Raw genomic sequence first — 72,089 nt, 5'->3', positions numbered from 1 at the left:
ACGAAGAGTACATCATTTTGACAAGCTCTTCGAAGATATATCAAGCCGAGTGGATAATAGGGATCAAGTAGATGTAATATATCTGTACTTCCAAAGGCGTTTCATGAGGTTATGCACAGCAGGGTAATACACAAGGTTACAGTAAGATATCACAACATCAGGTTAAAGTCCAAAAGGTTTATTTAGAATTGCGAGCTTTTAGAGTGTTCCTCCTTCATCAGGCTACATCACACGGGGTAAGGGAAATGTATTGGCTTGAATAGATGACTGGCTGACAGACAAAAGACAGAGTCAGGATAAATGGGTCTTTTTTCTGGATGGCAAGATTTAACTAGTGATTTAGGTTCTCGGAGCCCAACTATTTATTATCTATATTAATGACTTATATACATGGCTGGAAGGTTCTATCGTCAAATCTACAGATTGCACTAAAATAGGTGGAACCAGGAGTTATCACGAGGCAATAAGAACGTTACAAATTGTTATAGGTATGTTAGTTGAGTGGCAGATGGCGTATACCGTGGATAAGTACGAGGCAACATTATATAAATGGGAATAATCTTCATGGTGCGCAGGTGCAGATGGATTTGGTTGCCCTCGTGCCTGAGGCGCAGAAAACTAACATGCAAGTACACAGATAATAAAGAAAGCGAATGGAATGTTGGAATTTATAGCTCATGAAATACAGTCAGTGTAAAGGCAAGGAGGTGTTGTCGCAACTATACAAGGTATCGGTGAGACCACACGTGGAGTACTGTGCACACGCTTGCTCCACGTTTTTGAGGAAAGATGTTGTCGTATTAGAGGCAGTTCAGAGGAGGTTCACCAGATTGTTGTCAGATATGAGGGGTTTCTCTCCTGAAGAGAGATTAAGCAGCTTAAGCCTCTACTCTCAAAAATTGAGAAGAATAAGAGATCAAAGTGAGGTATAGGGGATGATAAATTGCATGGATAAAGTGGACGTTGAGTAGATACTTTCTCTTCTGGGATATTCTAGAATAACAGGTCACAACCTCAGGATAAGAGCCAGCAAATTTAAAACAGAGATGAGGAGAAAATACTTCTCCGAAAGGGTCGTAAATATGGGAAATTTGCTACCCCAGAGTGCGGTGGACGCTGGGAGAGAAGGTATATTTAAGAAGGATTCGGACAGGCTGTTAATTAGTAGTGGGTTGAAGGGTTACGGAGAAAGGACAGGCCAGTGGAATTAAGACCATGATGAGATCAGCCAAGGTCGTATTTGAATAGTGGAGCAGCCACGAGAGTTTAAATTGCTTACTCTTCCTCCTAGTTCTTAAGGTCTAAGAAATAATTCTTCTGTTTTGTACCACCTGCTAGCTCTTGATCTGTAGCCCTGAAGGTAACAGCTCATCAAATAGAAATCAGGTGTGTTCTTAATTAATAAGGGGTTTTGTTGATTAATAAGGGAGTCAGTGGTTATGTGAAGAAGGCAGGCGAATGAGGATGAGAAACACATCGGCCATAAGACCATAAGACATAGGAAGTACGGTAAAGTTTGGCTCTGAGAGAAATGATTACCCTTTAATATTTTTGGTTCTAACTATTCTGAGGGCACGGGAGTGGGTTAAAGAACCCTACGCTTTTCGAGAGATGGAGATCACTAAATTTTTAAAAAGGGTAATTGAGGATTGTCAGATGGAGAAATATTGAATTTCAGACAAAGCAAAGCTGAAAGTCGGCCTGGAGATATAATTTGCCAGAGCGGAACTGAGAGACACCGGTCAATATACATATCTGTTCCTGAAGTAAAAGTGACAATAGACAGAGGGCACAAAATCCCAAGCGGGGGTGGACTAAGGTACATAAGCGAAGGTATCTAACATTGTAACACATAACACGTCATCTTTCGTACTTTGGCAATGTGATTTAAGTAGGTCCATTCTGGGGCTGGAGAACCCTCTGTGCTCCATGCACTTCTGAGACCCGGTACCACAATGATTCTTTCACCTTATAGTTTCCACTGGTTTCGGGAAAAATACTGCATCCAAGTTGAATCAATTAAAAAGACTTATCATCATGGAAAGCCATTTATTCCCTCATTAACCAATAACGTGACAATGTGATCCCATCTATTAATGGTCAATATACCATCTAGATTTCTCCACGTTTTAATTGGCTGTTCTTTATTGTTCGACATATGATCAAATGGCCTATTATCTGAGCTGGAATACAAGATTCTGGTCGGAGCAACTCAACCAATCAGACTGGAAATTGTAGTTTTGGATCATCGATTGACAGCGCCGAGAATGCAAACTTCCTGATGAAATTGTCTGCCTTTCCCACTATTCTTGGCCTGATCATTGTTTTGGGTATCCCTATGAATTCAATTGCTCTCTGGTACATATTACGAATTAAGAAGTTCACATCGCCAACTGATATCTTCCTGTTGGCCTTAACAATCCTTAACGTATTCGTCATCGTAGCTTCTCTCACTGCCATTGTGCAAATCACACAAATTACAATTCCACTGCTGCCATTCGGTTACGTGAGAACTATCGTGTGTCTAATCAACTTGTACGGCAATCCTCTCTTCATGACCTGCATTGCTATTGACCAATACATGGCAGTTGTCTATCCGATCAGCTCTCGTTCATGGCGACATTCCAGATGTTATGTTGTTCTGTCCATTGAAATTGGGCTGGTAGTATTAGCCATGAGCTTGCTGGTAGCATTACACGCAAATTATCCACTTCCAGCCCCAGTTTTATGCAATGCTATGATTTCTGTCTGGAAAGGGATTCTCATACATTTCCTCTGCCCCGAATTGCTAGCATTTTTCATTCCAATTCCTTTTCTGTACGCCTGCTATTTTCTGACAACAAGGAAACTAATTGAAGTCGGAGCTGGGAAGGAATCTATGGAAATGATGAAGAAGAAAGTGCTGTGAACCATTTGGGCGATTCTTGCTCTTCTGCTTTTCTGTTTTTCCCCCTTTCATATGACGGAACTGTCTTTTATGTTGAATAACCTGCTGCGCCCCTCAGGTAAAATGATATTGCGATACGTTTGCTATATCGGCCATATACCTGGGCCGCCACTGCTCTCAGAATCGTCCTCAATCCCATTCTGTATATTTTTCGATCCAAAACTTTCAGTAGAGACCCAATTTCTGTTGTGTATAGAGTACCTAACTTATAGCACCATATAGCACCACTGTCACCAGACTCCTAAATGACCCTCTTATGGACTGACCTCATTAACACTACACCCATGTCTGCTTCATCCGATGCCAATGCTTATGTAGTTACATTGTATATATTGTGTTGCCCTATTATGTATTCTCATGTATTTTCTTGAATTCTGTTTAATTCCCTTTTCTTCCCATGTACTGAATGATCTGTTGAGCTGCTTGCAGAAAAATACTTTTCACTGTACCTCGGTACACGTGACAATAAACAAATCCAATCTAATCCAATCAATTACAAACGGCGGCGCACTCCCTTTATTCCCAACTATTCCTAAACTGACTAGAGTCTCGGTACCAACGCAGAATCTGACTTGCTATTTCGCCAAAATATGTGTCTGATGAACGTGAGGCCACCAGGTGCACCATGGTTTGTAACTGTCACTATAAATATTTGAAGGCTCTCAAAATCAAATATGCGAACTTTGACATGTTGCATTTACTCTCAACTTGTTCTTCTCCAAGTACTTGTTCTTCTCCACACTGGAATACATCTGTCACGCTACCTCTATGGTTTATTTCCTTATATTTACCTAATGGATAGAAACGTTTGTCGAACATGTACTTCCCGTTGACAAACATCCTCCCCTAACTGATTTCGATCACCCATTGCCTCAACATTTCCACTGGCAAATGGCGACATCCACATTTCTCATTCAGTGCCGCAATGTCCTCACATGGGTGATTTTATGTAAGGAATTTCTAATAATGAATAATGAATAATAATAATTTATTTAGCTAAATTCATAACGTCATGGTGTCCCTGAGTAATTTCTAATCCAATAAGTAGTTTCTGAAGTATAGCCTCTGCGTAGGAAATGAAACAGCAAATTCCGGCAAACAGTAATGACAGAGTGAGCAGAATATGTGTTGCAGTGGTGATAATTGAAGCATATGCATTAGTCAGAGAATATTCCCCCTTGCTCTTCTTGGGAATTTTTATGTTGGGTTTTACATTCAAATAAAGGAGCAGAGCTGTCTCCTTACTATTTCACTGTCTACATGGCAGTACGATTGAGACTGCACTAGTAATCCAGAGACCAAGGGTAATGCTCTGGGGCCTCGTGTTCCAATACCACTATGGCAGATGGTGAAATTTGAATTCAATACAAATCTGGAATTAAAAGGGTAATGATGATCATGTAACCATTGTCGATTGTCGTAAAAAATCAATCTGGTTCACTAATGTCCTTCAGGGAAGGAATTAACCACCATCACCCGGTTTGGCCTACATATGATTCCAGAACCACACAGCGATGCAGTGAACTCTTAACTGCACCCCCCCCCCCCCTCAAAATGTCCGAGCAAGCCACTCAGGCCAAAGACAATAATGGATGAGCAAACGAATGCTGGACCAGCCAGCGACGCCCACACCCCAAGAACGGGGGAAAAACAAGATATATAAATCGTTAGAGTTAAAGTAGTCAGCAAGATTACTTTTGGATTAATGCAGAGTTATGTGGATACTTTGGTGCATTGGAATGAGTTTGGTATAAATATATGACTGTGTTTCAAGTGCAGTTTAAAGTGTGGGAATAGATTGGTTCCATTCGGGGCCTCACGGTAGCATGGTGGTTAGCATCAATGCTTCACAGCTCCAGGGTCCCAGGTTCGATTCCCGGCTGGGTCACTGTCTGTGTGGAGTCTGCACGTTCTCCCTGTGTGTGCGTGGGTTTCCTCCGAGTGCTCTGGTGTCCTCCCACAGTCCAAAGATGTGCGGGTTAGGTGGATTGGCCATTCTAAATTGCCCGCAGTGTAAGGTTAATGGGGGGATTGTTGGGATATGGGTTACGTGGGTTTAAGTAGGGTGATCATTGCTCGGCACAACATCGAGGGCCGAAGGGCCTGTTCTGTGCTGTACTGTTCTATGTTCTATTACAAGAGACTGGGGACGTTGGAAATAAATTGGGATTGACATCGGCTTGGGGGAAAACAGGATACATGTTGGCACAAGGAACCGTCGAATACAGTGATTAGGACCTGAGCAGATCGTTTGATTTGTATTATTTTCATTCTAAGAGCTATCGGGTGATTTCCCAGTTTCTCCGTGTAGACTCCCGTTAATGATAAAGTGCACACTCCATGTATTAATTGCTTCTTCAAGAGTATCAACAGTTGGCTGTCAACATAGATAATCACACTCATCACCAGATTTCAACGGTTTTTCGAGATTGAATTTAAATGTTGCTTGAATATATGAAAGTTGTGCTGTTAAATGGGAAACAAATAAAAATTGTTTGTTATTATTAATTAGACTATCTATATTATTTCTTAATCGCGTGGCATTAAATCAAACAAATTTGAATCCTTTGTTTGTTTCCACTGCTTTGCATTTATACACTGGTTCTAATGAAGTAAAACATCCTTATGCTCTTCTCAGGATAATTCAGAAATTCTGCTTAACAGGCTATAATGGGCGAAAATATAAAAGCTGACGACCAAAAGCTTGGTTACAGATCGAGGGTTTAATGAATGCCTTACAGGAGAGGACAGGCAAAACAGGCTATCGACTGAATTAGGACATATAATGCTCGGCACAACATCGAGGGCCGAAGGGCCTGTTCTGTGCTGTACTGTTCTATGTTCTATTTACCACCTTGGGAGCTAGAATGGTGGCGGATTGTAATCGAGTGATTAAGATAGTGGGTACGCTAAACGTCACAATGGCAGAAGTGCACAGATACTGGAGAACTTTATCGCTGGAGGACGTTAAAGAGGCCTGGCGGCGAGAGGATATTGACGTTTTGAAACAAAATCAAATTTGTTTAACTTTCTATCCATTAATCTGCCCAATCATGTGTGAAACACTATCTCACTCTCACGTCTTGAAGTGAAAATCGCTTATTGTCACAAGTAGGCTTCAAGTTACTGTGAAAAGCCTCTATTCGCCACATCCCGGCGCCTGTTCTGGGAGGCTGGTACGGGAATTGAACCGTGTTGCTGGCCTGCCTTGAAAGCCAGCGATTTAGCCCTGTGCTAAACAGCCCCTCTTCATTGATCCATATCGTTATCAATCTCGTGTCAAACGTCTCTCTCTCTGTCATTAAATACATCTATCTATCTATCTATCTATCTATCTATCTATCTATCTATCTATCTATCTATCTATCTATCTATCTATCTATCTATCTATCTATCTATCTATCTATCTATCTATCTATCTATCTATCTATCTATCTATCTATCTATCTATCTATCTATCTATCTATCTATCTATCTATCTACCTATCTATCTATCTATTTATCTACTTCAAGATGATAGGGCCATTTGACAGAAGATGGGGTTTCCCCGTACACTGGCACTTAACCTATATGAACGTTTCAGCCTGTTACCCGATCAAATTATCAATTGTGGCGAGTGCAACTTCACACCCTGTTTTGGGATCAGCTTTGGCACAGGGCCATGGAGAAAAGTCTATTTCTATCCTGCCTCCCCACATCAGTTGCAGGAAAAAATGGAGAGCCGCATACGCAATGACTGAAGTAGTGTTTATCCCTGGCTGCCATATTTATAATATAATTGGTTGATTGAATACCTAAATCTGTCCCCCAAGAAAAATAAGTATACCTTGTTTGTCTGTTGCTGAATTTAGTCCCATGTCCCACCATTCTCACATATCCTGGGATTGCATTGAGGTATCTCATCCACCACAGAACGAAACTAGGGAGCAGTATCTGCAATTATTATATGATTATGAGATTGGAGAATGTAATCAAACAGTCGAAGCAGAAGACACTGATTTTCCAATGATGTGGGTGAGTAGAATAGTTACACCAACTGCACCACTGGAAAGAAGACAGAGGGTGGTGGTTGATGGCAAATGTTTATCCTGGAGTTCAGTTACTAGTGGTGTACCTCAAGGATCTGTTTTGGGGCCACTGCTATTTGTCATTTTTATAAATGACCTGGAAGAGGGTGTAGAAGGATGGGTTAGTAAATTTGAAGATGACACGAAGGTCGGTGGAGTTGTGGATAGTGCTGAAGGATGTTATACGTTACAGAGGGACATAGATAAGCTGCAGAGCTGGGCTGAGAGGTGGCAGATGGAGTTTAATGCGGAAAGGTGTGAGGTGGTTCACTTTCGAAGGAGTAACAGGAATGCAGAGTACTGGGCTAATGGCTAGATTCTTGGCAGTGTAGATGAACAGAGAGATCTCGGCATCCATGTACATAAATCCCTGAAAGTTGCCACCCAGGTTAATAGGGCTGTTAAGAAGGCATATGGTGTGCTAGCCTTTATCAGTAGGGGGATTGAGTTTCAGAGCTACGAGGTCATGCTGCAGCTGCAAAAAACTCTGGTGCGGCCGCACCTGGAGTACTGCATGCAGTTCTGGTCACCACATTATAGGAAGGATGTGGAAGCATTGGAAAGGGTTCAGAGGAGATTTACTAGGATGTTGCCTGGTATGGAGGGAAGGTCTTACGAGGAAAGGCTCAGGAACTTGAGGTTGTTTTCGTTAGAGAGGAGAAGGCTGAGGGGTGACTTAATAGAGACATATAAGATAGTCAGAGGGTTAGATAGGGTGGACAGTGAGAGTCTTTTTCCTCGGATGGTGATGACCCACAAGAGGGGACATAGCTTTAAATTGAGGGGCGGTAGATATAGGACAGATGACAGAGGCAGTTTCTTTACTCAGAGAGTAGTAGGGGTGTGGAACGCCCTGCCTGCAACAGTAGTAGACTCGCCACCTTTCAGGGCATTTAAGTGGTCACTGGATAGACATATGGATGAAAATGGAATAGTGTAGGTCAGATAGGCTTCAGATGGTTTCACAGGTCGGCGCAACATCGAGGGCCGAAAGGCCCGTACTGTGCTGTAATGTTCTATGTTCTATGATACATAAAGGGACATCTCTTCTTGCAGCTGCTCATACCTACTGCAAAGTGGACGAGTGGCTGCCTGAAACTTCTCAGCCCTTGTTTCCTCTATTGTTCGATACACAACTCAGTATTAATGACACGACACATTCTTCCTGAGTCCACACGGCCATTCACTGATTCCTGGTCGTTTAACAGGCAAGGATGCAATTGCTTCGGGCCAAAACACTGCAATTGGGAGTAGGTGGAATATGAGTGGCAATTTCAGCAGTAGAATGGGCCGGGCCAAGTTAGATGCAGAAAAATGACTCTGTCAAGGATCGGGAAAGGGGATGACGGAGCAGAGATCTGTACAGGTTGGATGATGACCATGTTTGTATTTAATGGAGTGGAAATTTGAAAGCAGAATAAATGTCGGGTTGTAGGAGTGTGAAGTGTGGTGCAGAGAGGAAGGACACACCATTGTAGAAAAGGGCAAGGATGTTAGGGAGTGGGGAAGCGAGATGGTAATGTGGGAATCCAGGGCAGAAGGCAAGAACGTCTGATTAAAGATGGAGGATGTTTCAATATCCATATAGGGCTGGAAGATGGAAAGAAGTCAGTTATAAGCATGTCTTCGCAAAAGGGACTGATAAGTACGAAGGTGCAGATACCTCCTTCAGAGAAAAGATTTGATAGACAGTGGTGATTCTACAACTATCTTCGAAATGCAGAATGGCATGGAGAAAAGGTTATTTTTGTTCATTCTTGCGATGTGTGGATTGATATCTTGGCCAGCATGCATTGTCAATCTCTACTTCTCCTTGACAAAGCGCTGGTGAGCAGCGTTCTTCAACTGCTGCAGTCCCCGTGGAATGTATACACCTACAGTGCTTTTTGCAAGCGAGTTCCAGTATATTGAACCAGCTACATTGAAGGAAAGGCGACATATTTCCAACTCAGGTTAGTGAGTTGCTTGGAGGGAAAATTCCAGCTCCTGGTACAGAAAATGAAGTCACCTCGAACATAGGTAAGCTGGCAAGTTGGATACATAACTGGCTCGGTCATGGAATACAGAGGGCAGCAGTGGAAAAGTGGTTTTCTGAATGGAGGCCTATGACGAGTGGTGTTCCACAGGAATCACTACTGGAACATTTGCTGTTTGTAATATATATAAATTATCTGGAGGACAATGTAACTGGTCAGAATAGTAAGTTACAGATGACAAGATGATCAGTGGAATTGCGGATAGAGATGAGGACTGTCAGAAGATACAGCACGATGTAGAGTGTTGGGAGACTTGGATGGAGATACGGCAGATGGAGTTTAATCCGCACATTTTTCTTAATTCGTTCACCATTAATTCATGAGGGGGGAGTTAAGAGTCAACCACATTACTATGTGTCTTGAGTCACATGTAGACCAGACGAGGTGAGGATGGCAGAGTTCCTTCCTTAAAGAACATTAATGAACCAGATGGGTTTTTACGATGATGGTTTCATGGTTAGACTTGTCCTTGATTCTTGTCCTTAATTCCAGAGATGTATTGAATTCAAATCATACCATCTGCACTGGCGGGGCATGAACCTGGGAACTCGGAGCATTACCCTTGGTCTCTGGTTTACTAGTCCAGTTAAATACCACTAGGTCCTGTGAGGTATGAATTTTGGAAGGTCTAATACGGGTGGGAAATATTCAGTAACTGGCAGAACCCTTAAGAGTATTGACAGGCAGAGGGATCTGTGGGTACATGTCAACCGTCACTGAAAGCGGCACCGCAGTTGGGCGAGGTAGTCAAGAAGACATACGGTATACTTGCCTTCATTGACCGGGGAATTAAGTATAAAAATTGGCAAGTAATGCTGCAACTGTATCGAACCTTAGTTAGGCCACACTTGGGATATAGTGTTCAATTCTGGTCGTCACTACCAGAAGGACATGGAAGCTTTGGAGAGGGTATAGGAGAGGTTTACCAGGTTGTTTTCTATGGAAGGCACTAGGTATGAGTGTTTGGATAAAGTAGGTTTGCTCTCATTGGAATGATGGAGGTTGAGGGGCGACCTAATAGAAGTCTACAAAATTTGACGGGGCATGGACAGAATGGATAATCAGAAGTCTTTTCCCAGGGTTGAAGAGTCAATTACTCGGGGACAGAGGTTTCATGTGCAAGGGACAAAGGTAAGAGGAGATGTGCGAGGGAAGTTTTATTTCACAAAGGGTATTGGGTGCCTGGAACTCGTTGCCGTAGGAGGTGGTTGAAGCAGATACGATGGTGACATTTAAGTGGCGTCTTGGCAAATACATTAATATAATGCGAATAGAGGGATATGGACCAAGGTTTTAGCTTTGACGGGCAGAATGGTCGGAGCAGGCATGGAGGCGAAGGGCCGTTTCCTGTCCTGCACTTTTCTTTGTTCTATATTCTTTTTAATGTCCACAGGTAACTGCTACTCTTGTCCTTCTTTATGGTAGCAGTTGTGGGTTGGAAGGTATTGTGTGAGGAGCATTGGTAGGTTTCTGCAGTGAATCTCTAAATGTCAATATGTGCCAATGGTGGAGAGAAGAGATGTCGAAGACGTTTTTAATACTTGAATTACTTTAACTCTATTTGCCTTTTAACGGGATTCAATATACAAATTCACCTACAGACATCTTCAACCTGATACCATAGCAATTACTAATGAAAATTAATATTGATATGTTTTTGAGGAGAGCTTCACTAAATCTGAATCAGTGATACATATTTGAGGTGTTGTAAAGACCAAATTGAGTCCTTCAATTACAACTAAAACTGCAGGACAATTCTTGTTGTTATTCAACGCTCTATCATCTCTTTTCGCCACAGTTACATTGGCTGCTCATTATTATTAGACCGAACCCCAAATAACTACCTTTGTTAATTGGACTGAAACAATCAAAAAACCCTGGGCAGAGGTGAACGCACGTCTTGAATGCTGGATTAACAAAGTTCCCGAATCAATGCACTTGGCTGAGCGATCGTCTTTCTTTGTGCCCTTAACATCAATATCGTGTAGGCAGCACGGTAGCATTGTGGATAGCACAATCTTTTCATAGCTCCAGGGTCCTAGGTTCGATTCCGGCATGGGTCACTGTCTGTGCGGAGTCTGCACATCCTCCCCGTGTGTGCGTGGGTTTTCTCCGGGTGCTCCGGTTTCCTCCCACAGTCTAAAGATGTGCAGGTTAGGTGGATTGGCCATGATAAATTGCCCTCAGTGTCCAAAAATTGCCCTTAGTGTTGGGTGGGGTTACTGGGTTATGGGGATAGGGTGAAGGTGTTGACCTTGGGTAGGGTGCTCTTTCCAAGAGCCGGTGCAGAATCGATGGGCCGAATGGCCTCCTTCTGCACTGTAAATTCTATGATTCTATGATAGCGCTGGGAAAACAATTTTATTGTGGAATTATAAAAGACTGAATAGAATTCCATCAGCAACTGATGCTTTCATGCTGAACTTAACCATCACCAACCTCTTGGTTATTTTGATTTCCGACAACAAGGAGTCCTATGTCAGACTCCTATTGATTGACTACAGATCCCGCCTTCAACACCATGTTCCCAGTCAAGCTCAAATCAAAGCTCCGAAACCTAGGATTTGGATCCTCACTCTGAAACTGGATCCTCGACTTCCTGAGCCATAGACCACAATCAGCAAGAGTAAACAACAACACTTCCCTCACGGATAGTCCTTAATGCGGGGTCCCACAAAGCTGCATACTTAGCGACCTAACATACTCCCTATACACATAGGAGTGTGACAAAATTTGTCTCCACAGGTTTGCTGACGACACGACCGTAGTGGTCGGATCTCGAATAACGACGAGTCAGAATACAGGAGGGAGACAGAGAACCTAGTGGAACCTCCCTCACGTTAGCAAAACTAAAGAGCTGGTCATTGACTTCAGGAAGCAAAGTACTGTACACACCCCTGTCAGCATCAATGGTGCCGAGGTGGAGATGGTTGACGCCTTCAAATTCCTAGGTGTGCACATCACCAACAATCTGTCCTGGCCCACCCACGTCGACGCGACGACTAAGATCGCACAACAGCGCTAGACTTTCTCAGGAAAATAAGGAATTGAGCATGTCCACATTGACTCATACCAATTTTTACAGATGCGTCCATAGAAGGCATCCTATCTGGATGCATCGCAAACTTGTATGGCAACTTACGGCCAGGACCGTAAGAGTCCTGAACACATCCCAGTCCATCACACGAAACTGCCTCCAATCCATTCACCCTGTCTACAGCTCCTGCTGCCTTGGAACAGCGGGCAGCATTACCAAAGACTCCTCCCACTTGGTTTATTCTATCTTCCAACTTCTTTCATCGGGCACGCGGTACAAAATTCTGAAAACACGCACTAACAGGGTCAAAGACAGCTTCTTCTCCGCTGTTACCAGAATCCTGATTGACCCACTTGGGGACTGAACTGACGTCCTCACGCATCTTCTCTTGTGAGTAGTATGCTCATCCGATCCTGTATCTTTGTATTTACATTGTGCATTCATGTATGTCCCATCGGCTGATAGAGGTCCATAAGATTATGGGGGGCATGGATAGAGTGGATGAGCAGGCACTCTTTCCCAGGGTGGAGGGGTCAGTCACTAGGGGGCATAAGTTTAAGGTCCGTGGGGCAAAGGTTAGTGGAGATGTGCAAGGCGGGTTTTTTATGTAGAGGGTGTTGAGTGTCTGGAACGCATTGCCAGGGGAGATTTTGGAAGCAGATACATTAATGGCGTTGAAAAGGCATCTTGACAAACACATGGATAGCATGTGTACAGAGGGATACGGCACAAGGAAGTGCTGAGGGTTTTGTCAACGGTTGGTATTGTGACCGGTACAGGTTAGAGGGCCTGTTCCTGTGCTGTACTGTGTTTTGTTCTATGTTTTTTTCATGTATGGAATGATCTGTCTGTACTGTAAGCAGAACAATATTTTTCACTGTGCCTCGATACACGCAACAATACATACATCCAAACCAATCCAGCTGGGAAGGAATCGGTGGAGCTGATGAAAAATAAAATGATGAAGACCATTGCAAGAACCTTATTCCGCCTCCGCTTCTGATTTGTCCCTTTTCACATCTGCGAATGATATATATATATATATATCACTGATTATTTTTACTGTGTATTTATATCTAACTGTCGGCTATTGTTACTCTTTCTATCTATGTAGCATTTATTGTCCATCTGTCACAGCATCTAATAATTGTTCTCTCCATATCAACATACACCTGTCCTCCAGATATCTATCCATCGTATATTTAATGATCTGCCCTTTGTGTCAATTTTTGCCACCTCATCTCTATCCGTCTCCAGCTGACATTCTTTTATCTATCTCCGTCATACACTTTGGCACGAGTCTACCTGCAGCCTAGGTCAGACAGCAAGCTCTTCAATCTTTCAGGATTGAAAGCGAACACAAAAAAATACACCGCGCCAAGTTCAGGAAATGTGTCTTCTCTGATGAATTTTGCTAGTCATCCCCATAGAACATCAGTTTCAGAGACACATGAAATGTCTCTCCCATGCTGTAGATTTTTCACCACGGATATAAACATCAAGAAAAGAATGGTCATGGAGCAACGTCACATCGGACATCCCCCGCCTAGTCACGTTTATCAAGACCCGACTAGGAATAGTTTTAACATTCTGTTACCTGTATCAACGGCATCCGACTCTTGCTGCAAAGTTGGATCTGCACATGGAGAAAGCAACCAATATCATTGGCCGACTCAGGAGAGGTGAAAAGTATCATACAAACCTGACTCTTGGAACCAAACTCATATCTTATGTGGCCTGTGTTCTCAACGTCTTGCTGCATAGAGGTACAATATCGGTAACTTGCAGTCACCAGGAAAATAAGTTAATAATTTTCACCTTCAATATCCATGGTGTATTATGGTAGATCCTGCCAGGTCAGGATCGAGGATGTGACAGTCTGCGCAAAGGTAGATTTGATTGGATTGGATTTGCTTATTGTCACGTGTACCGAGGTACAGTGAAAAGTATTTTTCTGCAAGCAGCTCAACAGATCATTCCGTACATGGAAGAAAAGGGAATTAAACAAAATTCAAGAAAATACAAGAAAACACATAATAGGGCAACACAAGATATATAATGTAACTACATAAGCATTGGCATCGGACGAAGCATACAGCGTGTAGTGTTAATGAGGTCAGTCAATAAGAGGGTCATTTAGGAGTCTGGTGACAGTGGGGAAGAAGCTGTTTTTGAGTCTGTGCGTGCGTGTTCTCAGACTTCGATATCTCCTGCCCGATGGAAGTAGTTGGAAAAGTGAGTAAGCCAGGTGGGAGGGATCCTTGATTATGCTGCCCGCTTTCCCCAGGCAGTGGGAGGTGTAGATGGAGTCCATGGGTGGGAGGCAGGTTTGTGTGATGGGCTGGGCGGTATTCACGACTCTCTGCAAGGAACTTCAGTTCACAGTTTCCCTCGTTATCCACGGTTCCCTAAACTTGCCATACTTATCTTCTTCTGGACAGGAGCACGCCGATCCTGAATTCCTATTAACTGACATTTGAAAACCTCCCACATGCCAGATGTCGATTTACCCTCAAACATCCACCCAACCTGGATTCTTCAGTTTCTGCCTAACATTGTTAATGTTAGCCGTTCCATAATTTAGCACCTTCACGCCCCGATTACTACTCTTATCTTTATCCAACAATAACTTAAAACTAACAGAATTATGGTAGCTGATCCCGAAAACCTCCCCGACTCAATCATGAATATCGACCACATGTCCCGGCCCATTCCCCAATATCACGTGCCGCACGGCTCCTTCCCTAGTTGGCATGTATATATGTTGTTTCACGAACCCTTCTGGAAGCTTCTTACAAACTCTGGCCCATCAAAGCTCCGAGCAATAAATGAGTCCCAGTAATTATAGGGGAAGTTAAAATAGTCCACCCCAACAATCCTGTTGCTATTATATTTTTCCAAAATCTGCCTACATATCGGCTCCTATACCGTCGGCTGTTTGTTGGGAGGCCTGTAGTAACCCCTCTGAGTGGTGCCATGGTGGATGGTGGTGCCATTCTAGTGGGTTGCTTTGCCATGGCAGTTGTCAAGCTTTTGAGTCTTTTGGAAGCTGCACTCATCCGGGCAAGTGATGAAATGTCATTTAGATGTTGGCAATTTGGTTTTCTAAACGTTATTGGAGACAATCCGAATTGTATGCTGAATGTAATAATGTAATTACCAGATATGAGAAGCTAATACATTTATTTACTTAAAAACTGCTAAGAGCTATGCACATGGTAAGGGGAAATGGTTTAGATCAGTTCACCGTGGGGAACTCCTATTTTGTTTTTTCCTGCTTGTCAATGGGATATTTCGCATTCACCTGAATAAGCAAAACGAGCCCGGGTTAATATCTGATCCACACAGGCTGCACTGTCGACTCAAGGATAGAGGAGACAGATGCAGGAGCAGGCAAAAATTGTGTGCACATATATGTATATACGAAATAATAGATACTATGTTATATTATATATGTGTGTGTTTATTTCTGTAGGCGTCTGCATATATATATATATATACATATATAATTGAATTAGTTTGATAGATCAATTAAAAAAGGGTGGAGATAGAAACATTGGCGAAAGAAGAGGGGGAATAGAAGTGTGGAGGAAGAAAGAGCAAAAGGGGGGCACAGAGAGAGAAGAGAACGATTGTGGGATTAAAAGAGGGACAAAGAGAGAGAAGAGAGCGAAGGTTGGATTAAAGAGTGACTGATTTTATTAGGGGGGGGTGACAAATAATCTAGATAAAAGAAACATCCTGCCAGAGTGAATGATTTATTTAAGGACCTTGGATGCGTTTCGAAGGTCAATGCATATTTATTTACAGTTCATGTTGACAATATGGAAAATGTTGAATGTCAAACTCCGGATATGACATTCTAATGTTACTGACATCCGATCTCCTTCACATCTCACACAGGCATCAGGGTCTAAAACAACACAGTCGTGTTGAACTGTGCTGGAGGTGAAAATCTGAGTGTGTTCTGAGAACTGACTTATTTCAATTGAAAACCAAGATATTAATGAATAAATCGGTGAAGGAGAGGAAATTAAACTCCACACGCACACCGATACCTGATAAATTATAGAATATAAGGAATGAAGGTCTGTACTTTATAACGTCTTGTCTGGGGCTGTCAATGACTCGGCCACCAACGATTCTGAGTATAGGAACTGACCAAATATACCACGCCGTTCTCATTGGCGAGGTGATTCTTTCAATCTCGGTGTTTTGAAATGGATTCGACCGCTGCCTTCCAAGTATGTGAAAGGAAGTTCGGTACCTGAACTATTGTTCAGTTTAAGACCTGCAGTGAATGTGTCCCTTTTGTCTGAGCTAGATTGGGCCCCACGCAAATGTTATAAAGTATTCCTGATGCAGACCAACAACAGCATCCACATGCATTGTTGGGAGGCGCTTACGTGGCGCATGACCTGACCAAGGAGAGCTATTGGATAAACTGCAGCCCTGGAACTATAAACAGTCGCTAATCCCAATTTGCTGTTGGCAGGCGGGCAAATGACGCTCTGGGCGTTCCCCCTTTTCACTTGTACTCTTGTACAACCTCGAGCTGACTCTGGCAAATTAAACAGACTCATCTGTGAAACCACAGCAGCATCCATTCAGCAGAGTCCCAGATCAAACTTCAGATTAAATGTCCTCAGCACAATAGCATGAAGAGAAAGGTGAGTGGAACGTTGAACCGTGAAGGAGGCATGGGCGGTTTGAATGTAGGTAAATACCACTATCATGAGAGGCAGAGAGGATGTCTGAGTAGAGAGCAAGGATACGGTAGCAGATATGGTTGAATAGAGTAATATATTGGGAAGTGCAGAGCGGAGGTCAGTTGTCAACCCTTCACATAAATGCATCTTTTGACCCCCGTGATAAGGTGGATATGATTGGACACGGCAGAGAAATATAATTTCAGAGTTGCGTGAATAAAATGGCTCCCGGCAATAGGCAGCATCTGCTTGAGAGAGTTCGGAAATACTTTGCTTGTCCTGGATAGTGCAGAAGTCTGTACACATTTATCTTCTAGAGGAAATTGAACAGAGATCAAGCAGTCAGTGAGCAAACATACTTTTGAGGTAGAGGGGACAAAGTCACCAGTAAATGTACAGATACTTCACGGTGGATTGGGATTGTGAGACACTGGCCACTTTACAGATATCACGCTGGAGGAGAGGGACTGTGAGACACTATAATAATAACCTTTATTGGTGGTACGAGTAGCCTTGCATTAATAGTGCAATGAAGTTACTATGACATTCCCCTAGTCGCCACATTCCGGCGCCTATTGGGGTATACTGAGGGAGAATTCAGAATGTCAAATTCACCCATCAAGCACAATTTTCGGGACTTGCGGGAGGAAACCGGAGCACCCGGAGGAAACCCATACAGACACGGGGAGAACGTGCACACTCCGGACAGACAGTGGCCGAAGGCGGCAGTACTAACCACTGTGCTACCGCATCACCCTCATAGCTCTATGGATACCTCCCTGATGAGAACGACTGTGAGACAGGAATATCTGTGCAGATATGTCCAGGGGAAGAGGGATTCTGAGACACTCGTCACTATACATATCTCACCCTTCAGGAGATGTAATGGCAAACAATAATCGCTATACAGATACCGGTCTGGGGAAAGGGACTGTGAGACACGAATCACTATGCAGATGGCCACTGAAGGTAGGATAAGTTAGTTTGTTGAGGATTGAGACTAATCATAGAATATATACCCAGTAATCATTATTAATCTTAAACATGAGTCGTAGAACATAGCATTTAAACTCTTGATAAGAGTAGTGGCTGTAATGAATGATGGGATTTAACCTAACTTGACCATGTTCTTAAGACAGGCCGAAGCGGACAGATATAATGCGGTCAGCAATAACATAGTCAGCTCAATAAGCAGTTCTTTTCAATAGCTCCAACATTGTGTGCTGAGACAAGCCTGGTACAAAGATGAACCAGCTTGAACATCCTGCGTCCAGACAAACAATGATACAGACAGAAACCACAGAGGTAAGGGAAAATGGGAGTAGGAGTGAACAAGACAGAGCGGATACAAGAATCCTTGAAAATAATTGATGGCCAAGAAACGTGATGGGGTCAAATCATCAGCTGATCACGCAGTCACCATGCTGTCTAAAGTAAAATTCATTGTTTAAGGTAAAATAGACAGCTGCAAGGATTGGATTGAGTCCAACTGGGGTGGGCGACTGATTTTTGGAAATAGTACACCTGTTGCATCTGAAACAATGTAATACAGAGTGGTATTGTCAATTATCCAAGTCACTCTCCCCCGTCCGTTGACTAAGCTTGGAAAAGACAGCCTAACATAGAGGGAGGATCCCCACGTAAAAGCCAGCTCAATACTCAGTCCCTGAAAATGTTCCTACACCCCACTGGGGAGAGGGACTGTGAGGCACAGCCACTGTTCAAATCTCACACTTGGGAGAGTGATTGTGACACCAGCCGCTGTTCAAATGAAGAGGAACTGTGAGACATTTTCTTTTGGTGGAAGCAGGCACATTAGCAACATTTAAGAGGGATCTGGATAGATACACGAGTAGGGAGGAAATAGATACGGAATGGGTGAGGGCAGAATGTTTGTTTTTAATTAGGGCATCATGATCGGCACAGGCTTGGAGGGCCGAAAGACCTGTTCCTGTGCTGTACTTTTTTCTTCTTCTTTGTTATTTGTTCTTAATTGCTGTACATATACCCCCGTGCGGGAGAGCGATGAGAATCACTAGTCACTGCACAGATACATCCGTACGGTAGAGGAACAGTGAGACACTAGTCACTGTGCAGACACCTCCCTGGAGAAGGTGGACGTGAGACACGAGCGCTGTATAGATACTTTATTGTGGGAGAGGGACTGTGAAACACAAGCCACCGCACAGATATCTCCCCGGGGAATACTCTCTGGGGGAGAGGGGCTGTGAGGCACTAGTCCCTGTACAGATACCCCTTGGGGAATACTCTCTGGGGAGAGGGGCTGTGAGGCACTAGTCACTGTACAGATATCACTCTGAGAGAGTGTTGTGAGAATGAACAGTCAGTACACAGATATTGTGCTTAATCTGAAAGGCTGAAGTGTAACTGTCGGTGTGTGCAGAGGTGCCAACGAGGACGGGGCTGAGAGAAATCAATAAGTATTATGATGTCTATCTTCCAATAGTTACTCATTTATGGGATATGGGCTTGGCTGGCTGAGCCTGGATTTATTTTCGCTGCATTGGGCTTGTCTAGGCGTACGCACAGTGCTGTAGAGGATGGAGTTCCTTGATAATAACCTAAAAACAGTGAAGAGAATATGATATATGTCAAAGTCAGAATTGTGAGTAGTCCGAAGGGGAATTTCCAGGTGTTGGTTCATCGATTTGTCTGCTGTCCTTCTTCTTCATGATGGGGCCGATCGTGGGTTCGGAGTGCCCTATCTAAGGAGCCCTGCCGAGTTCCTGCACTGCATCTTCTAGATGGTGCACACTGCTGTCACTGTGCGTCCGAGGTGGAGGGAGTGAATGTTTGGGAAAGGGGTAGAAATCAAGGGCTTTGCTTGTCCTGGATAGTACCGAGCTTCTTGGCTACCGCAGTAGCTTCACTTATCCAGGCAAGTGGGGAGTATTTCATCAAACTCCTCATTGTATCTTGCAGGCTGCGTGCAGCGATTGGTGAGGCAGAAGTGTGTTGCTTGCCGCAGGTTTCCTGTTCCCAGACCTGCGCTTGTAGCCACAGTCTTTATGTGGCTGCTCCAGTTCAGTTTTTGGTCAGTGGTAACGCCCATGTTGTTGATGGTGGAGGATTGAGCGATGTTAATGTCATTGAATGTCAAACGTCGATTGATTTATTCCTCTTTTGTTGGAGGTGATCATTGACTGGCACTTGTGTGAAGGGAATGTTATTTTCCACTTGTCGGCTCAAGTCTCGAGATCGTCCAAGCGTTGCTAAATGTGAGGATGGGCTGCTCAGGGCAGCACGGTGGCACAGTGGTTAGCACTGTTGCTTCACAGCTCCAAGGTCCCAGGTTCGATTCCCAGCTTGGGCCACTGTCTGTACAGAGGCTGCACATTCTCCCCGTGTCTGCATGGGTTTCCTCCGCGTGCTCCGGTTTCCTCCCACAGTCTAAAAATGTGCAGGTTAGGTGGTTGGTCATGGTAAATTGCCCTTAGTGCCCAAAATTGCCCTTAGTGCTGGGTGGGGTACTGGGTTCTGGGGATAGGGTGGAGGTGTGGGCTTCGGTAGAGTGCTCTTTCCAAGAACTGGTGCAGACTCGATGGGCGGAATGGCCTCCTTCTGCACTGTAAATTATATGAAAAACCATTGTTGCAAATACTTCAGCCTTTTCTTTTGCACTGATACACCCGATTCCAAACTCATTGCGGATGGGATTACCTGTGGACTCTCCCCCTTCGATGAGTTGTTTATTTGTCCAACACAATTCAGGGATGAATGTGACACGATTGTACAGCTTTCCCTTACCAGCCTCCCCGAACTGGCGCCGGAATGTGGCGACTAGGAGCTTTTCACAGTAACTTAAACCTACTTGCGACATTAAGCGATTTTCATTTCAAATTTTCATTTTCATCAGATCGATTGGTTGTAGTGTTGTATAGTTCTGTATATTGCTTGCTGATTTAATTGTTTGATTCACAATTAGTCGTGACCTGTTACTTCAGCAGGTTTAACCCTTAATTGCTGTTGCGCCTGGCATGCACTCTATCACTCATTGTTTGATCCCCAGTCGAGTTTGTAATATTACACTGGGGGATGCGCCAGGTCACCAGTTTGAAAATGTTCATTGAGCGCGATTTAGTTGCTGCTGGCGCACAACCCATCAAGGTTGCCAGTCTTCAGTTGCTCGATCTTTTTGAAATCTATCCTTTTTGAATGATGAACAACATAACAAGATGCAGGATATTCTGAAAGTGAATACGGGTCTACGACTACACAATAATTGTCCATTGTTCATTCTTACCCCTGCTCTCAGGCACAGGTGCATCAACGGCAGGTAGGCTGGTGAATGTTGGGTCAAGTACATTTCTGAGTGACAGAATGCCGCAGATCCAGTCTTGCATTTATGTCCATTTGGACTTGGCCAGCAGGTTCTATCTGTCTCGATACTGGAAAGTGCAGTTCGCCAAAGAGTGTACTTTCGGCTTTATTTTTACCCTTTGTGCTTCCCCCAACTCGTGTACAACATGAAGAAGCTCTGATTCAGAAGCGGGGCCCTGGGGCGTGGGGAGGTGGATGTGGTACGTGGTAATCAACAAGAGGCTTCTTTGACCATGCTTCACTTGATACCATCACACGTAATGGGTCCACAGTCGTTGGTGATGACTACCAGGGTAATTCCCTCCGAACTGTATGCTCCGGTGCCGCCAACTCTGCTGGGTCTGTCCTGACCCTGAGCCAGACCGTCGGGTATGGTGATGGTGGTGTCCATGCCACTGGCTGTCATGTAGGATTCCAACGAATAATTAAGCTGTTCTTTTACTATTATTTGAGGCACTAATTCCAATATTAACTTAATGTCCGAGGTGTTCGTAATGAGTACGTTACCCGGTCAAAAGGGCTGAGTTTCCTGTTGTTCTTTCCATTGCCAAGACCGATGTCACATGGTCTATCTCTATCTGGAGTAATTTCTCCTAGACATTCGAGTGTTTTTTTCGAACGAAGTGGCTTGTTCGGCACTTTCACAGTCAACCGCATTGCTTTGGGCCTGGGTTCACATGGAAGTCAGTACTGATGGCACATTTCCTTCACTAAAATGCATTGGTGAACCATATGGGTTTTACGTGTTCGGAAAAGGTTTCGTGGTCATCATTAGACCATTAATTTCAGAGTTTTATTGTCTACCGTGGTGGGACAGGAACCCACGTCTTCAGAGTATTAATCGTAATTACTAATCTAGTGACAACCCCATTATAGAGTCATAGATACGCACAGCGCAAAAAGGCCCTTCGGCCCATCGAGTCTGCACCAAAAGGAACTACCACTAATCTCAAACGATTCCCACTTCCCAGCAATTGTCTCATATCATTGAATGTGACGGTGATTCAAATGCTTTTTAAAGGTTGTGAGGTTTCAAGCCTCCACTACCTTCCAAGTCAGGACATGCCAGATGCTCACCATCCTGAGTGAATGGAGTGAAAGACGGTGTAAAAATATCTTCCGGAAGGGAAGTAAATGGGGTTAGTTGTGGCAGGGGCAGTGTGCACATGTCTGCCTGAAACAGAGAGGAGGGTAGATAAAGGTCCAAGCACAGACAGGGTCATTAAGACAACAATCAGTGGGTAGACATCTTCCAAAGAGTGAATTAAAGACTCTACTCAATGTCTTGATAGCACTCAATACATAATCTCTCTTGATATTATTTTGAGTACTGTAATAACTTTATTCATATCTACCAATTTACAGGATTCTGATACCTACATGCTGCCGCCACTGCACCTTTCATATCCGTTGGTATCCAGTGTTTTCTGAGAAGTCAATGACGAAGGCTGTGTCCATGAAATATCATTGATGTGCTGGAGGAAAACACATCCAACTCAACAAACGATAATCTTACGTGTGGTCTCAACTCTTATTGGACAGTGAATCTTTATTATTTTTTCCACTGCTTTTCATTATTCTACATAACATCAAATGGCAAGTTTTATGACATGGAATGTAACAGTCACCACAACCTGGTCAGAGCTTCACTCCCCCAGTCAAAGTAGAAATACAAGTTTCGTGCCCTCAATTAACAGTACCTCCCACGCATGGGATCAGACTAATATAACCGTATATATCTGCTTCTTTAGCTTAGTGCTTCTATTAGGTATCAGTGGGAACGCAATTGCACTGTGGCACATCATAAAATCAAAAAAACTCTCGTCAGCAACTGATGTGCTCCTGCTTGATTTGACCATCAGTAACCTTTCGGTCATTGTTGCTTCCACGCTTAACATTATGGCGTTCACCATACATGTTATCTCAGTACAGTTATTTAATAATTTTATTCTTCTCCTGTATACAATCAACCTTTATGCCAACCCACCATTCATGGCCTGCATTGCCGTTGACCAATACATAGCTGTCGTCCACCCCATCAGGTCTCAGGCCTGGAGAAAGCGCAAATATTATGTTGCGCTGTCCATTGCAACTTGGCTGGCAGTATTTACTCTGAGTCTAGTGGAGTTTTTTATAAAGAGAACGGTATCACCATATAGTGTCCCATGCACGGAAATGGTCAGAGTGTGGAGACTGTGGGAAATCCTCCTGTTTGTTTCTGAAGTGATAGTGTTTGCGATCCCTGTTCTAATCCTGTTGATCTGCTATTTCCTGACATCTAAGAAACTGCTAGAAATGGGGAAAGGGAAGGAATCAATGAGGTTGATGAAAAAAAAAGTGTTGATGACAATTGGGGGGATTTTGACTGTTCTCCTTTTCTGCTTTGCCCCTTATCATGTGCCTGAATTATATTTTAGAGCAAAGGTTCTGCTGGATCCATCCTCTCCAGTCACAGTATTTTACCGATGCAATGTTGAATTTTACACATGGGTTGTCACATCTTTCTCTGCCTTTCTTAATCCCTTGTTGTACATTTTCAGGTCCCAGAACTTTAACTGGAGACCACGCTGCTGCTTCGTGTAATTAACAATTTCAAAATTGCCCTGGTTCCCAAAAATAAAATAAATCATATGGATATTTTATCTTTAGCTGAATTCAATATTCATGTTTTTCCAACTAAGTTTGAAGACTATACAAGGAATACAGTGGGATCCCGAGTAACCTTTATTTGCCTCGATGTTTTATTCAAGGCAACATCACACAAAGGAAAACAACTGATTGTGCTGGGTACTCATTCCGATCCCGTGTCAGTAAATATCTCTACAGCTGATACATTCATGGGCTTGCTATCATTTTATTGATCTGTTGATAAGTTGGGATACATGGATGATAATGGCTTTTATATTTTAACAGTTGAGTTCATCCGCTCGGAAAAGGGTGACTGTCGACGTTACATTATGCTTGACATTACATTTCTCACGTTGCTCTCACACTGCTATTGACGATTATTCATCAATCTCTCTCCACTTCTCGCGTCCGCTACAGTCCCATAACATGTTAATAGAGGCACGGACATTCCAACTGCTCAGTTGGTTTCTATATAAAGTGAAATAAATTAATGGCAGGAAAACAACAACGGGAAAATGTGTACAAGTTTTAACTTCAATAAAAGAATGTAGTTTCAAGGGGACGTTGTGTCGCCTTATTGCAACGTGGAACTGTTTATTTAACGATCTGTCCATTGGAAAGCCAACTTTAGCACTTCCAATAAATATTGTGTCATTGCACCAAACCCATGGAATCTTACTTTTTAAAATAAAGTATTGTTGTTGATAAACAAAATGCTAGTGTGTTTGGCCTGCTGGCTTAGGATAAAAAACATTTTTAAAAATGTTTTATTGAAGCATATATAAAATTTTAACAGCTTTCAAGAGGGATAAACAACAATGCAAACAACAACCAAATCCAGCCAATGTGGCTTACATAAACAATTCACTAGTCCCCCTTTCCACTAACTGTTTCCAACCTCAACCAGCCCCTCCCCCCCCCATACCTCCCTCTTTCACCCCCCCCCCCCCCCCCCCACACCCCCAGCCCACCTTTCTGCTAACAGCTTGATTTTCCCCAAAGCAGTCGATAAATGGATGCCACCTCCAGGCGAACCCACGCACAGATCCTCTTCCTGTGAACTTGATCTTCTCAAGCCTGAAAATCTCAGCCATGTCACAACCCATACCCCCGATTTCGCGGGCTCCGAGTCCATGCCAACAAATCCGTCACCAGGCTGCCAGGGAGGCAAAGGCAGAAACATCAGCCTCTCTCTGACACACCAAACATCGCCACCTCTGGACTCGAAATCACCCTTAATGACATGACATTGGCAAATCCTCGCCAAAATCCCCATAGCCTCGGAAATGATTAGCGGGCCCACCTGCACACCGCCCATACATATCCTCCACCCGTTCAGCCTGCTCAGCCTGCCCACAGTCATATGCACCCTGTGCACCACCTTAAATTGTATCTGGCTAAGCCTGGCACACAACGAAGACGCGTTGACTCTACTCAGGGCATCCTCCCACAACCTCGCCTCGACTTCCCTGTCCAATTCTTCTTCCCACTTACGCTTCACCTCCCCTATCGGGGGTCCCTCCCGTTCTTTGAGCTTTTTATACATTTCCGAGACCTTCCCCTCCCCCACTCCTGTTTTCGATTCTACCTTGTGCTGTATTCCCTGGCGTGGCAGATGCAGAAAGGTCGAAACGACTTCCGCACAAAGTCCGTCACTGCAGAATGTGGAACCCATTTCCACCGGGCTGCTCAAACTCCTCATCCAAACCCTCCAAGCACGAAAAGCTGCCGTCAATAAACCACTAGATTCCAGCTCGCTGCAACCTCCGAAACCCCCATCCAGCCCCACCTGTGCAAACCAGTGGTTTCCACAAACTAGTGCCCATACCGACGCCCCCTCCACTCCCATAGGCTTCCGCCACAGTCCCCACACACTCAAGGCCACCACTACCACCGAGCCTGTGGAGTACCGAGCCAACGAAAACGGCAGAGGTGCCATTACCAGTGCCTCTAAACTTGTTCTCCTACATGAAGCCGCTGCCACCCGCTCCCACACAGACCCCTCCCCCAATACCCAGACACTGACTATTGCTATGTTCGCCGTCCAGGAGTAAACTTCGGTAGGGCCAGACACCCCTCATCTCGGCCCCGCTCCAGCAGCATCTTCTTTACACGCGGGGTTTTACCCGTCCACACAAACCGGATGATCACCGCATTCACGCTATGAAAGAACATTTTGATGACAAAAATAGGCAGGGTCTGAAATACAAACAGAAACCTCGGGAGAACTGTCATCTTTCCGCCTGCACCCTCCCCAATAGTGACAGATGGAGCATATCCCACTTTCTGAAGTTCCACTTCATGTGCTTCACCAACCGAGCCAAATTCAGTTTATGTAGCTGCTTTCATTCCGGCGTTACCTGGATTCCCAAATATCGAAAACTCCCTCCCACTTCCTTGAACGGCATCCTCCCCAATCTCCTCTCTTGTCCCCTTGCTTGAACTATAAAGACCCCGAAAACTGGCCGAATTCCCCGTGGATCCCCATAATCTCACCAATCCCCCCCCCCCCCTCAAAGCGGAATCCCTGCAGAACACCACTAGTCACAGCCCTCCAATCAGAAAAGCACCCTTCCATTGCTACTCTCTGCCTTCTTTGACCTAGCCAGTTCTGTATCCATCTTGGCAGCTCACCCCTGATCCCGTGTGACTTCACCTTTTGTACCTGTCTGCCAGAGGGACCTCGTCAAAGGTCTTACTGAAGTCCATATAGACTACATCCACTGACCTATCTCCATCAATCATCTTTGTGACCTCCTCGAAAAACTCTGTCAAGTTAGTGAGACACGACCTCCCTTTCACAAAACCGTTCTACCTCTCGCTAATACGTCCATTTGCTTCCAAATGGGAGTCGATCCTGTTTCGAAGAATTCTTTCCAATAATTTCCCTACCACTGAGGTAAGGCTCACTGCCCTGTAGTTTCACTGCATAATCCTTGCTACCCTTCTTAAACAAAGGAACAACATTGGCTATGCTCCAGTCCTCCGGAACATCACCTCAAGACAGTGAGGATCCAAGAATTTCTGTCAAGGCCTCAGCAATTTCCTCTCTAGCCTCCTTCAGTATTCTGGGGTAGATCCCATCAGGTCCTGGGAACTTATCTACCTTAACATTTTTCAAGACGCCCAACACCTCGTCTTTTTGGATCTCAATGTGACCCAGGCCATCTACACACCCTCCTCCAGACTCAACATCCACCAATTGCTTATCTTCGATGAATACTGAAGCAAAGCATGCATTTATAACCTCGCCCATTTCCTCTGGCTCCACACATAGATTCCCTCGCCTGTCCTTCAGTGGCCCAACCCTTTCCCTGTCTACCCTCTTGCTTTTTATGTACGTGTAAAAAGCCTTGGGATTTTCCTTAACCCTATTTATCAATGACTTTTTGTGACCCCTTTTAGCTCTCCTGACTCCTTGCTTAAGTTCCTTCCTACTTTTTTTATATTCCACACAGTCGTCGTCTGTTCCCAGCCTTCTATGCCTGACAAATGCCTCCTTTTAATTTTGACTAGGCCTATAGTATCTCTCGTTATCCAAGGTTCCCGAAATTTGCCGTATTTATCCTTCCTCCACGCAATGACATGCCGGTACTGATGTCGTTTCAACTGACATTTGAAAGCCTCCCACGTGTCAGATGTTGATATACCTTCAAACATCCGCCTCCAATCTAGGTTCTTCAGTTCCTGCCGAATATTTTTATAACTAGCCTTCCCCCAATTTAGCACATTCACCCTAGGAACACTCTTATTTTTGTCCACCAGCACTTTAAAACTTACTAAATTGCGGTCGCTGTTCCCGAAATGCTCCCCTACTGAAACTTCTACCACCTGGCAGGACTCACTCCCCAATACCAGGTCCAGTATAGCCCCTTCCCTAGTTGGACCATCGACATATAGTTTTCAGAAGCCCTCCTGGATGCTCCTTACAACTCTGCCCCGTCCAAGCCCCTAGCACTAAGTAAGTCCCAGTCAATATTGGGGAACTTAAAGTCTCCCATCACAACAACACTGTTGCTTTGCTCCTTTCCAAAATCTGTCGACCTATCTCCTCCTCTATCTCCTGCTGGCTGTTGGGTGGCCTGTAGTAACCCCCCAACATTGTGACGGCACCCTTCTTATTCCTGATCTCTCCCCATTTAGCCACGCTGCCTTCTGAGGTGTCCTCCCGCGCTCCAGCTGTGATATTCTCGCTAACCAGTAGCGCAACTCCGCCACCCCTTTTACATCCCCCTCTATCCTGCCTGAAATATCTAAATGCTGGAACATTTAGCTGCCAATCCCGCCCTTCCACTAACCAGGTCTCTGTAATGTCAACAATATCATCGTTCCAAGTACTAATCCAAGCTCTAAGTTAATTTGCCTTACATGTTATACTTCTTGCATTAAAACATATGCAATTCAGAAAATAGGAACTTAAAAGTGCATATCGATAAGTTAGGGGAGTGGGCCAAAATGTGCCAGATGGTGTATAACGTGGATACTTGTGAAGCCATCCATTTTTCTCGTGGAAACGGGAAGGTAACTTATTATCTAACTTGGGAGAGACCAAGGTCCGCTTCAGAGTGATCTGGGTGTCCTCGCACATCAGTCACAGAATGCTAGCATGCAGGTGCAGCAGAAAATGAAGAAAGCGATTGCAATGATCATATAATAGTTTCCCTGCAGTGCAGAAAGTGGCCGTTTGGCCCAGAGAGTCTTCAACGGTCCTTGGAAAGAGCACACTACTTAAGCCGAGGTCTCCACCCTATCCCAGTAACTCAGTAATCCCACCAAACTATTTTGAATATTAAGGGGCAATTTGTCATGGTCAATCCATCTAACCTGCACATCATTGGACTTTGGGAGCAAACCGGAGGAAACCCAAGCACACACGGGGAGAAAGTGCAGTCACGCAAGGCCGGAATTGAACCCCGGTCCCTGGAGCTGTGAGGCAGCAGTGCTAACGACTGTGTCACCGTGCTGATGAAATAGAGTAAAAAGACAAGGAAGTGTCGCAACTGTGCAACGCATTGTTGAGATCGTACCGCGAGTTCTGGGTTCGGTTTCGGTCCGCTTATTGGAGGGAAGATGCCGGTGCATTGGAAGCAGTTCAGACGAGGTTCAGAGATGAGAGGGCTGTCTTATGCAGAAAGGTTGAGCAGTTTAGACCTATACTCTCCAGCGTTTAGAAGAATGCGGGGATATCAAATTGAGGTATATAAGATGATAAAATAAATGGATAAAGTAGACGTGCAACGGATGCGTCCTCGAGTTCGATAGATTATAGTCTCCGGATAAGGGGAAACTAATTGAAAACTTCTCTGGGATGAGATTTGAAGTGCTTTCTGCCGGGACCGATAAGTTACCTGCATAACAGTCCCGGGTAATGGCCTGTTCTACAATTTATGTGCCTTTTCTTAACATCAAAAACAACTCATTATCGGGGCTGAAATTGCCAATATCTTCATTCCCGAGACGGAGCCGTCATGTGCGCGGCAGCTGACGTCATGGCCTCCAAGGGAAGTCACAGTCACACTTTGAACTCCGATGATGAAATCCCAAGTGGCAGAAAATTCATTCATATGAAACAAAGTATTGCTGTTCACCGAGAGTTTCGCTAGGATCTTAAGTTCTCCTCAACCGCCTCGCAGCAAAGGGAATAATTTTGAAATGTAGTGGCTATAGTCATGTAGGATACGTTTTTTAAATTGACAGCGAGGCAGGAAAGTATAATTCTCTGCCGGAAGGTATGGTCCCAGATATCGATCCTATTACTGCTGCTCAATTAATTAGCCTAAATTTCCCGGGTTTGGCTAGTCACATTGTTGCTAAATAATGTGGACTATATTGGCCAACATCCAGTTTACAGAAACTATCGTAGAGTCCACTAAGGTGTTTAAAATGCTGACTCGGTTCCCACAGCACGTGTCCCGTCTCCCTTAGGATCCTTGAGTGAATACATGATCCACCCATTCAAAAATTCTTTGATGTATCTGAAACAAAATGTTTGGATGGAGAAATGGGATGTTGGCTGCAACAAAAAGAATCGAGATAGGGCTTAGACTATTGAATGACCTTGAGTAGAAATAGATCTCTGTTGACAGTTCGTGTTGAGAACATGGAAATGCCACCAGATATGGAAATTCTACTGTGTAGTTAAATCCAATCTACTGCACGCAGAGACTGACAATTGGGGTCCAGAACAATGTAATGGTATCGAGGGAGCATGAGGCAGGAACTCCGTGTGCACTTACAGCTAATCTATTACAGCGTTTGACTGGGGAGAAACGTCTCTCATAAAATTCTGGGGGCTCGGTGTGAGAAATGTGGATGTTTCACTAAGAGCGAGCATATATAAAAGTTTCCGCGCGTGAAACCATCAATTTAACAATTGTAGAGAGGACATAATCCTATTCCGGAATTGGTGTGGGGTTCTGGGATAACCTCTACATCTGTCCCTCTGGCACAAGACGTTCCCCAGGCGAGAATGGAGCATATATCCCAATCGAATGGGGCTGTGTTTAACCCTGCAAAGTCAATAATTAATCGAATCCGAAATATGTCCATTCGGTCAGAAAACTGCATCTTGTATGGGTCTGAACTTAACGCCAATTGCTCGAGTGAGTGGGTAATAAAACACTACTCTCGCCAAGAATGGAATTTTATCCAGGTAGGCATTCCGAATCAAACTGATAAGCAGAGTGTGAGAACCATGAGTTGGCAATTATGTGGACGAGCACAGTAATGACACCAAATGCAAATCGGGAACTATAAAAAGCCGCCAGACCTCACAGCGGTTTGTACTTGTTGGAAGTTGCATGAAGGACTGTCTGAGATATCTCATTTTCCGCTTGCTCTGGAACATAACCCATTCTCAACAACAGTAACGCAGTCCTTTCTGAGTCTACATCGATATTCATTGATTCTGGATCAGTTTACAGGTAATGGTACAATTATTTCAGTCCAAAACACAGAAAGCAAATTACACTTTCAGCAGTTGAGTGGGCCAAGCCGGATTAGCTGCAGTAAATTTCAGAAATGACGGATAAGGGACGAGAATGGGTCAGTATATATCTGGAATGCTGGAATAAAGAACGGGGTTTGGAGCTTATGGTGTGGGAATCAGAAAATAGTCCATGAGGATGAAGGATCAGGAGCGGAAATAAGAGATTAGAGAGCAAGGGTGGAGGGTTAGAGAGTAGGGTTAGGAGAACAATGAAACGGGTGAGGGAGCAGAAGGTGTTGACGAAGCAATGGAGAGGGAGGGACGTGTGAGACGAGACGCGAGCTGTGCTTGTAACTTATTGCAGGAGGACGACTGCAAGAGGCCGGATGCTGCAAGAATATATCCGGCCGAATGGAACGACAAATACGATGGTGCACATATCTCCCTCTGAGAAAAATGGCTGATAGACACCAGGGAGAACAACAATATTCTCCCTGTACACAATAAGTAGAGACTAACGCAGAGATTCCAGCCAGGGTGCAAGTTTGTGCTAGCGGGAGGTGGACTGAGATACACAGTTAGTGTACAGGGCAGCACAGGAGCATATTGGTAGCGCTGCTGCTTCAGAGCCAGGGGCCGAGGTTTGAGTTCTGGCCTTGGGCTACTTTCTGTGTGAAGTTTGTACTTTCTCCCAATGTCTGCGTGTATTTCCTCCGGGTACTACGCCCCCCCCCCCCCCCACAGTTCAAAGGTGTGGTGAGTGCGATTAAGAGACAAGTCTGCGTCCATATACCTAGGTCTATAACTTCTAAAATGTAATTACTTTCAGGCAATTAATACATTTAATCATATCTGTTTGTTGCAGAATTCAATCTCCAACTTATTCAATTCAGCCTATTCAACTTCACCGATTCGGTATCCTGGCATCATAGAGATTCCTCACGTACATTTGTATCCCACCCATTTCAGGGGAGAACTACAGGCAGTCTGAACCACTGAGATAGCATTAAGGTGCTGAACTGCGTCATTCAACGTTGAATAATTGATAGGATATTTCCCAACTGATATTCGACAATCTATCTGCTCATTTTCCTCGCATTACTCATCGGCTGTTTTTAAAAATATTATCTGATCAAAACATCAAATGGCTACGTTTATGACCTGGAATGCAACAGGCAGCCGTCCTTGGACGGAAGTCACCGCAGCTAGCCATACTGGAAATGCAAGTCTCGGGCACTTCGAAGCCATGGAACGGATTGAAACGCTCGTCCTCCCTTGTCTTCTCGGCTTCACTGTCGTGTTGGGCGTGGCTGGGAACTCAATTTCATTGTGGTACATCACAAGACGAAAGAAAGTTTCATCAGCAACTGCTGTTCTCCTGCTTGATTTAACCATCACCAACGTCTTGGTGATCCTGGCTTCTATATTTTATCTCATTCATTTGATCCAACAAATTAAGTTCACGAAGCGTCTCCTTGAAGCCCATCTGCTCATCGGTACAGTCAACATTTTTGGCAACCCACCATTCATGGCCTGCATTGCTATTGATCAGTATATCGCGGTTGTCCATCCAATCAGGTGTCATAACTGGCGAAGACCCCGATACTACGTCGCCCTGTCCATTGTAATATGGTTGTTAGTGTTAAGCTTGAGTGTGGCTGCCTTTCACTTCAAAAGAAACATCGTAGATGAAAGCATCTCATGTAAGGATAAGATATTAATGAGGAAGCCTTTGCAAATCTTCATGCTAGTTTGTGAAATGGTATCATTTGTCATTCCAATTCTGGTCCTGGTGATCTGCTATGCTCTGACTGTAAAGAAGCTGAGAGAAGTAGGAGCTGGAAAGGAATCAATGAAGCTGATGAAGACGCAAGTGCTAAGGACCATTTCAGGAATTCTGGCTGTTCTACTTTTCTGCTTTGCCCCTTTTCACATCCCACAACTGTATTTTTCGAGTGAGGGTCTGATAGGTCCATTCAATAGAATATCAGTTTTTTATATGTGTCATGTTATGATTTACACCTGGGCCCTCACTTCATTATCTGCTTTCCTTAATCCCATGCTGTACATTTTCAGGTCCCAGAACTTTCAATGGAGAGCACATTGCTGCGCCGTGTAACACACGGATGCTACTATGGTCAGGATATTGACAGCGTCTGAGTTAGAGATAAATATCACTTTTGCCTTGTTCACAATGTACGCGGAGAGAATTTTCTGAAGTAAAGTGCAAACAGAATCATATTCTTTCTTCCAACGGAGGAGATGACATGCCAATGAAAACCAACTAAACTTGAATGCAATCTCTCCAAACGTAGCCATGCGGATACATTGATATATTATACGTGTATTGTAAATGCTGTTGGTCCTATATTCGCTGTCTGTTAATTTGTTAATTCTTCTGTCTATGTATGTATTTGTGTCTGCCGATGTCTTTCAATGCGTATATTTCAGACATTTTTCATCTTTCCATGCATCATTAAGTTTTCAATTATCACTGTATCTCATCACCATTCCATCGTGTCTGCGTGCCTCGGTCTCTCCAGATACGTATCTGTCATTCTATTTATTTTTAACTCTCTACCTGTATGTCTCAATATACCGCTAGATATATCAATATCTGTCTCCATCGTGCTTTCTATTTATTTCCCCGGTCAGACATATCTCCTGATCACGGAAACCCTCGACACGAAAGAGGCTGTGTTATTTACCTAAGTGGTCTGTCTCTGCCAATGCCTCTATCTTTGTCACCCTTAGTACAAACGCCATGAAAACTATGACCATGGGAAAACTTGTTGCATCTTCGCACCAAATCACACTAAATAACAGCTCACTTCAATTGATTCTCTAATTATGCTGCCTGGAGTTCACGGCTGCAGTCCTTTGATGCACAGCTCGAGGTCAGCATAGGGAAATACACTGCCATCTTTGACAGACTCACGAAATGTACGTCTGATAGGACCAAACTAACCCTTGAGAATAAACTGATTATTACAAAATCTTTGTCCTCCGCACCTTTATTTATGGCTGCAACGTGTGGGGTATTTACAGCTATCCGCTAAAGAAGCTCAATTGTGTATATATTCGTTGTCTTTGATGCATTATCGGTGAGGGAGTGGCCGGATAGAAACGCAGGTGCAACCGTGTTCTTAAAGGCGGAGTTCGCATGTGCGCTGGCACTAAACAAAGAGAGGAATCTCTGTGGATCAGGCAAACCCTCAGGCTAGAAGATGGTCGCATTACCAGGACCTTCTGAATCCGGAGGTGGCCGGAGCCAGGCGAGCAGCTGAGTGCCAAATATTCTGCTTCAAGTAGGTTAGCAAGCCTGATGTGAAGGACCTGCACACAGACCATCACACCTGGACGTAAATAGTTGGCGAAAGGAGGAAATGGCGCCACCTCCTTTGAGCTGAAGTGCTCTACCAAGGGCAAGAGCGATTGTATCTTGGCAACAGTCGCCAATACCAAAGACAACACCCTGAAACGTCATATGCTTGCTTCACGTGCGGTATTGAGGCAAGTCCCGCCTCTCAAGTATTGTCCTCCATAACCATCAGCCAACATTAATCAAGAGAATAGACATTGTACAAATGTATTGTGAGCTGCGTGTCGATCGTAATTTCTAGTAGGTCGTGTGATGGAACCCACCTCTCCTTCGACATCCCAATCTGTATCTATCGCTTTGTAACGTTATATATTCACGTAGTTATATCTAACTCTTCACGTTGTCTGTCTTCTTTGGCTCTGTGGCGATATGAATTGCTTCACTGATCGTCGTCTCTCATGATGCTTTATCACTGCATCTTCAAATCATTCAATATGGTTATCTGTCTCTTCAACTGCAACTTTATCTTTTCCGTAGCTATCATCATCATACCCATCCGACAATACGGTCAATATCCTCTGGAACCTTTCCAATGCTAATGATGATGACTTTTCTGACTAAAACATCAGGGATTCAAGTGTAGTTCCATCAATAGCATGATAAATACGACAGCTCAGTAAAGCGAACGGCACAGAATGGAATAAACTGCACAAGTATTTTCGCTACAATACTCTTTACAACTCTTAGCTCTATAAGTGGTTTTAATTAGCCACATTGGCATGCATGCATATTCACTCTATTGCTGCCAGTCTTCTCTACTCATACCAGACCAATACGTATTCTCATTTTAGGTACTCCTTAAAAGCTAAAACCTCTAACTTTGAGCAAGCCTTTGATGCTCTTCCTTAGTAACTCCTTCAGTGCTTCGCTTCATATATTTTTTATCCTCCTGTGAAGGACTGGGTTTTATTCATTCCATTCAAGGAGATATATAGATACACGTTGCTGTTATAGATATTAATAATTCCATTTTGCATTTGATATTCACTAGGAAATTGATCAAAATCCAAGAGATAATAATGGACGATCAGAATAAATGTAATTCAAGAAGGTTATAAATTCTTGCATTCAGGATCTGCGGTTGCTGTGGCAATAGCGGAAATTGGGTGAGGAAGAAAGACAGTGGAGTTTATCAGCCAGTATTCCCAGGATACTTTCCAGTTTCGTTACATAGACCAGGAATACACGAGAAACGTAACTGTGGAGATTTTACTGCTACAATTAACTCGTTTTAGCACGCTACTTATCACCATCACTGACATTTGACATAACAAACCAAGATGGAGCGTGGTCATTAGCTAGAGTAGGGTCTGAAGGCTGGGAACTTTCAGGGGTGGCACACAAGAATAATCCTTTCTCCATGTTAAATGCCTGCAAACTTACATAGTCAATAGAAGCAGGGGTCGGCCATTCGGACCATCGAGGTTCATAACGATTATGGCTAATAAAGAAATTCAAACTGTTGATTTTACCTTCTCCCATATCCCTTGATCGTTTATCCCAAGCGCTGTATCTAGGAATTTCCTGTTTCACTAGGAAATTGACCAAAATCCAAGAGATAATAATGGACGATCAGAATAAATGTAATTCAAGAAGGTCATAAATTGTTGCATTCAGGATAAGCGTTTGCTGTGGCAATAGCGGAAATTGGGTGAGGAAGAAAGACAGTGGAGTTTATCAGCCAGGACTCCCAGGATTCTTAAAATCACAGCGTTTTGGCCTCAACTACTTTCTGTGAGTAAATTCCACAGATTCACCAATCCTCAGTGAATAAATTTATCCTCACCTCAGTCCTAAGAGGTTTACCCCTTATCCTTAAAATATCACTCCTAGGTCTGGACTCCCCCAAGATCGGGAACATTCTTTCTGAACCTACCCTGCCTAATACTGCTGGAATTTTAGCAGTTTCTATGTGATCCGCTCTCATTCTTCTAAACTCCAGCGACTATAATCCTAACCGATTTATTCTCTCCAAATAATGACAGTCACGCCACCCCAGGAATTAGCCTAATAATCCTTGAGTGCACTCCCTCCATAGTAAGAACATCGTTTATCAGATAGGACACCAAAGCTGCACAGAGTACTCCAGATATGGTCTCACCAATCCCTTACACAATTACAGTCAAACATCCTTATTCTTGTCCTCAAATTCTCTCGCTATGAAGATCAACATACTATTTGCCTTATTTACTGTCTGCTGCACCTGCACGGTGACCTTCAACGACTGATGTACGAGGGCACCAAGATCACACTGAATATCCACCTCTCTCAATTTACACCCATTCATAGAACATAGAACAGTACAGCACAGAACAGGCCCTTCGGCCCTCAATGTTGTGCCGAGCCATGATCACCCTACTCAAACCCACGTATCCACCCTATACCCGTAACCCAACAACTCCCCCCTTAACCTTACTTTTATTAGGACACTACGGGCAATTTAGCATGGCCAATCCACCTAACCCGCACATCTTTGGACTGTGGGAGGAAACCGGAGCACCCGGAGGAAACCCACGCACACAGGGGGAGGACGTGCAGACTCCACACAGACAGTGACCCAGCCGGGAATCGAACCTGGGACCCTGGAGCTGTGAAGCATTTATGCTAACCTCCATGCTACCCTGCTGCCCCTTCAAATAATAATCTACAGACGTTCCGTGATGATTTCAATAGAAGTGTTTGTTTTTCACGTTAGCATTTAAGGCTAAAGAGTACGAGGTGGATCAATGTGGGAAACAACGAAGTCAGAGTGAATCGCATGGAGATTGTGTGTAGTGTTCTTCCGGTGCAATGGATGGAATACTCAGGGAAGAATTAGACCAGTGGAGACGGAAATAATTCAGACCCACTTCTAGCTCGTTCATTCTGTCTGCCTGTCTACATTATATATCGATTTATCGTTCTTATTTGTAGACAGATAACAATAGACGGGACATTTGGGAAGTAGAGACGTTGAGTTAGATCCAACACCGGAAATCACATGCAGGTGGAACAAAAAAGCGAAACGGAAGCGAAAAGCGGTGGCGATAGATTGTAATTAAAATCCAAAGGCAAATTCCATTATGCATGTATAGAGAAATTGTACTTGGGTTAAAATGGCAGGAAATGTGCAAGAATTCTTGAGATTATGCCTCTTATGAGATGACGATTATGGATGTGCCACTTTTATTATCAAACCTCTGTAAGGGCAACTGCAGGACAACGTTTCGGTTGCAAAGAGAAACAAACAAATTGTCACAAGAAATGTGGATTTCCAAACCTTGTTTGGGGCAGAGTATTATTACTAAACTGAATGAAAGATTTTCATTTTCTCAGATGTTGTCAACGGCTTCGCCCATCCCAAGTTGCCTTTGAACTGACAGCCGTGATGGCCATTTCAGTTGTGTGTGTGTGTGTGGGGGGGGGGGGGGCGGTGTAGATAAGTGCATCTCTTGCTGTGTGGGTCGGAGGTCACGTGTAGGCCAGACCGGGTAATGAGCACAAATTTCCTTCCCTGAAGGACATTAGTGAACCAGATGGGATTTTCGCTTTTACAATAGGCAATGGTCATCATTAGACGTTTAATTCTAGATTTTTATTGAACTAAAATTTTACAATCTGCCGCGGTGCGATTCGAACCCGGGATTCCAGAGCATTATCTCTGGATTACTGGCCCAGTGACTACCCCACCGTCTCCTCGCGTGGACTCTTTCATATCTACCTGAATTGGAAAATTGAGTCTTCAGATACATATATATGCAGGCAGGCAGCACCACCAACGATGCAGCACTCCTGCAGTGTCAAAAACTGAATTTCGGCCGAGATTACGTGTTCAGTCTTGATGAAGGATAGAATCTCCTGACGCCGAATGGAGAATTACTTAAACTAACATAATGTGTCACAAAACTTTAAATGAGTTGAAGGTAACAACCTATGTGTAGAAAGATGGGTGTTAGAGCTCAATGTTAATAAAACGATTTTATATCAAACATACCCTTTAGTTAATCCTTTGCCAGGTGACGAAAACTACACAGGTGCTGGGGCACATTGATTAATATAAGAGGTGTCTCGTTCAAGAAGGAGATGAGGAGAACATTGTTGTCTCCCTCACAGGCTCACCCACCTGTGAAATTCTCTTCCTCAGAAAGCAATAAAGGCCTTGTGTTCAAGGCTCAGTTGGATAGATTGTTTATAGACAAGATTAATTGAGGATTACAGCGAGCAGATAGGATAGTGAATTTGAAACAACTAACACATCTGCCATTATCTTATTGGATTACGGAGAAGCTAAAAGTGCCCATGGGTAACTTCTATTCCTAAGTGCTGTGTTTCTATGTTGCAAAGAATGATGTGCAAGAAGGCTGCCTTCATATATAGACGGTGTATTGATCCTTGAATGGTTGGAGGCTTCAGGGAGAAATAACAATTATAATTCTTCCTCAAGTCTGGCACCAGTTAGAAGAGCTAATATCGGGTATTTACCAAATACGTGCTGGAGTGTACTGAATAAAGCTGTTTAATATCATAAGACAGGATAGAAACCTTTCGATCGTCAAGAAAAAAAGTGTGCAATTTCGACTGGATGTTTCCTGATCTTTGATTATAATTATTTACTTGGCAATCAGTTTTCACATTTTAGTATTTGAGTGAATAAATGAACAGTTCGTTATACAAACCCACTGGCTCCATCTTTATTTTAAAGTCTTGTGAAAAAGAGGCCGACGTTATGGGGTTGATTGGCCGCTTGGATTTCTCTTCTCAGTCCTGCATGAAACTAAATCGACAGCCACAGGTGATGTGCCTGAAGATTGGAGAGTAACAAATGTTGTGCCTTTGTTTAAGAAGGGCCGCTGGGAAAATACTGGGAAATACAGACCGGGGAGCCTAACATCTGTGGTGGTAAGTTTATAGAAGGTATTCTGAGAGACAGGATCTACAGGCATTTCGAGGCAAGGGCTGATTTGGGACAGTCAACATAGCTTTGTGAGTGGAAAATCATGGGGGCGATTCTCCAATATGGAGCGCAAGTGTTTGCGCCATCGTGAATGGCGTCGTATTTCATGACGCCATGAACCGGGCCCGGGTACGAACGATTCTGCCCCCCACAGGGGGCCAGCACAGGGCTGGAGTGGGTCACGCTGCTCCAGCCTCCGTTCGTGGTGCCAAATGTGCGCCGAGCCAAGCCGCACATGCGCAGTTGGGCCACGCCAACCTGTGCATGTCCGGGGGACTTCTTTAGCACGCGGCCCCGACCAACATGGCGTAGGTGTTCAGGATACAGCCGCGCCAGAAAGTAGGCCCGGGGGAGAAGATGTTGGCCAATTGCAGGCCAAACCCCATCGGAGGCCCCCCCCATTGAAGGAGCCCCCCCCCCCCCTCCACACACACACACAGACACAGGCTGCCCCTGACCGTTCACGCAGAGTTCCCGCCGGTGGCGACCAGGGGTGAATGGCGCCGGGGCGACTCTGTCCTATCAGTGTGACTGTGTGACTGCTCGGCCCATCCGGGACAGAGTATCGGCGGCCCCGCTGATTGCACTGGCCTGCGGCCGGCGCTGCACCAAACGCGTTGGCGCAAATGGCATCGATTCTCCGCATCTCGGAGAATCACGCACCGGTATTGGGGTGTTGTGGTGCGGTTGCGGTGATTCTCTGGCCCGGCACAGACTCAGAGAATCTCCCCCCCTAATGTCTCGCGAATTTTATTGAGTATTTGAAAGGGGTAACCAAGAAGATAGATGATGGCAGTGCAGTCGACTTTGTCTACATAGACTTTAGCAAGGCCATGATCATATTGAATGATGATAAAGGCTCGAAGTGCCACATGGCGTACTCCTGCACCTATTTTCTATATTTCTATGTTTCATTCGCTGTTTCTATCCGCCACTGGAAGGATTTCCGACTGATAATCAACCAGTTTGGCCAGGTTATGAGTAAACCTGTCATTTTCATCAAGTCTTGAATTGCGGCACCTTCCCGGAAGTTCTGGGAGAGTTAGAGGCGCTGCTCAGTGGGCCACAAGATCTCTGGAGGAAAATGAAAAAAAACTGAAAATCGCTGACTGTAGGCTTCAATTAAGTGAATGTGAAAAGCCCCTAGTCGCCACATTCCCGCGCCTGTTCGGGGAGTCTGGTACGGGAATTGAACCGTGCTGCTGGCCTGCCTTGGTCTGCTTTAAAAGCCAGCGATTTAGCCCAGTGTGCTGAACCAGTCCCATTCGCGGATAGATTCGCAGCTGAATAAACATACAGGTAAACAGACAGAGAGGCAATACACTGATGTCTATTCTTAGCTTAACTAGAAAGATAGGCAGAAATGCAAATATCTTGTTGAATCCGAAATAAAGACAAATGATTAAATTTGAATAGAGGCCAAGCACTATTTGTAGTTCGTGTTGAGTATGTGGAAAATGCTCAGTGTCACCTTTAAGTATGGAAATCTCAGCGCTGTACTGACAGCTGATCTATTGCACGGTGCAAGTGCGCAGCCAGGTTGATGATAGTTTCACGTCGAAGGTCACGACATGGAAATAAAGTGTATGCTGTCAACTGATCTTATAAATTAGACACTCTGTAATTGCAAGCTGTGATCCACCTCCTCAGCAGTCCGCATCAGAAGGAAGATAATCCAAACATTTCTCTGAGTTGGGAATTGATAAACCGATCCAGATCTACACCTAACTGTCTTTTTATCTATCTTTTCCCAGCGTTTCTAAATTCAGATCAATTTTTTCAAGGCTTAAAAATGGCTCTTATTCTATGGATATATGCATTTTTAAGTCTAAATCGATAATGACTAATGCACGTCTCTTCGTTTCCACAACTATTCACATTTTTATCAAAGCTGTGAAGTCTGTATGCCAATATTTGTAAAGATTATCTTTTTTCATGAAGTCATGTTGGTGCCATTTATGCATTCCGATATCCAAGAAATCTTTAATGTGGGCGGAACGGTAGCACAGTGTTTAGCACTGTTGCTTCACAGTGCCAGGGACCCAGGTCCGATTCCTGGCTTGGGTCACCGTCTGTGCGGAGTCTACACGTTCTCCCCGTGTCTGAATGTGTTTCCTCTGCGTTCTCCAGTTTCCTCCCGCAGGTTGGGTGAATCGGCCATGCTAAATTGTCCCTTAATGCCCAAACGGTTAGGTGGGGGGAGGTGTGCGTTTCAGTAGGGTGCACTTTCCCAGGCCCGGTGCATACATGATGGGCCGAATGGCCTCCTTCTGCGCAGTAAATTCTATAATTTACTCAACAGTTTCTGCATTACAGACTGAAGCTAACGAGTGGTTAGTTTTCCAGGTCTGCTTGTCACTTTTTTTAAGCCTTGATCACATTAATTTAAGTAGACTACAGGAACTATCCCGAATCGCTGTGCTACAGATATAGTGACTCGGGCACGTGCCCCATGTCTTTGATGGGCCTCGGGTGGGTATCTCTTCTTAAGTAAAGTTAAAATACTTTGTTTATAAAGCTGGGTATGTTGGAGAACAGATAAACAGACAATGTACAAATTTCTCGTAATTGAAATGACCCATTTATGCTAGTAATGTGGCGGCTTGGTCGGCTAGAGGCTGGGAATTCTGCGGTGAATAACTTACCAACTGGCCTTGCAAAGCCTGTCTCCAATTACAAGGCACAAGACAGGAATGTAATGGAATATTCCATCCTTGTCTGGACGAATGCACTTCCAACAAATCTGACGAAGCTCAACGCCACCCATGATAAAAGAACACTCTTGATTGTCAGCTCACCCCCCCCCCCCCCCCCTCCGCCACTCAAGCTTGAATATTCACATCCTCCACCACAAACGGACAGTGGCTGCAGTGTGGATCAGCTATGAAATGTATTATTGCAGTAACTGACGAATAGTCACTGACAGCACCTTCCTGATTTGCGACATCTACCATCTAGAAGGACGAAGGTAACAGGTCGATGGGAAGATCAGCCCACGAAATTCCTCTTTAAGCGATACACATGGAGTCAGAGTGATTTTCCAGCACGGAAAGAGGCCCTGCAGCCCATCGTGTCAGCATCTATCTAGTCTAAGTGTTGTAAATACTGATCTGGTTTACTGATGCACTTTAGGGAGAGGAATCCTTTGTTCTTACCTGGCCTCTGAGCGAATAACGAAGAATATCGCAAGGGTGAAATGTCTGATTTTGAATAGAAACATGCCTCTGTGTGGAGTTTATATGGAGAACTAGGAAAACTCTGAGCATCATCATCGTGCATGGAACGTTCAGTGTGGACTAAAACCTGATTTATGCACGGTGAGTTTTGAATCGTGCAAACGGATTAGCAGCTGCGTCCATATGGGAAACAGCTTTTAATGGCCGCTGATTTACTGAATTACCTGTTGTTGCTCGTTTTACTGGAGTGTGATTGACACGCCTCCGTTTAAAGGCCGTGTGCTTAACACTACTATGGCTCTGTATATGCAATTATGCTCGGAGTCGCCAGGTGCCGTATTGAGACACCGTCACAAGTATATCAAGGTCAGGTTCAAAGTAATAAATCTGTACACCGATTAGTAAGTCCAAACGATTGGTGTTTATTATAACAAATATAATAAATACACATGCATACGCTAAAGAGACTAACTTACTTCTAATACTAAACAACTAAATACTTATCAAGACAGGAACAGTCAAGGTCAGGGAACAAGGCCTTCGTCCCGTTCTTGGTCTGCAACTCTCTGAATCGCAAAGTTGTCAAGATCTGGCACTTACGGTTTGATGGCTCAACGGCTGGTGATGAAACTGGAGTCAGGATGCGATGTAACAAACAACAAACTCGGGTCGGAGTAAGCAAGCAGTCCTGAGCCGGAGCAAAAGCAGTCCTGAGCCGGAGCAAAGCAGACCGAACCATGTGCGGGGTCTACTCTTATAGGTCCTAGAAGTCCGTGCCCCCTTGGGGCGGTTCTTTTACCTGCCAGGTATCGATTGGGCCTTTCCCAATCGATATCTTCCAAACCCCCCAATCTGAGGGTCGTTCCTCGATGGGTGGGGCGGTCCCTACGGCTCTTTGTGTTGGTTGCTGTGGCGCCATTCTGTCTGGGCGTCTACTCAAAAGTATCCATTGATACTTAAATGTTTCTATTGTGCGGGGTCTGGATCTGGATCACCTCATTACTATGCAGATCTGTTTCCATTTGCACCTTTGGCTGAAACTCTGCACCTGGCCAAAAACTGGTTTCTGTACGTGCAGAATGCAAATTAGTCTTCTGCAAGCTGCTTGTCCTCACTAAGACTGTTTTTCCCTGCAGCCTTAGCAGTTCTCCATTTTGTAGCCCAGTGTCCATCTTAGATGGCTATACTGTAAAACGTTAAAATGTCGAAGGTGAGTGATGACCAGAATCTTAGTGACCTCAGAGCCCACAGGGTGCAATCTGGCCTCTGCCCAAAACATGGTAGCATAGTGGTTAGTACTGATGCTTCACAGCTCTTGGTCCCAGGTTCGATCCCCCACTTGGGTCACTGTTGGTGTGGAGTCTGCACATTCTCCCCGTGTCTGCGTGGGGTTACTCCAGTTTCCTCCCACATATCCAAAGCCATGCTGTTCCGTGAATTTGACATTTTGAATTCTCCATCTGTGTACCCGGAAAGGAGCCGGAGTGTGGCGACTAAGGCATTTTCATCGAAACATAATTTCAGTGTTAATGTAAGCCGATTTGTAACAATAATAAAGATTATTATTGTTACCAGTCAGGCGGGAGAGTTAGTGGAACTCAACCCGCTTTTTCTTCATCCGGATTTGAACGTGGGTTCCCGGGTGAGTGGACAACTTTCCGACGAATAATTAATTTTAGTCTGACATCAGCAACCAGATCCAAGATGGGAGGAACCTGAGGTTCTCATGTGATGGATTCGGTGAGTCATTGTACCAACTGCAGCTATAAAATGTCCCGAACCCATCAGTTGTTTGCACATTTTTGCAGTTGAGTGGCAGACAGCCTGAAATTTCGAATTTCGTGCTTGTATTAGTGCCGATTGTCCACACCAGAATCAAGTCCATCTGTAAATTTGCTCTGACATCCCCCGTCAATGCGCAGTCTATGCGTCAGGCAAATCATAACATTCGTGCAGAAGAAAGCAATCGAGAAGAAGTGGAAGGTGGGCGTTCTTTCAGGTGCTGTGCAGGTGTAGAGAATGTGACGACCAATGGAAGAGAAAAGAGGTGGATCATGCTTCAAGAGCGGAATGAGTGAGAATTTCTTCAGCAGAGCGTCTGTGTGGGGTAATAGAAAGTGGAGGTGAATAAGCAGGGAAGGAAGATGGGTGGACAGAAAGTGCGGATTGGTGCGAATATTGCAGACGTGGCTGAGCGGAGAGCGGGCATTGATAAGCAAGGGGCTGTTGTGTCTGTAAAATCTCAGACACTCTGACCAGTGTATTAATGAAACGTTTTACCCAGATGTCTTTCTTGATGAGGCGAAAAAAGCACAGGACAACTATAAAATCAAACCAAGTTTGAAGAGTAAGAGGGAATCTCACAGAACCGTACAAAATTCAAACATGAATAGACAGGGTAGATTCAAAAAGATTGTTCCCGATGGTGGGGGAGTCCAGGACTAGCGGGCATAGACTGAGGATAAGGAATAAATCTTGTGGGTCTGAGGTGAGGCGATGTTTTCTCATCCGGAGAGTGGTGAATCTGTGGAATTTACTGCCACAGAAAGTAGTTGAGGCCAAAACGTTTTGTAATTTCAAGAAGCAATTAGCTGTAACTCTTGGGGCTTAATGGGTCACGGGATATGGGCGGGAGGCGGGATAACGGTACTGAACGTGATGATCGGCAATGATCATAATCAATGGTGGAGTATGCTCGAAGGTCAAATGGTCTTCTCCTGCTTCTGCTTTCTATGAATGTTTCGATGTATCTTTATTCAATATAGTAACCCTTAAAATATTCCAATAACAATCACTATAAAGATTCCGCAGATTCGTGATACTACTCGTGCTGATAAACCTGATCAAGCTGCGGCTCCGATTCTCTGAGTTTCATGTTCTTCAGGGCTGTTGTCACAAAGGTGGACGACCTTCCGTCCTTTGGCATAGTGGCACAGGGACGGCGCGCTGGCACAGTGGATAGCAACTGCTGCTTCTGAGCACTAGGGACCCGGGTTCAATTCCATTCGGTGCCTGTCTGTGTGGAGTTTGCGCATTTTCCCCAAGTTTGAGTGGGTTTTCTCCGGGTTTTCCGGTTCCCGTCACAGTCAAAATATTTGCAGATTAGGTGGACTGGCCATGCTAAATTGTCCCTTTCTCTCCAATTGTTAGGTGGGTTGAAGGGAACTGCGGTCCCAGTAAGGTGTTATTTCAAATGTTTGGTGAGGATCGAGAGGCGAAATGGCCTCCTCTGCACTCACGGGATTCTCTGACCCTCTGGTGCGTCTTCAGAATGGTCAAGATCACCTCCACGCCGAGTCTTCACTGGCACGGGTCTTGGGTGTCTATATTGATCTCCCTTTGCGCGCTTTTGCAGAAACATCTCTGGCTTTCGGCCAATGAGGCAGCGGGAGGGGGGTTCCAAACCCCACTGGATCGGAAGGTGACCGCTGACGTGACACCGCTATTCATCGATGGCGTTGCTCGCACGTAACCTGTTGCCATATAAGGTAACAGCTGGAATCCTGGCCTCGAAAGTCGGGCAAGATGTTATAAATTAACAAGCAATGAATAAAGACAGCGTGATGCAGGGAAAGAATGACAGAGCAATGAAAAGGGATGCACAGGCAACTTAAGAGAAATATTAAAGAGATACATAGAACGAACAAGCAGATAGAATAACATAGAGGGTGCAGACCATTGGTAGTGACAGGGAAACACAGAATGTGAGATGGCGCGATTAAAACAAGGCGAGTGAGGGAAGGAGAGAACAAAGGGGAAAGAGATAGCAAGGGAAACACATGGGAGCTATTGAAATACTATGGACAGTGAAAGATCCTGCATGACTAGCGGTTTTTCCAATATATTTGTGTTTCCTCCACAGCTGGCGCAGTGAGCAGTTGTTGAGCATTTACATTCTCAAATATTATCAAGCAGTGGGAACAGAAAGAGTGGAAGTATCAAGGTGAGTATGAAGAAAAGAAAAAATGGAGAATAAAAGGCAGATAATGGATCGGGAATTAAAACAAATTCCACCAGAACATGTGAATCTCCACCGACCATCTGAAAGAGAGCTCCGCCCAGGTCCACTGTCCCACCCCATCCCCATAACCTTACACAAGGCGGACAGTACACCCAACCTGCACAACTTTGGACTGTGGGAGCAGCCGCAGAAAGGCCAGACAGAAACAGGGGTAAAGTGGAAACTCCATACAAACAGTCATCCAAGGTCAGAATTGAACCCGAGACCCTGACACTGTCAAGGAGCTGGACTAATCATTGTGCCATCGTGCCTGCGGCAGCACATCCATGCAGGTCAGAGGCTGGCATATTTCAGTCAACAGACGGATATTACCCCGAGGCAGAGAAATTGAGATACACCTTTCTCTAAATAACATCCCTTTGAGGGACAGGCCACCAAGAATGCAATTAATTCTGGCATATAATCAAATGGTTTGCAAGCAAGTGTGGGCTATCTGGCCCTTTAGCCTACTCCGCCATTCAATCTAATCTTCGTATATCTGATTGTGGTCTCAATTCCATCTTCCTGTCTGTAATCCCGCCCCCACCCCAGCCAGCACCCGTGGTTCCCTTAACTATCAACAATCTATCCAACTCAGCCTTGAATAAATTTAAAGACACAGCTTCCATTGTCTGGTTTAGCTCACTGGGCTAAATCGCTGGCTTTTAAAGCAGACCAAGGCAGGCCAGCAGCACGGTTCAATTCCCGTACCAGCCTCCCCGAACAGGCGCGGGAATGTGGCGACTAGGGGCTTTTCACATTCACTTAATTGAAGCCTACTCGTGACAATAAGCGATTTTCATTTCATTTCATTACTTTCTTGGGGTGAATTAGGAGAATTCCGCAGACTAATGACAGCCTGAGAGAACAAAATGGCATAATTCCTATTTAAAATGTAGAATACTTATTCTTAAACTGTGCCCCTATTTGAGTCTTCTCGCGCAAGGAAACACTCCCCGTGTATTAACCGCAACATGTACCCTCAATACATTATGTATTTCAATAAGGTTACCTCTCATTATTCTAAATACCAATGCCTAGATAATAACAAAGAACAAAGGAAAGTACAGCACAGGAACAGGCCATTCGGCCCTCCAAGCCCATGCCGACCATGCTGCCCGACAAAACTGCAATCTTCTACACTTCCTGGGTCTGTATTCCTCTATTCCCATCCTGTTCATGTATTTATCAAGATGCCCCTTAAATGTCACTATCGTCCCTGCTTCCACCACCAACTCCAGCACCGAGTTCCAGTCACCCACTACCCTCTGTGTAAAAAACTTGCCTCGTACATCTACTCTAAACCTTGCTCATCGCACCTTAAAACTATGCCCCTAGTAATTGACCCCTCAACCCGGGGGAAAAGCTTCTGACTATCCACTCTGTATATGCCAATCATAATTGTGTAGACCTCTAACGAAACAAATATTGTGTAAAGTCGGTTGCTTTTTTCTGTAGGATTTCAGAATGCTGCATTAATAATAGAAGAGAGCATTTCGCCGTTAGAGATTTGCTGAACAAATGCTTCAGTTCAAAAGAGGTTCTTCTTCTGGCTTGTAAGTTTAGACATCTGTTTTAAAGAAACAGACGTCTCCGTTGCCAGCTGTTTCTGTGGTGTAGTGGCTATCACATTCGCTTTACGTGCGAATGGTCCCCGGTTCGAAACCGGACAGAAACATCTGGTGCTGCCAGTTTAGTCTGTTGCTAAATATTACCTCAATCTCGTAACTGGTCTTCATCATCGAGGAATAGCCAAAGCTTGGAACTGCTGTGGGCCAGTGGCGCAATGGATAACGCGTCTGACTACGAATCAGGAGATTCCAGGTTCGACTCCTGGCTGGCTCGCAGTTCCGAGTTTTGGCGTCCCCTTTAGTTCAGTGGGTTGGACAGCTTGTTCTTGATGCAGAGCAAATTCAGCTGGACATCATCAATTCTCGTATCAGCTGTGGTTACTTATAAAAGCCCTGCCCTCTCTTTGTAACTTCAAGCAAAACATAACTTATCTTCAGTTCAGCAAAGTTCAATATCTGATGCTTTCATAAGTTGAGACATCAGTTTTAAAGAAACGGCTTCTTGCAATAAGTTACATGGTCACTCCGCGGAACCATGAGAAGCCGCAGCAACACATTGAGGTTGAACATTACACGCGTCCACTCATGGCGAGGCTCCCAGCGGTTCCTGTGGTGTAGTGGTTATCACATTCGCCTAACACCCGAGTCCTGAGAAATATTTTTCAGAGTGGGCCAATGTAAATCAACCCTGCCGTCAGCATTTCGCCGTTAGAGATTTGCTGAACAAATGCTTCAGTTCCATATAGGTTCTTCTTCTGGCTTGTAAGTTTAGACATCTGGTTTCAAGGAACAGACGTATTCTTAGAAGAAGCGACATGTCCTCTCAGCCGAACTTTCCGAAGCTGCAACAAGGCAGCTGACTTGCAGGTGCCACAGGTCCGTTGGCGTCTGCGTTGCCAGCTGTTTCTGTGGTGTAGTGGTTATCACATTCGCTTTACACGCGAATGGTCCCCGGTTCGAAACCAGGCAGAAACATCTGGTGCTTCCAGCTTAGTCTGTTGCTAAATATTACCTCAATCTCGTAACTGGTCTTCATCATGGAGGAATAGCAAGATTGTTTAACTGCTTTGGGACAGTGGTGCAATGGATAACGCGTCTGACTGCGAATTAGGAGATTCTCGGTTCGACTCCTGACTGGCTCGCAGTTCCTAGTTTTGGCGTCCCCTTTAGTTCAGTGGGTTGGACAGCTGGTTCCCGATGCAGAGCAAAGTGAGCAGGGCATCATCAATTCTCGTATCAGCTGTGGTTACTTATGAAAGCCCTGCCCTCTCAATTTAACTCCAAGCAAAACAGAACTTATCTTCAGTTCAGCAAAGTTCAATATCTGATGCTTCGATAAATTGAGTGGTTATCACATTCGCCTCACACGGGAAATGTCCCCTTTCGAAATCGGGCAGAAACATCGAACATTTAGGATTTCGTGAAAGAAAAGTGTGCACAATTATTGGGCACAGAATAATTCTGTTTCCTGAATGTTGCCGGAATCTCATGTGTTCCAGGACAATGAGATTTCGTCTCACATGAGCCACGACACTGAATTGAACATGAAGGCCCAAGCACTGAATTTTCGGCAGGCAATGAGAGGTGAAGAATTTTCATATCTTGGCACACCTCGGATATTAGCAGCGAGTTCATCCACAACAGAATTTCAGCGATTTACAAATGAACATATTTAATCACCATTTCAAACATGTCTAAATGTGTGACAAATTCAACTTACTGCGGATGCTTCAAACGGAAACAAAAACAGAAAATACTGGATAATCTCAGCAGGTCTGACAGCCTCTGGGGAGCGAAATGGCAGCTGTCGTTTCCAGTCAAGTGGACTCTTTGTCAAAGCTGGAGAACTGGAACTGGAGATTCAGACGATTGTGGGTGGGGGGTGTGGGTGGTGGAGTGCTGTATTGGGCCTCGATAGAGGGCTAGCAATAGGTGGGAAATGACGAAAGTAAATGAGGCTATGAAAGGTGCTGATGGCGCATCAAGCGGTCAGAATGTGTTAATGGCAGAACAAAGGTAAGCAGTGCGTCAGAGAACAATTACAAACAGGGATCAGATTGCTGAAGTAGGATGTTATGGGCTGGTGGTAGGTGGGCGATGCTGAGGGTAAAACATATCAATGGAAGGGATGATAAGTGGATGGAAAAAACATGTGGTGGAGGGGGAAGTGAGAGTTCACAGTCTGAAGTTGTTGAACTGATAAAATGAAAGGGACAAAGAGCTGTCTGAGTCCACCAGAATTAGTCAATAGAAATGTGAATGCCCACACATAGACAAACTTCTCGGGAACGTATTGGTTCCATGCAGTTTGAGCTCAGCTTCTCAAAGCAAACACAATGTGAATGAATCCCGCCGTCTGCGCCGCAAAGAAATGAAGAAAACATGCGGTTTGACCAACGGAAACCCTCATCGAAGGGCTCGGCCGGGATTTGAACCCGGGACTTCTCATAAATTCCGACAGCGACACACCCAAAGCGAGAATCATACCCCTAGACCAATGAGCCCCGCACAAAGAGACAAAGCATACTGTCATTGCCATCGAAAATCAATCTAACATCTGCGGAGAACGCCAAAAGTACTGCACCATCTCAGGTTGTCAGGCGGCATTTGTCGACAGGACAGCAAAGTTCGTCTTTCACCATCACCTTTTATTAAAACCGGGACAGGTTAGAAATGTGGTACGTCTTAACCAAATGAATTACCGGAGGGAGGAAACAGAACAACAGGAAAGGGCTCTAATGGGCGGAAAGTCAGGAGAGATTAAATGAGAAGAGGCCTTGGGACCCTGGCCACAGAGTTAGGATGGCATCAAATCAGAGAATAATGACACCACAGTATGAGGCCATTCCGGCCGCCATGTCTGTGCCAGCTCTCTGTTAGCTTAATGGAAGAAACAAAGAAACAAAATATATGTCTGGAGGAGCTATCACATGGCATATTGATCAACAACTACCGCCCGGACACAAAGAACAAGTGGCCTTAGGGGACCAATATTGCCAGCATTCTCATTCGGTCCCTGGCAATCAGAGAATTGGCCGTCACTGTTGAAATGCACAGAGTTATAATCCTGTTGTCGTCTCCGTGGCGCAATCGGTTAGCGCGTTCGGCTGTTAACTGCAAGGTTGGTGGTTCGATCCCACCCAGAGACGAATTGTTGTTCCACTCCTGGATGATATGTTTTTAGGGGCTGTTTAGGACAGGGCTAAATCGCTGGCTTTGAAAGCAGACCAAGCAGGCCAGCAGCACGGTTCGATTCCCGTAACAGCCTCCCCGAACAGGCGCCGGAATGTGACGACTCGGGGATTTTCAGAGGAACTTCATTTGAAGCCGACTCGTGACAATAAGCGATTTTCCTGTTCTGATAACACGTACCGTGCACCGGCTGCGGCATGGAGTTGCCTCTATCGCTGCAATAGCCTTCATGGCGCTGAGCTGGGGAATAGCTCAACGATACTGTGTCTCCCCCGATAACTCAGGAGATTGTGACACCTCCTCACAGACCTGCTAACAGACGAATGTTGAGCAGGAGTTGGCTATTCATCCCATTGAGCCTTCTCCAACATTCAATAAGTTCGTGACAGATGCGAACATGACCTCAGATTCACATTTCACCTACCCCGGATAACCTTTGATTACCTGTTCAGTTGAGAATCCAACCACATCTGTCTTAAAATCTTCTTTGGGCCGATCTCAGCGGTCTGTGGAGAAGAATCCCTCAGAAAAAAAGCCCAAAGATCTACATAACCGGGCCGGGTCGAGTAGTATCTCTGGCCATGATGTGAAGATGCCGGCGTTGGACTGGGGTGAGCACAGTAAGAAGTCTTACAACACCAGGTTAAATGATTCTGTTTGGTGATTCACCTGAGGAAGGAGCTGCGCTCCGAAAGCTCGTGTTTGAAACAAACCTGTTGGGCTTTAACCTGGTGTTCCAAGACGTCTTACTGTATCTCTGGCAGCAGCGCATCCCTTCCCGATGAACTTAATGCATTCTATGCTCGGTTTGAGCAGGTAACCAACAAGCCGCTGTCCAGTGCCCCTGCAGCCCTTAATTCACCCATACCCACCATCACAGTTTCTGAAGTCAGATCGGCCTTCCGGAAAGTGACCCCACGGAAGGCGACGGGCCCGGATGGGATCCCTGGTCGTGCACTCAGAGCCTGCGCATACCAGTTGGCAGAGGTATTCACAGAAATATTTAACCTATCCCTACTCCACTCCGAGGTCCCCACCTGCTTCAAGAAGTCCACCATCATACCGGTACCAAAGAAGAATGAGGCAACATGCCTCAATGACTATTCTCCGGCGGCCCTGACGTCAGTTGTAATGAAGTGTTTCAAGAGGCTGATCATGAAGCGAATCACCTCCATACTCCTAGAACGCCTTGACCCACTTCAATTCGCATACTGTCACAACCGGTCAACATCAGACGGCATTTCCCTGGCCCTACACTCATCCCTAGAGCATCTAGAAAACAAGGACTCCTACATCAGACTCCTATTTATTGACTACAGCTCCGCCTTCAACACCATAATCCCAAAAATCGCGGGTTCGAATCCCGCCCGTGCCTCGGTGCTGATCCATTCAAAGTCCTCTGTAACGTTTCATTGTCTCGCAAACACTTGCAGCATGAAATATCATTCACCTATTTTCTTCATTGGACATTTCACCTTCAGCTAATGAAAATAATTCCAGACAATTTGGTCTCTGAAAAAAGCGAGGTTCAGAGCAGTTCCCCTTTTGTACCTTCTTCGTCAGAACCAAAATAAAGAAAACTAGTCTGTTGAGCCCTGCTATTATTCTGAGTTCTAACCTCCCGCATGTCCACCAAAGTCTTGGCATTCTTTCGACTTCGTCGCATCCATGGTGTGAACCGAGAACTCCAGGGATGATTTGCACAGATTAAGCATCGTTTTTTGAGTAGAAACACCTATAGTGACGAAGATAGTGTATAAACAGCTGAAATTTAGATTTCTGTCTAGGTGTCTCGCCCTGATATGCATTGCAGTCAACACTGAATCCACTCAACAGCCGAATTCTAACACGGAGTAAACCGAATCCGGCAGCAGAGGGCGCCAAATTCAAGCGCGGGCGTCAGAAACTCACCTGATAGGATGGGAGGCGAGCGATGTCACAATAGACCCTCTCCCTGCACTGCAGGAAGCTGAACAGAGCCCTGGTTCCCTCTCTCCTACACAATCCCTGACTCAGTCCAGTCCAGTTCACTGGGAGAGATTCAGTCAGACATGGTTGTGATAATACTGACAGCGCTTTGGCACAGTAAGTAGTTATAGTGCTAATTAAACCAGATTAGCATATTAATACACATAGGCTAGAGTATAATTAACGATCGGGAATGTCTATGAAGTGCCTGCATCAGAGGTCCCAGAAAATGCCGCAGATACAAGCAAATTTGTATCAACTCTGTTTAAACTCAGGGTGGCGCAATGGTTGGCACTGCTGCCTCATTGCACTGAGGACACGGGTTCGATCCCGGTCCCAGATCACTGCCCGTGTGGTGTTTGAACATTCTCACTCCCACAACCTAGATGTACAGACTCAGTGGACTAGCCACGCTAAAAAGCACCTCTTAATTGAACAAACTCTAACTTTATAAAGGAACAACAATCTGTTCATTTCAGTCCTTCACTTTCGCAGGCCGGCAATGTTCAATCCAGTAGCTCAGTCACCAGTGACAATAACAGTCTCAGAAGGGGCTTCGGTGAAGTTAAATTGCCAATATAAAGGCCCCAACATGTACAAAATGCAATGATATCAGGAGAAACCGGCACAGCCACCGAGATGGATTATCACCAACAACTCAGCAATGAAGAAAGATGTGGGTTCAGGACGATATCTGGCGTTTGCTGACAAATCTAAACAGAACGGTTACCTCAGTATAAGCGCATTCGATGTGGAGGATGGGGAGGTTTATTACTGCGCACTGAGAAACAGCGTTCGAGAAAACCTAAAGCCCCGTACATAACCCTGAGTGAGTGTTTACAGCATCACTGAGGTTCCTTTCCGAGAAGGAATTGATCCCAGGCTCAGGCAAGCAATCATGTCTATTTACCGGACATGTCTCTGTCCTTGTGTAGATCAAGAGAGGAATAGTTTGGGAAATCTTGAGAGCTATGGTTGAAAATATCAGCCATGATTGAATGGCAGAGCGGACTCGATGGTCCAAGTGACCTAATTCTGCTCCTATGTCTAATAGTCTTATGGTCTTATTATGGTCTATCATACCGCAAATTGTATTGTAACTTTAAAACCAGAATATCTACCTACCGGCAGAGGGTGGCACTCAACTGAGGAGATGGACGAAAATCATGGCCTGCTCTTGCAGAAAGTCCAAGGACAAAGACTCCTCGTTCCCTGTTCTTTTAACGCAAAGCAGAATGGATCAATACGTGCTGCGGTACAAAATGTACAAGGTACTTAATGGGCGGCACTGTGGCTCAGTGGGTTGCACTGCTGCCTCATGCTCCTAGGATCCGCGTTCGATTCCCGGCATGGTTCTCTATCTGTGCGGAGTCTGCACGCCCTCGCCGTGTCTACGTGGGTTTCCTCCGGGTGCTCCGGTTTCCTCCCACAAGTCCCGAAAAGACGTGCTGTTAGGTGAATTGGACATTCTGAATTCTCCCTCTGTGTACCTGAACAGGGGTCGGAGTGTGGTGACTCGGGAATTTTCACAGTAACTTCATTGCAGTGTTAATGTAAGCCTACTTATGACACTAGTGAAGATTATTATTACGACAATGTACGCTTAATGTAGAATAACCGCCGAGCAACATGAGAATTACTATCAGTTGGGACATGGGAAGCACATGGTGCCAGGTTTAGACTTTAATAGAAATCAATTTTTCGATCGAAAATACCTGGACTTTCTGTTGACACGACATGTCTTCTGTTCGATTCCCACGCAGATCAGGGTCAGACTTCGCCCATTTATGTTATGAAGAGACGTTGCATAGTTTTGGGTGTACAACATTATGAGGGGCATGGCAGGGTGGATAGGGAGCAGTTGTTCCCCTTAGTTGAAGGGTCAGTTACGGGGGGACACAAGTTCAAGGTGAGGGGCAGGAGGTTATGGTGAATTTGAGGAAAATCTTATTTAGCCAGAGGATGGTGACTGTCTGGAGTAAACTACGTGGGAGGGTGGTAGAGGCAGTGTGCTTCACATCCATTAAATAGTACCTGGCTGAACACACGGCACGTCTTCACATTCAAGGCTATGGAACACGTGCTGACAAATGAGGTCCTGTAGATAGTCCTGTATTTTTCACATGGTGGTGCAGACTCGATTGATCGGAAGGCCTCATCTGAATTGCTTGGTTCTGTGCATCTGTGATTCTGAGTGCTATAACATTCCTGGCGCTATAATAATGACAAACTTCCAGGATTTCTACGTACATATTTATGTCCAGGTATTGGCTGCCCAATTTTACTGGCCTTGTCTTTCACTGGCGTGTCGCTGGCAATCAGAGGAATGCATTTCTCTGCTTCAATAAAGCAAGATGTGATAATGTTGTGATAACAAGTACCGTGAGCCGGCTGCGGCATTGGGATCGCCGCACCATTGAAGGATACGGCCTGCTGGACCTCTCGCAAATTCCGACAGCGAGACACTCAAAGCGAGAATCATACCCCTAGACCAACGCCCTTCTAATCCACAGAGCCCAAGTGGAGAATTGAACTGACTGGAGAACTGGATCTCAACGCTGACCTCCCGGACCTCGGACTTTGAATTGTTCCAAAGAAGCTCAACAGACATTTGTTGCTTCCATTGATCTGACAGAGAGCTGGCACAGACACGGCGGGCGGAATGGCCTCAATCTGTGGTGTAATCATTCTCTGATTTGATGCGAACCTCCCATTGTGGGAAGGAACCCAAGGCCTCTTCTCATTTAATCTCTCTTGACTTGCCCCCTATTAGAGCCCTTTCCTGTTGTTCTGTTTGCTCCCTCCGGGATTTCACTTGGTTAAGACGCCCTACATTTCTAACCTGTCCCAGTTTTAATGAAAGGTGAAGGTGAAAGCCGAGCTTTATTGTCCTTTGGACAAATGCCGCCTGACTCCCTGAGTTGTTCCAGTATTTTCCGCTTTCTCCGCAGATGCTAGAGTCACAGACAGACTCTCGGCGGTTGTGGAAAGGACTAAACAACATAACGGGCTACAAAGCGAAGCCGAGCAGTATCTCTGGCAGCAGCGCACCCCTCCCCGATGAACTAAATGCATTCTATGCTCGGTTTGAGCAGGTAACCAACAATCCGCGGTAGAGTGCCCCAGCAGCCCATAATTCACCCATACCCACCATCAAGTTTCCGAAGCCAGATCGGCCTTCCTGAAAGTGAACCCAAGGAAGGCGATGGGCTGGGACAGGATCCCTGGTCGTGCACTCAGAGCCTGCGCATACCAGCTGGCAGATGTATTCACAGACATCTATAACCTATCCCTACTCCACTCCGAGGTCCGCACTTGCTTCAAGAAGACCACCATCATACCGGTACCAAAGAAGAACCAAGCAACATGCCTCAATGACGACCACCCGGTGGCCCTGACGTCAGTTGTAATGAAGTGCTTCGAGAGGCTGACCATGAAGCGCATCACCTCCATACTCCGGGAAGGCCTTGACCCTCTTCAATTCGCATGCCGTCGCAACCGGTCCACATCAGACGGCATTTCCCTGGCCCTACACTCATCCCGAGAGCATCTCGAAAACAAGGACTCCTACATCAGACTTCTATTTATTGACTACGACTTCGCACCGTAAAATCACTCTTCCCACTTCACCACATGTTTATTTGCGAGCTAGCCAGGAATCGAACCTGGAATAACCTGATGCTAGTCAGACGCGTCATCCATTGCGCCACTGGCCCACAGCAGTTCCAGCCTTTTGCAATGCCTCGATGATGAAGACCAGTTACGAGATCCCAATGCTGATCCCAATGCCATCTTCTCTGCATTGGAGAGACTAAATGCTGACTGGGTGACCACTTTGCAAAACACCTTCGCTCCATCGACAAACTGGGGGCAAACTCTCCTGTCGCTTGCTATTTGAACTCACTGTCCTGCTCTCATGTCCACATGTCCGATCTTGGCCTGCTGCAATGTTCCCATGTAACTCAGTACAACGCCGAGGAAGAGCACCCCATCCTCCGAATAGGCACGGTACAGCCTTGCGGATTTTACAGTAGGCTCAACAACTTCGCACGGTGAAATCACTCTTCCCACTTTACCACATGTTTATTTCCATCAACTTATTTTCATTGCTTCCATTGATATGTCTTCCTCTCCCATTGTCTCCACCTCCCCATTCCCCTAGCCAATCGCATCCCTCCTGGGAAATCCGCCCCTTGTTCCTCATTGTCATCTGCCGTTAACACATTCTAATCTTCTAATCGCTTCTGTCAGCACAGTTCTTAACACTGATTAGAAACATTTATATTCCCTTTTTCTTTCGACCCAACACATTTTTGTTATTCTCCACCCATGGCTGGCCGTCTGTCGAGGCCCAATGCTTCACGCTCCCCCCCACCCCCACTTTCCCCACTTCCCCCACACACTCCGCCAGTCTACACCTGACCAAAGATCCAGTTGTCCAGCTTCGACAAAGAGTCACCCAGACTCGAAACGACACTTGCCATCTCTCTCCACAGAGCCTGTCAGACCCGACGAGACTGTACTGTGTTTTCTGTTTTTCTTTCCCATTGACGCATAAGCAGTAAGTTGCTTTTATCGTACATTTAGACATGTTTGAAATGGTGATTAAATATGTTCATCTGCATCTGTAAACCCAAAAGATTCTGTGGTGGATGAACAAACTGCTGATATCCGAATCGTGGCAAAATAGGGAAGGCTTTTCTTCCCCTGGCATCTTGAATATTCCGTATTTCTGACTTTGTTGCAGGAATTTTGATATCTCATGAGAGACCAAATCTCATGTTCCTCGAACGTGCGAGATTGAGGAAGAAAGGTATTTTGTGCAAACATTCCTCACACAAAATGAGAAGCACGCAATGTTTCTGCCCGGTTTCGAAACGGGGACCATTCGCGTGTTAGGCGAATATGATAACCTCTACACTACAGAAACTGCTGGGAGCATCGCAATCAGTGGCCCTGTGCAATGTTGAACCTCAATGTACTGTTGCAGCTTCTAACGGTTCCTCTGAGAGGCCATGTAACTTATTGGAAGAAGCCGTTTCTTTAAAACTGATGTCTCAACTTATCAATGGATCAGATATTGAACTTTGCTGAACTGGAGGTAAGTTATGTTTTGCTTGAAGTTAATTTGAGAGGGCAGGGCTTTCATAAGTAACCACAGCTGAAACGAGAATTGATGATACCCTGCTCAATTTGCTCTGCATCGGGAAACAGCTGTCCAACCCACTGAACTAAAGGGGACGCCAAAACTAGGAACTGCGAGCCAGCCAGGGGTCGAACCTGTAATCTCCTGATTTGTAGTCAGATGCGTTATCCATTGCACCACTGGCCCACAGCAGTTATAAGCTATTGCTATTCCTCGATGATGAAGACCAGTTACGGGATTGAGGTTATATTTAGCAACAGACTAAACTGGAAACACCAGATGTTTCTGCCCGGTTTCGAACCGGGGACCATTCGCGTGTAAAGCGAATGTGATAACCACTACACTACAGAAACAGCTGGCATCGCAGATTCCAACGGACCTGTGTCACCTTCAACTCAACTGCCTTGTTGCAGCTTCGCATGGTTCGGCTGAGAGGCCATGTCACTTCTTACAAGAACACGTCTATTTCTTTAAAACAGATGTCTAAACTTACAAGCCAGTAGAAGAACCTATATTGAACTGAAGAATTTGTTCAGCAAATCTCTAACGGCGAAATGCTCTCTTCTATTATTAATGCAGCATTCTGAAATCCAACAGAAAAAAGCAACCGACTTTACACAATATTTGTTTCGTTATTCAATGCTTGAGTTGAGTTTAAGAATTGACAATTATGTGTTTCTTATATTTGACCTCTTTGTGTTTTGGTGTGTAAAATGCTGCAGCCTAAGTACCGTTCATGTATAAGAAAGGAGGGGTAATACGAAATCAACATTGAGCCTGGATTCCCACACTGGCTTTTCCCGTTTCTCCACCAGGAAAACCGTTTTTTCTTTCCCAAAGCTGGTTCAGTTATGTCTCTGGCATTTCCTCTAAGTCAGTTAGAGTCTCGTTTGTGTCTGTCCTTTTGAGTACACATTACTATAAGACATCCTTCAATCTGGCCTGTTGCATTTGCTGATCCCAATGCCATCTTCTCTGCATTGGAGAGACTAAATGCTGACTGGGTGACCACTTTGCAAAACACCTTCGCTCCATCGACAAACTGGTGGCAGACTCTCCTGTCGCTTGCTATTTGAACTCACTGTCCTGCTCTCATGTCCACATGTCCGATCATGGCATGCTGCAATGTTCCCATGTAGCTCAGCACAACGCCGAGGAGCAGCACCCGAACCTCCGAATAGGCACGGTACAGCCTTGCGGATTTTACAGTATGCTCAATAACTTCGCACCGTAAAATCACTCTTCCCACTTCACCACATGTTTATTCCATCAACTTATTTTCATTGCTTCCATTGATATGTCTTCCTCTCCCATTGTCTCCCCCTCCCCATTCCCCTAGCCAATCGCATCCCTCTTGTGAAATCCGCCCCTTGTTCCTCATTGTCCTCTGCCATTAACACATTCTAATCTTCTAATCGCCTCTGTCAGCACAGTTCTTAACACTGATTAGAAACATTTACGTTCCCTTTTTCTTTCGACCCAACACATTTTTCTTCTTCTCCACCCATCGCTGGCCGTCTGTCGAGGCCCAATGCTTCACGCTCCCCCCCCCTTCCCCCACCCCCTTCCCCCCCACACACCGCCAGTCTACACCTGACCAAAGATCCAGTTGTCCAGCTTCGACAAAGAGTCACCCAGACTCGAAACGACACTTGCCATCTCTCTCCACAGAGGCTGTCAGACCTGATGAGACTGTCCTGTGTTTTCTGTTTTGCTTTCCCATTGACGCATACGCAGTAAGTTGCTTTTATCGTACATTTAGACATGTTTGAAATGGTGATTAAATATGTTCATCTGTAAACCCAAAAGATTCTGTGGTGGATGAACAAACTGCTAATATCCGAATTGTGGCACAATAGGAAAGGCTTTTCTTCCCCAGGCGTCTTGAATATTCCGTATTTCTGACTTTGTTGCAGCAATTTTAATATCTCATGAGAGACCAAATCTCATGTTCCTCGAACGTGCGAGATTGAGGAAGAAACGTATTTTGTGCAAACATTCGTCACACAAAATGAGAAACACGCGATGTTTCTGCCCGGTTTCGAACCGGGAACCTTTCGCGTGTTAGGCGAATGTGATAACCACTACACTACAGAAACTGCTGGGAGCACCGCAATCAGTGGCCCTGTGCAATGTTGAACCTCAATGTTCTGTTGCAGCTTCTAACGGTTCCGCTGAGAGGCCACGTAACTTATTGGAAGAAGCCGTTTCTTTAAAACTGATGTCTCAACTTATCAAAGGATCAGATATTGAACTTTGCTGAACTGGAGATAAGTTATGTTTTGCTTGAAGTTAATTTGAGAGGGCAGGGCTTTCATAAGTAACCACAGCTGAAACGAGAATTGATGATACCCTGCTCACTTTGCTCTGCATCGGGAACCAGCTGTCCAACACACAGAACTAAAGGGGACGCCAACACCAGAAGCTAACTGCGAGCCAGCCAGGAGCCGAACCTGAATTTTCCTGATTCGTAGTCAGACATGTTATCCATTGCGCCACTGGCCCACAGTTGTTCCAGCCTTTTGCTATTCCCCGATGATGAAGATCAGTTACGAGATCGAGGTAATATTTAGCAACAGATAAACTGGAAGCACCAGATGTTTCTGCCCGGTTTCGAACCGGGGACCATTCGCGTGTAAAGCGAATGTGGTAACCACTACACTCCAGAAACAGCTGGCCGCACAGATGCCAACGGACCTGTGTCACCTTCAACTCAACTGCCTTGTTGCAGCTTCGCATGGTTCGGCTGAGAGGCCATGTCACTTCTTACAAGAACAAGTCTGTTTCTTAAAAATAGATATCTGAACTTACAAGCCAGAAGAAGAACCTATATTGAACTGAAGCATTTGTTCAGCAAATCTCTAACGGCGGAATGCTCTCTTCTATTATTAATGCAGCATTCTTAAATCCTACAGAAAAAAAGCAACCGACTTTACACAATATTTGTTTCGTTATTCAATGCTTGAGTTGAGTTTAAGAATTGACAATTATGTGTTTCTTATATTTGACCTCATTGTGTTTTGGTGTGTAAAATGCTGCAGCCTAAATACCGTTCATGTATAAGAAAGGAGGGGTAATTGCAAATCAACATTGTGTCTGGATTCCCACACTGGCTTTTCCTGTTTCTCCATCAGGAAGACCGTTTTTTCTTCCCCAAAGCTGCTTCAGTTAAGTCTCTGGCATCTCCTCTAAGTCAGTTACAGTATCGATTGTGTCTGTCCTTTTGAGTACACATTACTTTCAGACATCCTTCAATCTGGCCTGTTGCATTTGCTGATCCCAATGCCATCTACTCTCCATTGGAGAGACTAAATGCCGACTGGGTGACCACTTTGCAAAACAACTTCGCTCCATCGACAAGCTGGTGGCAGACTCTGCTGTCGCTTGGTATTTGAACTCACTGTCCTGCTCTCATGTCCACATGTCCGATCTTGGCCTGCTGCAATGTTCCCATGTAGCTCAGCACAACGCCGAGGAACAGCACCCCAACCTCCGAATAGGCACGGTACAGCCTTGCGGATTTTACAGTACGCTCAACAACTTCGCACCGTGAAATCACTCTTCCCACTTCACCACATGTTTATTTCCATCAACTTATTTTCATTGCTTCCATTGATACGTCTTCCTCTCCCATTGTCTCCCCCTCCCCATTCCCCTAGCCAATCGCATCCCTCTTGGGAAATCCGCCCCTTGTTCCTCATTGTCATCTGCCATTAACACATTCTAATCTTCTAATCGCCTCTGGCAGCACAGTTCTTAACTTTGATTAGAAACATTTACATTCCCTTTTTCTTTCGACCCAACACATTTTGTTATTCTCCACCCATCGCTGGCCGTCTGTCGAGGCCCAATGCTTCACGCTCCCCTCCCCCCCTACCCCCCCCCCCCCGCACCCCTCCCCCACCACCCCCCCACCCCCCCCCTCCCCACCCCCCCCACCACCACCCCCACCCCCCCCCCACTTCCCCCACACACTCCGCCAGTCTACACCTGACCAAAGATCCAGTTGTCCAGCTTCGACAAAGAGTCACCCAGACTCGAAACGACACTTGCCATCTCTCTCCACAGAGGCTGTCAGACCTGATGAGACTGTCCTGTGTTTTCTGTTTTTGTTTCCTATTGACGCATCCGCAGTAAGTTGCTTTTATCGTACATTTAGACATGTTTGAAATGGTGATTAAATATGTTCATCTGCATCTGTAAACCAAATAGATTCTGTGGTGGAATCCAGTTTGAGCTCAGCTTCTCAAAGAAAACACAATGTGAACGAATCCCGCTGCTGTTCCTCGAGTGGCTGTTGAGCTTCTTTGGAACATTTCACGACGCCGAGGTCCGGGAGGTCAGCGTTTAGATCCAGCTCCCCAGTCACTTCAATTCTCCACTTTGTCTCTGTGGATTAGATGGGTCACGTCCCTGTGGTTAACACAGATCTGGAGCATCAATTTTATCCAAACGCACTCCAGCTCAGACACTGTCTCTCTCTCTCGAGCATCATCTGTGGGGAAAGAAACGACGTAAACATTCCGAGTCCTGAGAAATCTTTTTCAGAGTGGGCCAATGTAAATCAACCCTGCCGTCAGCATCGCAAACAATTCGTAATCCCTGACCTGGAGTAAAGAGCCTGTCCTGGATTTAAACCCACGACCACTCCCATAGGCATTGCTTGAAAATCCTTAAACGAGAACCAGATCTCGAGACCAAAGAGCACAAATTTGAGACCGACATTCAGCAAAATATAACTTATGTTAATTTCGATATAATTTCTACATCTCACGGCTTTATATGTTGAGACATCTGTTAATTTAAGAAACAACTGTCGCTTGCAACAAGGGACCTGGCCTCTCTTCGAAACCGGGCAGAAACATCGGACATTTAGCATTTCGTGTGAGAAAAGTTTGCACAATTATTGGGCACAAAATAATTCTGTTTCCTGAATGTTGCCGGAATCTCGTGTGTTCCAGGACTATGAAGTTTCGTCTCACATGAGCCACTACACTGAATTGAACATTAAGGCCTAAGGAATGAATTTTCGGCAGGCAATGAGAGGTGAAGAATTTTCATATCTTCGCACAGCTCGGATATTAGCAGCGAGTTCATCCACAACAGAATTTCAGCGATTTACAAATGAACATATTTAATCACCATCTCAAACATGACTAAATGTGTGACAAATGCAACTTACTGCGGATGCTTCAAACGGAAACAAAAACAGAAAATACTGGATAATCTCAGCAGGTCTGACAGCCTCTGGGGAGCGAAATGGCAGCTGTCGTTTCCAGTCAAGTGGACTCTTTGTCAAAGCTGGAGAACTGGAACTGGAGATTCAGACGATTGTGGGTGGGGGGTGGGGGTGTTGGAGTGCGGTATTGGGCCTCGATAGAGGGCTAGCAATAGGTGGGAAATGACGAAAATGTCTCGGGCAAAAAGAAAAAGGGAATGTAAATGAGGCTAATCAAGGCTATGAAAGGTGCTGATGGCGCATCAAGCGGTCAGAATGTGTTAATGGCAGAACAAAGGTAAGCAGTGTGTCAGAGAACAATTACAAACAGGGATCAGATTGCTGAAGTAGGATGGTATGGGCTGGGGGGAGGTGGGCAATGCTGAGGGTAAAACATATCAATGTAAGGAATGATAAGTTGATGGAAAAAACATGTGGTGGAGGGGGAAGTGAGAGTTCACAGTCTGAAGTTGTTGAACTGATAAAATGAAAGGGACAAAGAGCTGTCTGAGTCCACCAGAATTAGTCAATAGAAATGTGAATGCCCACACATAGACAAACTTCTCGGGAACGTATTGGCTCCATGCAGTTTGAGCTCAGCTTCTCAAAGCAAACCCAATGTGAATGAATCCCGCCGTCTGCGCCGCAAAGAAATGAAGAAAACATGCGGTTTGACCAACGGAAAACCTCATCGAAGGGCTCGTCCGGGATTTGAACCCGGGACCTCTCGCAAATTCCGACAGCGACACACCCAAAGCGAGAATCATACCCCTAGACCAACGAGCCCCGCAAAAAGAGTTAAAGCATACTATTGCATGTTCTTGATAAGTACGTACCAGTCAGGCAGGGAGGAAGGGGTCGAGCGAGGGAACCGTGGTTTACCAAAGAAGTGGAATCTCTTGTTAAGAGGAAGAAGGAGGCCTATGTGAAGATGAGGCGTGAAGTTTCAGTTGGGGCGCTTGATAGTTACAAGGAAGCGAGGAAGGATCTAAAGAGAGAGCTGAGACGAGCAAGGAGGGGACATGAGAAGTCTTTGGCAGGTAGGATCAAGGAAAACCCAAAAGCTTTCTATAGGTATGTCAGGAATAAAAGAATGACTAGGGTAAGAGTAGGGCCAGTCAAGGACAGTGGTGGGAAGTTGTGTGTGGAGGCTGAGGAGATAAGCGAGATACTAAATGAATACTTTTCGTCAGTATTCACTCAAGAAAAAGATAATATTGTGGAGGAGAATGCTGAGACCCAGGCTATTAGAATAGATGGCATTGAGGTGCGTAGGGAAGAAGTGTTGGCAATTCTGGACAAGGTGAAAATAGATAAGTCCCCGGGGCCGGATGGGATTTATCCTAGGATTCTCTGGGAAGCCAGGGAAGAGATTGCTGAGCCTTTGGCTTTGATTTTTAGGTCATCATTGGCTACAGGAATAGTGCCAGAGGACTGGAGGATAGCAAATGTGGTCCCTTTGTTCAAGAAGAAGTCTTACAACACCAGGTTAAAGTCCAACAGGTTTGTTTCAAACACGAGCTTTCGGAGCACGGCTCCTTCTTCAGGTGAATGGAAAGGCTTGTTCCAGAAATGTTTATATAGACACAGTCAGAGATGCCCCGGAATGCGAGCACCTGCAGGCAATCAAATCATCAAAGATGCAGAGAGAGAGGTAACTCCAGGTTAAAGAGGTGTGAATTGTCCCAAGCCAGTTCAGTCGGTAGGCCTCTGCAAGTCCAGGCTTGTTGGTGGGGGCCGAATGTAATGCGACATGAATCCCAGATCCCGGTTGAGTCCGCATTCATGCGTGCGGAACTTAGCTATAAGTTTTTGCTCAGCAATTTTGCGTTGTCGCGTCTCCTGAAGGCCTCCTTGTAGGATGCTGACCCGGATATCAGAGGCTGAATGTCCTTGACTGCTGAAGTGTTCCCCAACTGGAAGGGAACAGTCCTGCCTGTTGATAGTCGCACGATGCCCGTTTATTCGTTGTCGCAGTGTCTGCATGGTCTCGCCAATGTACCACGCTTCGGGACATCCTTTCCTGCAGCGTATGAGGTAGACTACATTGGTCGAGTCGCACGAGTATGCGCCGCGTACCTGGTGGGTGGTGTTTCCACGTGTAATGGTGGTGTCCATGTCGATGATCTGGCATGTCTTGCAGAGATTACCCTGGCAGGGTTTTGTGGTGTTGTGGTTGCTGTTCTGAAGGCTGGGTAATTTGCTGCAAACAATGGTTTGTTTGAGGTTGCGCGGTTGTTTGAAGGCCAGTAGTGGGGGTGTGGGGATGACCTTGGCAAGATGTCCATCCTCGCTGATGATGTGTTGGAGGCTGCGAAGAAGATGTCGTAGTTTCTCCGCCCCAGGAAAGTACTGGACGACGAAGGGTACTCTGTCAGTGGTGTCCCGTGTTTGTCTTCTGAGGAGGTCGGTGCGGTTTTTTGCTGTGGCGCGGTGGAACTGTCGATCAATGAGTCGAGCGCCATATCCCGTTCGTACGAGGGCATCTTTCAGCATCTGTAGGTGTCTGTTGCGCTCCTCCTTGTCTGAGCAGATCCTGTGTATACGGAGGGCTTGTCCATAGGGGATGGCTTCTTTAATGTGTTTCGGGTGAAAGCTGGAGAAGTGGAGCATCGTGAGATTATCTGTGGGCTTGCGGTAAAGCGAGGTGCTGAGGTGTTCAAGAAGGGGAGTAGAGATAACCCCGGTAACTATAGGCCGGTGAGCCTAACGTCTGTGGTGGGTAAAGTCTTGGAGAGGATTATAAAAGATACGATTTATAATCATCTAGATAGGAATAATATAATTAGGGATAGTCAGCATGGTTTTGTGAAGGGTAGGTCATGCCTCACAAACCTTATCGAGTTCTTTGAGAAGGTGACTGAACAGGTAGACGAGGGTAGAGCAGTTGATGTGGTGTATATGGATTTCAGTAAAGCGTTTGATAAGGTTCCCCACGGTCGGCTATTGCAGAAAATACGGAGGCTGGGGATTGAGGGTGATTTAGAGATGTGGATCAGAAATTGGCTAGTTGAAAGAAGACAGAGAGTGGTAGTTGATGGGAAATGTTCAGAATGGAGTTCAGTTACGAGTGGCGTACCACAAGGATCTGTTCTGGGGCCGTTGCTGTTTGTCATTTTTATAAATGACCTAGAGGAGGGCGCAGAAGGATGGGTGAGTAAATTTGCAGACGACACTAAAGTCGGTGGAGTTGTAGACAGTGCGGAAGGATGTTGCAGGTTACAGAGGGACATAGATAAGCTGCAGAGCTGGGCTGAGAGGTGGCAAATGGAGTTTAATGTGGAGAAGTGTGAGGTGATTCACTTTGGAAAGAATAACAGGAATGCGGAATATTTGGCTAATGGTAAAATTCTTGGTAGTGTGGATGAGCAGAGGGATCTCGGTGTCCATGTACATAGATCCCTGAAAGTTGCCACCCAGGTTGATAGGGTTGTGAAGAAGGCCTATGGTGTGTTGGCCTTTATTGGTAGAGGGATTGAGTTCCGGAGCCATGAGGTCATGATGCAGCTGTACCAAACTCTGGTACGGCCGCATTTGGAGTATTGCGTACAGTTCTGGTCGCCTCATTATAGGAAGGACGTGGAAGCTTTGGAACGGGTGCAGAGGAGATTTACCAGGATGTTGCCTGGTATGGAGGGAAAATCTTATGAGGAAAGGCTGATGGACTTGAGGTTGTTTTCGTTAGAGAGAAGAAGGTTAAGAGGTGACTTAATAGAGGCATACAAAATGATCAGAGGGTTAGATAGGGTGGACAGCGAGAGCCTTCTCCCGCGGATGGAGGTGGCTAGCACGAGGGGACATAGCCTTAAATTGAGGGGTAATAGATATAGGACAGAGGTCAGAGGTGGGTTTTTTACGCAAAGAGTGGTGAGGCCGTGGAATGCCCTACCTGCAACAGTAGTGAACTCGCCAACATTGAGGGCATTTAAAAATTTATTGGACAAGCATATGGATGATAAGGGCATAGTGTAGGCTAGATGGCCTTTAGTTTTTTTTTTCCATGTCGGTGCAACATCGAGGGCCGAAGGGCCTGTACTGCGCTGTATCGTTCTATGTTCTATGTCATTGCCATCGAAAATCAATCTAACATCTGCGGAGAACGCCGAAAGTACTGCAACATCTCAGGGAGTCAGGCGGCATTTGTCGACAGGCCAACAAATTTCGTCTTTCACCATCACCTTTTATTAAAACCGGGACAGGTTAGAAATGTGGTACGTCTTAACCAAGTGAATTACCGGAGGGAGGAAACAGAACAACAGGAAAGGGCTCTAATAGGGGGCAAGTCAGGAGAGATTAAATGAGAAGAGGCCTTGGGACCCTGGCCACAGTGTTAGGATGGCATCAAATCAGAGAATAATGACACCACAGTATGAGGCCATTCCGGCCGCCGTGTCTCTGCCAGCTCTCTGTTAGCGCAATGGAAGAAACAAAGAAACAAAAGATATGTCTGGAGGAGCTATCGATGGCATATTGATCAACAACTACCGCCCGGACACAATGAACAAGTGGAAACAAGATTGAAACCCAAATCTGCGATGTAAGGACACACAAAATGGGTGCAGCATTTACAGTGTGAAACTACTGAACACACACTGAGTGTGAAAGCTGTATTGAGCCCAGTGGAAAGATGCGCTGCTGTTCCTCGAATGGGTGTTGAGCTTCTTTGGAACATTTCACGACGCCGAGGTCCGGGAGGTCAGCGTTAAGATCCAGGTCCCCAGTCAGTTCAATTCTCCACTTTGGCTCTGTGGATTAGATGGGTCACGTCCCTGTGGTTAACACAGATCTGGAGCATCAATTTTATCCAAACGCACTCCAGCTCAGACACTGTCTCTCTCTCTCTCTCGAGCATCATCTGTGGGGAGAGAAACGACGTAAACATTCCGAGTCCTGAGAAATCTTTTTCAGAGTGGGCCAATGTAAATCAACCCTGCCGTCAGCATCGCAAACAATTCATAATCTCTGACCTGGAGTAAAGGGCTTGTCCTGAATTCACACTCACGACCACTCCCATAGGCATTGATTGAAAAATCCCTAAACGAGAACCAGACCTCGAGAACAAAGAGCACAAATTTATGACCGAGGTGAAGCAAAATGTAACTTATGTTAAGTTCGATACAATTTTTACATCTCATGGTTTCATGTGTTGAAACATCTGTTTTTTAAAGGAACAGCTGTCCCCTTGTAATAATTGACGTGTCCTCTCAGCCTCACCATCAGAATCTGCAGCAACACAGTGAGGTTGTACATTGTACTGTTCCGTTGATTGCCGGCGGTTTCTGTAGTGTAGTGGTTAGCACATTCAACTCACACGAGAAAAGTTCCCGGTGCGAAACCAGGTAGAAAGATCTCGCAGTTCTAGTTTATTGCTGAATATTACCTCAATCCCGCAACTGGTTTTCATTGACGAGGAATAGCAAAATTAATGCAATAACGCGTCTGAATACGAATTAGGAGATTCCAGGTTCAACTCCTGGCTGGTTCGGAGTTCAGAATTTTGGCGTCCGCTTTAACTCAGTAGGTAGGAGAGCTGCTTCTTGATGCTGAGCAAAGTGAGCAGGGCATCAGCAATTCTCGTATCGGCTGTGATTATTTACGAAAGCCCCGCCGTCCCAATTTAACTTCCACTTCAAGCAAAACATAACTTATCTTCAGGTCAGTAAAGTTCGATATCTGATGGTGTTATCAGTTGAGACATGGTTTTAAAGAAACGGCTGTCTTCTTGCAATAAATGACATGGCCTGTCAGCCTCACCATTAGAAACTGCAGCAACAGAGGGATGTTGCACATTGCACACTGCTCGTCGTTGCCAGCGCTTTCTGTTGTGTGGTGGTTATCACACGCGAAAGGGCCCCGGTTCGAAACCGGGCAGAAGCATCCAACATTTATTGTTTCGTGCCAGGAAACTTTGAATAAAGCAGGTCTGTTCCTAAATATTACCAGTTTCTCCCATGTTAGAGACGAACCTAAATGCGTTCAGCCCAAGGGATGAGAATTGTTGTAATTCCGTCGCCCGGAGGGTTGTTGACTCATGAACATGGGACATGGGCGCGTTTTGGTCTCTCGGGGACTTACGATATTGCCACAGATGCAAACGTGCAGTTAAGACTGAGCATATTCCATAATCACATTAAAATTTGGGGGGGGGGGGGGGACTCGGGACGGGTGGTGAATGTCACTTAGTAATTCACACTGTATTCACCAATACGTACTATTGTAAGCGCAGTAGCGTTATACGACCACTAGGGGGAGTAGCTCTGGCAATGCTCAGGAGTTTGTGCAGAGCTCCACCCTAGGCTCCGCCCACGACTCCTCCCCCTAGACTGCTGCATAAATAACCGTGTCCAGAGCCAGCCTGAGTTCATCGAGAGTTCAACGGGTATGAGGGTGGCTCTGAAGTAAGTAGATTAAAACCACTGTTCATATCTGAAAGCACGTGTCTCGTGAATGGATGGTTCCATCAATTTAATCTACTTAAGAACAGTCAGGATCGATCATGGAATCAGCCCTCAAGCCTGACGCCTAGAACTCGACCCATAGGATGCAGAGGCTAAAGAAATCTTCTCGCACTGGCTGCGGTGCTTTAAGGCGTACCTGGCAGAAGCGAGCTCAGCCGAAACAACAGAGGATCAGATGTTAACTCTACTGCATGCGAGGGTGAGCCACAGAATCTCTACGCATCTAATCTCGGCCGGTTCATATACTGCAGCGCTAGCGATACTCGATAAGATGTATGTAAGGCACATTAACGAAGTTTACGCACGCCATGTGTTGACGACTCGCCGCCAGTGGCCTGCAGAATCACTCGCCGAATTTCTAAGAGAGCTCAAAAATTGAGCAAATGACTGTAACACTACCTCGCAGGTAGGAGGTGCACCCTCATCACCGACCATCGATCGGTTGCCTTTATGTTTGATAACTCGCAAAGGGGCAAAATAAAAAATGATAAAATTCTTCGGTGGAGGATTGAAATCTCCACCTATAATTACGATATTAAGTATTGACCCGGGAAGCTCAACGAGCCTCTGGATGCTCTATCCCGTGGGACATGCGCCAGCACGCAGATTGACCAACTGAAAGTCATCCACAACGACCTCTGCCACCTGGGGGGTCACCCGGCTCGCCCACTACATCAGAGCCCGAAACCTGCCTTTCTCCAACGAGCAGGTAAAAGCAGTCACCAGGGATTGCCCGATCTGTGCGGAGTGCAAACTGCACTTCTTTTGACCAGACAGGGCCCACCTGGTCAAGGCTTCTAGGCCCTTTGAACGCTTCGCGATTGATTTCAAAGGGAAACTCCCCTCAACTAACAAGAATGTTTACTTTCTAAACGTTGTAGATGAGTTCTTCCGTTTCCCATTTGCTACTCCGTGTCCCGACATGACCTCCCACACAGTCATTAGGGCCCGACATAGTATCTTCACACTGTTTGGTGTCCACTTCTACGTACACAGCGACCGGGGTTCGTCCTTCATGAGCGACGAGCTGCGTCAGTACCTGCTTGACAAGGGCATTGCCTCGAGCAGGACTACCAGCTACAACCCCAGGGGGAACGGGCAGATGGTGAGGGAGAACACGATGGTCTGGAAGACCGTCCTACTGACCCTCCGGTCTCGAAAGCTCCAAGTCTCTCAGTGGCAGGATGTCCTCCCAGACGCGCTCCACACTATCAGGTCCCTCCTATGCACAGTGACCAATCAGACCCCTCATGAGAGGCTCTTCATTTTCTCCAGGGGCACTACCACGGGGGTCTCACTTCCAGCATGGCTGACGACACCGGGCCCGGTACTCCTGAGGAAACACGTCAGGGCACACAAAACCGACCCCCTTGTTGAGAAGCTGCGCCTGCTCCACTCCAACCCGCAGTACGCCTTCGTCGAGTTCCCTGACGGCCGCCAGGACACAGTATCCCTCCGGGATCTGGCACCCACCGGATCCAGCGCCCAATCTACCCCCACAGAAGGACCCCTCACCCTACACCCCATGCTGCCACCCCCACGTGCTCCCGAGCCCACGAGCTCGCTCCACCAGTTCCGTGCACCCGCACCGGCCAGCCCCCAGCTCCCCCGGTCCCCGGTCGAACCAGAAGAGTATGAAGCTCGGACACAACCCTCCCTGGAGTCCGCCACTGTACCCCAGCACACAACACCCATCCAGCCACCGCAAGAGGCTGCAACCCCGGCGCTCCGCAGATCACAGCAGACAGTTCGACCACCGCACAGACTTACTTTGTAGACCATCACCTCCGCCGGACTTGATTTTGCAGGGGGTGAATGTGGTGAATGTAACTTAGTAATTCACACTGTATTTACCAATACTATTGTTAGCGCAGTAGCGTTATCCGACCACTAGGGGAAGTAGCTCTGGGAATGCTCAGGAGTTTGTACAGGGCTCCACCCTAGGCTCCGCCCACGACTCCTCCCCCTAGACTGCTGTATAAATAACCGTGTCCAGAGCCAGCCTGAGTTCATCGAGAGTTCAACAGGTAACAGGCTAGCTCTGAAGTAAGTAGATTAAAACCACTGTTACATCTGAAAGCACGTGTCTCGTGAATTGATGGTTCCATCAGGACGCCATGTGGCCTTACCTCCCTATTTGTAACGATCATACAGCTTTGACAAAGAGTCTGGTGCAGGATGCCCCAAAAGAGTCTCAGACAGCTGGATTTTATAACTTTCCTTTCCTTCTCTGCCGCCGGTCTGTCCCTTGATGAAGACTTTAGGGTACGAAGCTTGATGTGGTTTGATGAAGAATTTGCCGTAATGATATCAGCGATCTCCTCCCCGTCATTAAGGTTCATGTGGCTGCAT

The 72,089-nt window shown here is 45.5% G+C and overlaps 2 protein-coding genes and 9 non-coding genes across 11 annotated transcripts; 6 read left to right on the top strand and 5 right to left on the bottom strand.

The window, feature by feature from the left end:
• The first annotated feature begins 22,568 nt into the window (after window positions 1-22,568).
• On the top strand, window positions 22,569-24,007 carry LOC119960616 (G-protein coupled receptor 183-B-like). The gene has a single exon (XM_038788258.1). It carries the CDS (start codon window positions 22,731-22,733, stop codon window positions 23,718-23,720), a length of 990 nt encoding a protein of 329 aa, XP_038644186.1. The 5' UTR covers window positions 22,569-22,730; the 3' UTR covers window positions 23,721-24,007.
• Window positions 24,008-31,939: 7,932 nt separating this feature from the next.
• Window positions 31,940-32,812, top strand: LOC119960611 (kappa-type opioid receptor-like). Its single transcript, XM_038788255.1, has one exon. It carries the CDS (start codon window positions 31,940-31,942, stop codon window positions 32,810-32,812), a length of 873 nt encoding a protein of 290 aa, XP_038644183.1.
• A 14,977-nt stretch (window positions 32,813-47,789) lies between these two features.
• trnav-uac lies at window positions 47,790-47,862 on the top strand. Its single transcript has one exon. It is a non-coding gene; the product is annotated as a tRNA-Val (tRNA).
• A 94-nt stretch (window positions 47,863-47,956) lies between these two features.
• On the top strand, window positions 47,957-48,029 carry trnar-acg. Its single transcript has one exon. It is a non-coding gene; the product is annotated as a tRNA-Arg (tRNA).
• Window positions 48,030-48,657: 628 nt separating this feature from the next.
• On the top strand, window positions 48,658-48,730 carry trnav-uac. The gene has a single exon. It is a non-coding gene; the product is annotated as a tRNA-Val (tRNA).
• Window positions 48,731-50,830: 2,100 nt separating this feature from the next.
• On the top strand, window positions 50,831-50,904 carry trnan-guu. The gene has a single exon. It is a non-coding gene; the product is annotated as a tRNA-Asn (tRNA).
• Window positions 50,905-57,772: 6,868 nt separating this feature from the next.
• trnav-aac lies at window positions 57,773-57,845 on the bottom strand. Its single transcript has one exon. It is a non-coding gene; the product is annotated as a tRNA-Val (tRNA).
• Window positions 57,846-58,341: 496 nt separating this feature from the next.
• Window positions 58,342-58,414, bottom strand: trnav-uac. The gene has a single exon. It is a non-coding gene; the product is annotated as a tRNA-Val (tRNA).
• A 1,673-nt stretch (window positions 58,415-60,087) lies between these two features.
• On the bottom strand, window positions 60,088-60,160 carry trnav-aac. The gene has a single exon. It is a non-coding gene; the product is annotated as a tRNA-Val (tRNA).
• A 499-nt stretch (window positions 60,161-60,659) lies between these two features.
• Window positions 60,660-60,732, bottom strand: trnav-uac. Its single transcript has one exon. It is a non-coding gene; the product is annotated as a tRNA-Val (tRNA).
• A 3,243-nt stretch (window positions 60,733-63,975) lies between these two features.
• On the bottom strand, window positions 63,976-64,065 carry trnap-ugg. The gene is given in 2 exon segments: window positions 63,976-64,011; window positions 64,030-64,065. It is a non-coding gene; the product is annotated as a tRNA-Pro (tRNA).
• Window positions 64,066-72,089: the final 8,024 nt, after the last annotated feature.

Source organism: Scyliorhinus canicula, unplaced genomic scaffold (assembly GCF_902713615.1).
Source record: "Scyliorhinus canicula unplaced genomic scaffold, sScyCan1.1, whole genome shotgun sequence".
NCBI classification, from domain to species: domain Eukaryota; kingdom Metazoa; phylum Chordata; class Chondrichthyes; order Carcharhiniformes; family Scyliorhinidae; genus Scyliorhinus; species Scyliorhinus canicula.
This window is presented reverse-complemented; position numbering and strand designations above follow the sequence as displayed.

What these genes read in the sequence shown, in the direction of transcription:
- LOC119960616 (XM_038788258.1), top strand. Translation starts at nt 22,731, where the DNA reads ATGGCAAGTTTTATGACATGGAATGTAACAGTCACCACAACCTGGTCA.
- LOC119960611 (XM_038788255.1), top strand. Translation starts at nt 31,940, where the DNA reads ATGGAACGGATTGAAACGCTCGTCCTCCCTTGTCTTCTCGGCTTCACT.